The 72,089-nt window shown below is 43.2% G+C and overlaps 1 protein-coding gene across 1 annotated transcript; it reads right to left on the bottom strand.

The window, feature by feature from the left end:
- Positions 1-29,192: 29,192 nt before the first annotated feature.
- ARHGAP36 (Rho GTPase activating protein 36) lies at positions 29,193-60,612 on the bottom strand. The gene is made up of 12 exons (XM_055438481.2): positions 60,538-60,612; positions 37,286-37,444; positions 35,967-36,032; positions 35,174-35,412; positions 34,745-34,937; positions 34,477-34,532; positions 34,084-34,234; positions 33,487-33,635; positions 33,142-33,318; positions 32,802-32,899; positions 30,795-32,665; positions 29,193-30,388 (listed from the first exon to the last, which is right to left on the bottom strand). Exons 1-12 carry the CDS (start codon positions 60,593-60,595, stop codon positions 30,300-30,302), a joined length of 3,306 nt encoding a protein of 1,101 aa, XP_055294456.2. The 5' UTR covers positions 60,596-60,612; the 3' UTR covers positions 29,193-30,299.
- Positions 60,613-72,089: the final 11,477 nt, after the last annotated feature.

The raw sequence follows: 72,089 nt of genomic DNA, 5'->3' as shown, positions 1-72,089 counted from the left end.
CTGTTTCCCCATCTGTTTTCCATGAAGTGGTGGCACCAGATGCCATGATCTTTGTTTTCTGAATGTTGAGCTTTAAAGCCAACTTTTTCACTCTCCTCTTCCACTTTCATCAAGAGGCTTTTTAGTTCCTCTTCACTTTCTGCCATAAGGATGGTGTTATCTGCGTATCTGAGGTTATTGATATTTCTCCCAGCAATCCTGATTTCAGCTTGTGCTTCTTCCAGTCCAGCGTTCCTCATGATGTACTCTGCACAGACGTTAAGTAAGCAGGGTCACAATATACAGCCCTGACATACTCCTTTTCATATTTGGAACCAGTCTGTTGTTCCATGTCCAGTTCTAACTGTTGCTTCCTGACCCGCATATAGGTTTCTCAAGAGGCAGGTCAGGTGTTCTGGTATTCCCATCTCTTTCAGAATGTTCCACAGTTTATTGTGATTCACACAGTCAAAGGCTTTGGCATAGTCAATAAAGCAGAAATAGATATTTTTCTGGAACTCTCTTGCTTTTTCCATGATCCAGCAGATGTTGGCAATTTGATCTCTGGTTCCTCTGCCTTTTCTATTGGCATTAGAACCCCCAAATTACCAGGTGGCAGCCATATCTTTAGGCTTATTAGGAATGATACAGTGTCTCTTGGGAGATGCATCTACCTTCTAGAAACCAGGCCGTCTAGAATGACAGAACTTAAAGTTTCCAAGTGAGTCATTAGAAATGATGGTGAGTGGGGCCATTCCTTCCACCAATTTCCCCCCATATCTATGTAGTCTACCTGTTGGACATAAAGCACCATGTAATGATTCATTCAAGACACACACTGCTTCATTAAAGAACAGAGTACCCAAATCATAGGCATCATATTTAAGATGTTACTTTATCTGATCCTTCAAGTGACTATGGCAGTACTCTTTTAGGCTGGAAGCTTCTGGGTAATGTGGCATATGATAGAACTAGTTGATTACATAGGGACACACCCATTGTCATCCCCCCTTTGCTATGAAGTGAATTCATTAATGCAAGGTAATATTATTCAGGACCTCATGTTGGTAAATCAGACTTCTTTGCAAACTCAGACGGTAGAGCTGGCTGATGCACTGCAGGCAGGAAAGGGAACTCCTTACTCAGAGTACAAGTAAGTCATAGGTAAAATAAATCATTGCTCCTTACAGGGCAGGAAGTAATCAACTTGCCACCAAATGTCTGGTTTTTCTCTTCAAGTTAAAGTACCAAACTGAGGTTTTGTCATTGGCCTCTGGTACTGAAAGATCAAAGAGATGCTCCAGATAGCAAATGGTTGTAGCTAATAAGTCTTGGTAAGAGAGCACCCATGTTGTTGGCCCAATATATAGTTTCTATCTCTGATATCGTGATTCCTCCACTCATAGGTGCTGTATGCCAAACAGAGAGGCTGGCTGATATCTACTGAACAAGTCATGCTGTTGACTTGTTTAGTGTTTCTTCTTTTTCAGTGGATGTCCTCTCATGGGCATTGCTTTGAGACAAAGCTTCTCACACTGTGTGCACACCTTTCGTTCCATCCTCATGCCTTCCCTTTTGCCTTGACCTTCCAATCCTGCTTCTTCCAATAACTTGGCTAACCAGTCAAATTATTGGCCACTGCTCAGAAGTCCATACATATGCTTATTTATGTCTTCACCCAAAGAGGATGATTGATCAGCTCTGTGGACCAGAAGCATGTCTCCTTTTTTTAATTTTTTTTAATACCACCCTTTATTATTTCTTTACTGAAGTAAAAAAGTGATTCTATTTCTAGAGACCAAACAGCATCACAGACACTTTTGGAAGAAAAGTCCCTTTGTTCCCAAGCCTCTGTGACTGATCTGAAATCTGCTCACCTGCACAACAGAGACGGCCTCGTAGTGGGGGTGGGCTAAGGGCTCCCTGCTGAGATCCGCTCCCCATGGAAACCGGCACCGTCGTGCACCCTGCCCCACCACAGGGAAACACATTCCTGCACCACAAAGCCAACAGGGGACCTTGGAACTGGCCTGTGACTTTTCACACTCCAAGCACACTTGAGGCCACACACTGTGGCCAACCCCTGGTGAGCTGTCTGGGGAGTCGTGCGCAGGAGGCTGAGAGCTGGGGAGGGGGTGGTAAGAATCCAGGGGACCTCAGAGGCTGACAGAAAGATGTGAATTCTGCTCTACCACTCATGTATTTCAGAGTTGCCTATGAGTGGGGCTGTAGTACAGCTGCCATTCACTTTTGGTTCACATCAACACAGGAACCAAACCCACGCATTTTCTTTCTCTGTCAACCAGGTATAGAGAATGCCTCATGAGGCCATAAATGTGATCTGAAAGAGAGGCCTTATTACAACAATAAGGACTGAGACACTGGTTCTGTGACTTACTCATGCTCCCTGGACATAGATGTAATTCCAAATACATTACTTCTACTATACTATGGATTGCTCCTGTGACGGCCCAGTATTATGGCCTGGTAGGTCTGGCAGAACCCAGTTCATGAGGGCTGCATAGTCAATTAATGTCCCATGGACAGACACTCATTCATTCTCTATCAGAACCAAATGGCATGTATATAGCTTCTTTCTGAATAGTGTATATTTCTGTGGCAGACAGAGTGGACTTACTTCAGAATCCTAGGGATTTGTGCTTCACCTTCACTGTTCAGGTTCACCAAAGATTCTACCTAGTATCTTAATCTACCACAAACATCTCTGACACCATGGGATCTGCTAGGTGGTTTATCCCAAGAGACAGTGCCCTCCTTACTATAGGGAGAACTTCCTCAATGCCTCTTCTTGCCTTGAGCACCACTTAACATGTCAAAGTCATCTCTTGGATAGGTCAGGCCAGTATTCCCAATTACAGTACATGTAATCTCCAAGATCCAAAAAGACCTAGCAAGTGCTATAGTACTTTCTCAGTAGTAAGAGATGCAAGGTACAATAACATGTCTTTTTCAAGGAAGATGCATGCTATGTGGCTCAGATAACTTGATCCTTTAAAAATTCACCAATGTGTCCCTGTGAATTCAACAAGTCCCTGTGTCCTTATGAGATTTATCTACCACCCTCTGGAGTCATGAATCCAGAACATTTGCCACTTCGTTTTTATCAGAGCCAAGTAAATTAATTATCAATATTAGTGGACTATCATGAGATCCTATAGAATTTCCAGACTATCAAATTCTCTTGAGAATATTCTTACAGAGAACTGAAGAGTTCAAATAGACCTTAATGAAGACTATTATTAATATAGGCTGCTGTCTATCCAGATGAATGTGAATAACTTCTTATCCTTCTTTCTGATGAATATTGAAACAACTCCTTTAGTTTTATCAAAGAAAGTCACATACCAAATATCAGAGGATATATTCAAAATGATTCATTAGAGTAAGAATACCATATCTGGTAGAGAAGCATGAGTAAGGGCTATTTCTTGTTAATTTTATATTAGCTCATCCTCATCTGACAAGATCCATATGATTTTTGCCAGGTAAATTAAATGGAATCATAAAATAGATTACCATTCCTGCATGATTTTGTGTGGACATACCTTTTCAAACCAGGGCTTCTTGAAGAAATGGCTGCTCCTAACCTTGGCACAAGAATTACACAAGATTATTTTGGATGGAGTATCTTGTAATGCCAGAAATAAAAAAATGCTAAAAGAAATAAAATGAGATAATGTGAAAAGCATACAGGAGCCAACTGAAATACCTCTCAATGATATAGGCTAGAACAAAGCAAGCAGCAAAATAGTATAAGCTTTTAATCTAAAAGCATAAAACTTTTGATATAAATAAATGCTGACATAAATTACTAAATAAATGAGAATAATAGGCAAATCTCAGGTGCAGAAGATTTCCAAATAACTTACACAGATGCTTCACCCTTAAGGAGGTAAAGCACGACTTCCCAGTCCTTAAGTGTGGGCTGTGCATAGTGACATTGTTCCAAAAGAGACAGTATGGAAAGACAGGGGAAAGGGGTAACTTTGCAGAGGAGAACTTGGCAAACATTACTTCAAACCAGATAATCAAGTTAACATATATTGATATTATACCTTTGATAGGATGTGATGAGAATGGCACTTTATCTCTGAGGTATTCCATCCAAATATACGTCACTCTAGTCTAGTTATGAAAAAAAATAAGAAAATTATGAAATCCATCACACAAAATGCATGACCAGTAATCCTTAAAATTGTCATCAAAAACAAGGGAAGTCTGAAAAGTTATCACAAGCCAGAGGAACCTAAAGAGATGTGGCATCTGAATATAATGTGGTATCCTGGGTGAAATATCATGGAACAGAAAGGAGACATCTGAAAAACAGAGGAATTATGAACAAAGTAGGAACTTTAATAATTATGTATCAAAATTGGATCACTAATTGTGAAAAATGTGCCATACTATTATAAGATGTTAATGATAGGAGAAACTGGCTGTGCAGTATACAAAAACTCTGTGCTACCTTTGCAATGACTCTGTGAATCTAAACTGTCCTAACATAAAAACATTTATTTAAATAGGTATATAGTCGAAGAGAGATACTCAATGTAAATATCTTACAGTGTGATAAACCTGCAACCGAATTATATTCTTGAAGCCTTGTGTGAGCACAAAAGGAATAGAGATTGAATTTGCAGAGGGACAGAAGTGTCACAGAGGATTCCATGGATGAAGTGGCTTTTGAAGTGGATTCATTTTATCCTTCCTTTTCCTAATTGTTGGAAATACAACAGTGAGCAACATAGACATGATGCTTGCTCTCTTGGGGCTTCTACTCTAGTAAGGTGTGACTCAAACATAACTAAAATATTTTAAAGTTGCCTTTAATTATTAGAGAGGAGGGGATGGTGAAAACAAAGCAAATGTTGCAAAGGCACAGAGATGTACACACTGTGTGTTTGGGGATTCAGAGCCCATCAAGTGTGGCCCCAAGATAAGCAGGGTTGGGACTCAGATAAGCTGAGTGAAGTACCCAGGATACAAAAATTTAAGGAGGCATTCACTCTTACATTCCTATCTTAGGCACTCCACTCTAGTCCCAGCTTTGAGCACAGGGTTTGTAGTGAGGAGCTGGAGGAAGTTAGATCAAGACACCAGACTAGAGCCATATTGTGAAGGGTCTTGTATGCTTTACTAAGAAATTGGAGCTTCAGCATGTAGGTAGTGGGGAATCATATCCGTGCTTTAGAAAGGTCATATTACAAACTGTGGGGAAAGGAGTAGGGGCGGTGTGTGACAGGAATCAGAAGGCCATTGAAAGGACAACTGCTTTTCTCTATATGTGAAACTCATGGCTGATTTTGAGGGCTGAGGGGAAGGAAAGAGACAGTGCAGAGGAAGACATTCAAGAACTGAAATGAGTGAGCTTCATGAGGGCAGGAATAGTTACTATTTCACTTTCAATTGTAAATCCTAGTACCTTGGACAGTGACTGGAGCATAGGAATAGTTTGATAACTATTTGTGAATGAATACATAAGTAGGTGGAAAATATAGCAGCAAGATCCCTCAGGATCTGGGAAGGAAGAGATTTTCAGAGTAGGAATTTGTCTTATAAAGGAGAGGGTCACCCTTTCTTGGGAGGAGAGACTAACACAAAGGTGATAATTCTCTGCCAGGAGACTTCCACTGTGACGACAGATGTGATGCCAGTTGTCTTCTTAGCAGATGTGGGAATAATGAGATTGAGGATTGGAAGACAGTGAGACATGATATGCATGGCCTTGGGTCAGTGGTAGGGTGACATGAGTGACAAAGCCTCCAAGGGCTTTCCATGGGCCAGGGGAGCTCCCAAGCTATTGAATAGTTCTGATTTTCACAGATACTCAAGAAGAGGTATATAAAAATGAATATCTCCACCTTTCTGTCTCTTGTTCTTTCTCTCTCTCTCTCTCTCTCTCTCTCTCTGTCTCTCTGTTTCACACACAAAAATGCCCACACAAGAGAACCAGAGTCCTCTTATGATGATTGGGAATGTTTTCCCCTAATGATTATTTATGCCATCTTTGAAGGATGGCAGCTGAGTAGTGCAACTCAAAAAGTTTCTCATTCTGGGAGAAAGTAATAGCGAATGAAACAATTGACAAAGAATTAATCTCCAAAATATATAAGCAGCTCATGCAGCTCAATACAAGAAAAATAACTGACCCAATCAAAAAGTAGGCCGAAGAACTAAGCAGACATTTCTCCAGAGAAGACATACAGATGGTAACAAACACATGTAAAGATGCTCAACATCACTCATTATCAGAGAAATGCAAATCAAAACCACAGTGAGTGGTTTTGACTTCATGCCGGTCAGAATGGCTGCCATCAATTGTTGCAAGTCTGCAAACAATAAATGCTGGAGAGGGTGTAGAGAAAAGGGAACCCTTTTACACTGTTGGTGGGAATGCAAACTGGTACAGCCACTTTGCAAAACAGTGTGGAGATTCCTTAAAAAACTGGAAATAGAACCGCCATATGGCCCAGCAATCCCACCACTGGGCATACACACGGAAATAACCAGAATTGAAAGAGACACATGTAACCCAGTGTTCATTGCAGCACTGTTTACAATAGCCAGGACATGGAAGCAACCCACGTGTTCATCAGCAGACAAATGGATAAGGAAGTTGTGGTACATATACACAATGGAATATTACTCAGCTATTAAAAAGAATGCATTTGAGTCGGTTCAAATGAGGTGGATGAAACTGGAGCCTATTATACAGAGTAAAGTAAATTAGAAAGAGAAACACCAATACAGTATCTTAACGCATATATATGGAATTTAGAAAGACAGTAATGTTGACCCTATATGCAAGACAGCAAAAGAGACACAGATGTAAAGAACAGAATTTTGGACTATGTGGGAGAAGGTGAGGGTGGGATAATTTGAGAGAACAGTATTAAAACATGTATATTACCATATGTAAAACAGATGACAAGTGCAAGTTAAATGCATGAAGCAAGGCACTCAAAGCTGGTGCTCTGAGACAACCCAGAGGAATGGAGTAGGGAGGGAGGTGAAAGGGGGGGTTCAGGATGGGGGGACACATGCACACCCGTGGCTGATTCATGTTGATGTATGGCAAAAGCCACCACAATATTGTAAAGTAATTAGCCTCCAATTAAAATTTTTAAATTAATTTAATAAAAATAAATAAATGAAGTTTCTCATTCTACCCAGGGAAAAATAATCAAACAGAACTAATGAGCTACAGTGGGAATGACAATTAAAAAAAAAAAGTCAACGTTTTTATGGGAAGAAGAAACAGGAAGGATCACCTGGTATTCCCAAGAGAAGCATTGTTGTATAAAGTCAACAAGGGTACTCAAATAATCAGGGATGAAACAACACTGAAAAGACCAAAACTTAGACCAAGGAATTGATCCTGGGATGCCATAGTGTGTTAAGAAGTTGTTGAGGTCATTTGGAAGACACCCTCAGCTTTCAAGAGAATTTCAGGGCTAACCCAAGCCCTGCTTGCTCTTTATAACTACCCTACATTGGACAGAGTTCAAAGTTGATCATTTATGAGTCATTTTATACACTGTGTCCAAAAAACACCATTCAGCAAGACTTTAAAGGATATGCCGTGAACAGTAAGTTCTCTGGTCCAGTAAGTGTGGGAAATACTGGGCTGTATACAATTAATCTGTATGCTTTATTGCAGTATGTTTCAAAATCTTTAATATAGTAAATGGATACTATATACAAGAAGAAGATAAAGTTTGCAGCTTCCCCAGTTATTTAACCCAGAATACCTGACTAGTGTTTTACAGACTGTCATTTGGGAAACCTTGTCTTAAAGCATCATTCCCGGAAGGCTATTGTTAAAATGCAAATAGAACACTTTGGGATAGTAATGTGTTAGTCACTCAGTCGTGTCCAACTCTTTGATCCCACGGACTGTAGCCCACCAGGCTCCTCTGTCCGTGGGATTCTCCAGTCAAGAATACTGGAGTGGATTGCTATTCCCTTCTCCAGAACTTTGGAGTAAGTAACCCACTATTAGCGCCCACTTTCATATTTGAGAGGGATAGAGTATCAGAAATATACACTGTTCTCAGGAAGTTTACAACCTATTGGTGACAGAGAAGAATGAAGCATACAAGAAATATTATGGTAAGGAATTCCATGGGCTTCCCCTGTGGCATTAGTGGTAAAGAACCCACCTGCCAATGCAGGAGACATAAGAAATGTGGGTTTGATCTCTAGGTCAGGAAGATCCCCTGGAGGAGGGCATGGCAACCCACTCCAGTATTTGTGCCTGGAGAATCCCATGGACAGAGGAGCCTGGTGGGTTATGGTCCACAGGGCCACAAAGAGTCAGACACTACTGAAGCGACTTAGCACACGTGCACAAGCAATTACACATGCTGTAAGATGGTGGTGTCTTGGATGAGGGTGGTGGCAGTGAAAAGGGAAGGAAATTGATAGATGTGGGAACTATTTTAGAGGTAAGATCCATAGGACTTAGTAATGGATTGAAGAATGTAGGGTGAAACAAAGGAGTAAGTGAAAAACTGACCATAACAGGTGTGATTTTGCAACCAAATGAATGTTGATTCTACTCACTGTGATGGAGAGTGGAAAAGGAGAGAGGGTTGTGGGGAGATGATGAGTTTAACCTGTGGGAATTCTAAAGGCAGTTATTCTCAGGATCACCTACACGACTGTTATTACTCTCTACTCTGCTACATGGTAAAATGAACCCATTCTCATGAGAGATGTCACATTAAAGATTCTGTCTAAGTCACTTATCCTCTTGTTTATTTCTATGGTAGCTTAACTGATTAACTGAAATACCAGACATAGCCTACAACAGTTAGGGCTTCACAGACAAAACAGAGCTATTCACAGAATAACATTGTTTCTGATCAAATATAGGAGATAATTAGATTAATGGATTAAAATGAACACAAAATTTTTCACATTAAATCGGTGAAAACACAGCAAATCACATGCAGTTTTTTACATTTCTATTTACTCAATTAACTGATATTTACTGTGTGTACAGTAACTGTCAAGTTCAGTACTGAATTACACAAAGATCAACCAGTCAAAATTCTTGCTATTGAATTGTTCAATCTTGGGGTAGATGGGTGTCACAGATTTATAAAATTAAATGAGATGAAGTTTTAGAAGTTTTGTGATAGAAGGCCGGATTGGACTTAGTAATGGAACAGTGGTGGAAATATGCCATCCTAGTTGAGAATGGGCAAAGAAATTGACAAACTCATTCTTGCAACATAGAAAAGATGTTTTCCAAGTGGAAAAAATCACGAGATGGAATACGAGAATGATGTTTCAGGAAAAAAGAACATTATCACAAAGACTTAGATGTCTAAATTGTACCTTGTAGGTAATCGGCTATTTAAGGATTTTAAGTAGAGAAGTAATAAATCAGATTTATGATTTATAAGGATAACCCTGGCAATTATATGGAGAGCAAATAAGAGAGAATAAGGTTCTTCCTAAGGGCAAGAAAGCCAACTAACAAGTTCTGAAAGAGTTCAAACAAGAGATAATGGAGGAGTGTCTGTGGATATGGAGAGGAGATAGATCAGAGAGATGTCAAAAATGTAGAACTTATTGACTTTCTGCATGTGCTGTGGACATCGAGAATGGAGTTTAAACTTAATGCTCTTATTTTTTTCTACATGAAAAATTTAACGGATAGTACTTCTTTAAGTAAGATGGGAAGATTGGTGGGGTGAAGTTTGAGGTGGAAGATGATTTCAATTTTAACATGAATGTGAAGTATCAGAGAGATGTAAAAATACTCATTACACATTTAGATATGTGAACTTGGATTCAGATGAAAAGTCTAGCTGGAAATATATTTAAGAGTTGACAGTGTGTATGTGGTGTTTGATAAAAAGGAATGGAAGGACTTCTACTTCCTGGGGGGTGGACAAGCAGTCTTGGCAAAAACACTGCATAAAAAATGGATAAAACATTAACACACATACCCAGGTGGCCTAGTGGTAAAGAATCCACTTGCCAACGTAGGAGACACAAGAGATGTGGGTTTGATCCCTAGGTCAGGAAGATCCCCTGGAGTAGGAAATGGCAACCCACTCCAGTATTCTTGCCTGGAAAATTCCAAGGACAATGGAGCCTGATGGGCTACTGTCCATGGGGTTGCAAAGAGTCTGACATGACTGAATAATTGAGCACACACACACAAATGAGTAAAGACAAAGAAAGTGTGATCAGCATAATGAAACATGACCTTTTTGTTATACATAGAACAACTCCAATCAAAAATGGCAGAATTTATTTTCTTTTAATGGGTATAGGGAGCATTTAATAAAATTTCACAACATAGAAAGCCTCAACACATTTATAAAGATAGAAATCATTTGAAGCATCTTCTTGACATCAGTGGAAGTAGCTTAGAAATGAACAACAAAACAATAAATAGAATATATTATATAATACTTATTAAATAATCAATGGATCAAAGGTGAAATCACAAGTAAAAGTATAAAATATTTCAAGATTAAATAGAATAAATACAATGAATATGTAAAAATTTTTGGTATATAGCTTTAATAGAAATTAGTGGAATATGCGTGCGTGTGTATATATATATTCTCATATTAGAATAAAAAAAAACACTGAAAATCATATTTTAAACTTACAAGAAGTTAAAAAAATAACAATAAAGTTTAACCTTAGAATATTATAAGGAAGAAAATAAAGATCAGGTTATAAATAATTGGGCTTTAAAAATATAAAATAGAAAAACAAAAGAAGCAAAACCGTGTTCTTTGAAAAGCTGAATAAAACTGATAAATGTCTAAGAAGATTGGTTAAGAAAAAGAGAAAACAGAAATTACTAATATAAGGAACAGGCATATTGCAAGAGATCCTAAAGATATTTAAAAACTAATGAGGTTATTATGAACAAATATATGCAATTAAATTTAAAATTTAGAGAGAAAAGGCAGTTGCTTGAAAACATAATTTACCAAAGCAGACAAAATAATACATAGACAATTTTAATAGTCCAATATCTAAGTTACTTCATTACTTAAAACTTTCCCATAACAAAAATCCCAGATCCAGCATTTAAGAAAGAAATAGCATTAATTTTACAAAATTTATGTACATACCTACATAAGAATAAAGACATACCACCTTTTTTTAAGAAACCAGAAAAACTTTGATTCCAAAATCTGACCAGGACTTTGAAAGAGAGAAAAATTACAGACTAATCTCTGTCATGAATATAGATGTTAAAAAAACCCTCACTAAACATTAACATTTCAATTCTAGCAATAAATAAAACAATAGAATGTATCACAATCAGGTGATCTTCATTCTGGGTATCCAAGGGTGGTTTATCACTCAAAAATCATCCAGTGTAATTCATCACAGTATCAAAGTTAAAAAGAGAAAAATCAGGACCATATTAATAGAAGCAGAAAGGCAGAATTGGTATTTGACAAACTTAAAACCTGTTCATAATAAAGATTTATAGCAAAATAGGAATAAAAGGCAACTTGCTCATTCTAAGAAAATACATTCAAAAAAGATTTCAGCAAACATTGCATTCAATGGTAAAAAATATTTTACCATGACTAGTAGAAACAAAACAACCAGGATGACTTCTATTATCACTTTTAATCAAATTTGAACTGCAGGTCCAAATGACTACAATAAAACAAGAAAAGGAAGTTAAAGTCATAAGGATTAGAAAGGTTGAAATAAAATTTTCATTACTTACACACAAGATTGGATACTTAATGAACTCAAGGAATTTATAAACAAACTCAAAATTAAGTGAATTTAGCAAGTCAGGAAATGAAAATCAATTTTATTTATTTCAGCAACAGACATTTAAATTGAAAAGGAAATTTTATCATCTGAACAACCTGGACTCTCCATCCGAGCCACCTTTCTGTGCCATTCCTTTACTGCACACAGGCGCCCCCACAACATCTGCTACCTGGGGGACTGCATCTTGGCCATCCTATTCCATTCTATTTCCATGCCACTCACCACCATTTTTTTTCTAAACTTACCCCCACCTCAAGTTCATTAGACAGATGTGTTTACCCATCTCCTGCTTTAATTTCCTTCATGGCATTTATTACTATCTGATTTGTTTGTTTATAATGTCTCCACCATTAAAAATAAAGCTTCCATTACAATATAAATTTAAAAGTATACACATATAACATAAAATAAGTATATAAATATATTGCATATGAGTATATTATGTTGCAAATAATATAAATGTATTATCAATAAATATTAAATACAATATAAAATTTGAAAAGGAAATTTAATGACACTGTGATACAGTTACCACAGAGAACCAGGGAAAATATGTATCTATGAAAAGTCCTTAGGTCCTATAGCAACCTTGGATTTTAATAGAGCCCTTTATCATATTGAGGATATTTCCTATTAATGATTTGTTGAGTGTTTTCCTTATGAACAGGTGCTGAATTTTGTCAAATACTTTTTCAGGTGTTATTGACATAGATAGTCATGTGGTTGTATCCATTATTCAGTCACTATATAGTATATTAAAAAGCAGAGACATTACTTTGCCAACCAAGGTCCCTCTAGTCAAGGCTGTGGTTTTTCCCGTGGTCATGTATGGATGTGAGAGTTGGACTGTGAAGAAGGCTGATCGCCGAAGAATCGATGTTTTTGAACTGTGGTGTTGGAGAAGACTCTTGAGAGTCCCTTATACTGCAAGGAGATCCAACCAGTCCATTCTAAAGGAGATCAATCCTGGATGTTCATTGGAGGGACTGATGCTAAAGCTGAAACTGCAATACTTTGGCCACCTCATGCGACGAGTTGACTCACTGGAAAAGACTCTGATGCTGGGAAAGGTTGGGGGCGGGAGGAAAAGGGGACGACGGAGAATGAGATGGCTGGATAGCATCACCGACTCTGTGAACATGAGTTTGCATGTACTCCGGGAGTTGGTGATGGACAGGGAGGCCTGGCGTGCTGTGATTCATGGGGTCACGGAGAGTCGGACACGACTGAGCGACTGATCTGATGCTGTATTTGATTAATTTTCATATGCTACACAAACCTAGAATTTCTGGAATACATGCCACTAGGTCATGATGTATAATCCTCCTTATATGTTACTGGATTCAGTATGACAGTATTTTGATCCATATTTATATTGGTCTGAGGCTTTATTTTCTTACATTGTCTTTCTCTAATTGTGATATCAAATGCTTTTTTGTCTATTGAGATATCTGGGGTTTTGGTCTTTTATTTTATAAATATCTTATATTACATTTATTTACTTTTGGAATCTGAACCAAATTCACATTTTTAGTATACATTCAACTTATTCATGTTGCATACTCTTTTCTTGATATGTTTCTGAATTCACTTTGCTGATATTTTGTTAAGAATCTGGTATTCGTGCATATATTATAAATGATATTGGCCTGTAGTCTCTTATGTTGTGTTTTTACAATTTTAATATCAGTGTAATATTGGTCTCACAGTAGTAATTGGAAAGAAGTGATTATATTCTATTTTTAAGAAGAATTTGAGAAGGATTGGTGCTAATTCTTTAAAAATACTTATTTTACTTTAAAGAAGCTTTATGGTAGTTGCCAATGAAGCCATTCAGTCTTGGGTTTTTATTTATGACAAATTATTGATGACTAATCCAAACTCTCTACTTTTCTACACGTTTTCTATTTCTTCTTCAGTCATTTTTAATAGTTTGTGTCTTTCTAGGCTTTTAGTCCTTTTATCTTCTTTACTTAATTTGTCATTCATCATATTCCTTTATAATCCTTTCTATTTTTATAAAGTTGGTAGATATATTCCCTCTCTCATTCTTCACTTAAGCAATTTGAGTCTTCTTTTTTTCTTTTTTTCTTGGTCATCCTAGATAAGTAGTTCAACATATGAAAAACAGTCAATGTTATACAACACATTAATAGAATGAAGGAAGAAAAACATACCATCTCAACTGATGCAGAAAAGCGATTGACAAAATCCAATATTCTTTCAGGACAGGACACTCAGAAGATCCTACTTTTTGGATTAGAATGTAAAAAATCACAAAAGATCATCACCCCCATTCTATGAACAAGAACAAGCCAGATAACATGCAAAAGTATAGTGCTTTTTCTAATACCATCAGAGATTTGAGGCGCAAAATGTTGGAAAAAAAAATAGAAAACTATTTTTCCAGAAATGATAAGCCATCCTTGAGAGACTCATGCTAATTTTATCCCTAGAAGAATATCATGGATAATGGTAAGGAGAGATATGCCAAACTTCTTAAAGAAGCATTAAATGTCCCATGTTGACTGGGATGACATTTTAGATTCCCAAGGAACCTCATTCAATTAGCTAATTTTTACTCACCCCCTAACTACTTCCCAAAGCTTTCACTAAATGCATGGGGGTAGTACACTAAAATCTGGTGATCCAATTAAAGCTGACAGAGATATCCCTCATCAACTTGTGTTGTGCATAAAAACTGAGAAAAACTGTTATGAATCACTGCAGGTCTTCTGTAAGTATAAATCAGAAACTGATAAAAGCCAACAGTGGGTCAGGGTACTTGACAGACATCTCTCCACAAAATTCTAAATCTTCAACTAATACAAAGTAGCAGCTAAAGTAGTCCTTTGAAGACAGAGGGCGGGTGAGAGGCACAGTGGGTAGAGGCAGGGCATCGGTATAAAGTGGCATCTCCTGAAGCACAGAAAACCAGAGGGGAGGCAGGACTGGAGACCTAAGAGAACTAATCAGAGAATCAAACAACTGTCATCCAAGCTCTGAAACAGAGAGAGATCTTCCATGGTTCTTGAAGTGAGCAGCAGGCCGTAGAGCACAAGTCAATCTCCACAGTCATATCTGTGCTTAGATTCTAAACTCTGATATAGGGGAACCTTAAATGCCCATTACTAAGTGAAAGAAGCTAATCCTAAAAGGCTACGTATGCACTGTATGATTCAAACTATGTATATGACATTTTGAAAGGCAAAACTATGGAAGCAGTAAAAAGATCAGTGCTTGACAGGAATTCTGGGGGAAGGAGGAAGAGATAAGTAATCAGAGCATTATAACAAGATATTTGGGGCAATAAAACCATTATTTTGTATGATACTGTAAAGAGGAATGTACATCATTATGCATTTGTCAAAATGCTTATAATGTACAACACAAAGAGTAAACCATGGACTTTAATAATAATGTATCAATGTTGGCTCATCGATGGTAACAAATATACCACCGTAATGCAAGATATTAAATAAAGGGGAAGCTGGGGACATTGAAGAGTATATGGAATCTATGTACTTATCCTCACTTTTTCTTGTAAACCTAAACTGCAAAAAAAAGCACACAAAGTCTGTTGATTAAACAAAAACATAAAAATGCAGTGAAAGTAGTACTTAGCAGGAAATTGAGAACTGTGTAATACACAATATAAAAGATGAAAAATCTCAAATAAACACCCTTGCCTTCAACCTTCAGACACTGGGAAAAGAAAGGTAAAATAAATCCAAAATAAATAGAAGGAAGGGATAAATAAGGATTAGAGCAGAAATTTTAAATAGAACAACAATGGAGAAAACTAAAACCACCCAAAGTTGGTTCTTTGTAAAGATCAACAAAATCAATGAATAGCTAGAATGACCAAGAAAAAAAAGAAGACTCAAATTACTAAAGCAAAGAATGAGAGAGGGAATATGTCTACCAACCTTATAGAAATAAAAAGTATTATAAAAGAATACTATGAACAATGGAAACAAAGATAATAAGCATAGAATATTCTCTTTAATGAATGCTGTCCAGATAACCAAATATCTACATACAAAAGAATGAAGTTAGACCTCTACCTCACATCTTCCACAAATATTAACTTAAAATAAATCATGTACATAAACATAGGAGTTAAAACTATAAAACTCTTAGAAGAAAAATATTAGGAATAAATCTTCATGATTTTGTTAGCATATGGCTTCTTTAGTATGAAACTAAAGCACAAATGACAAAAGATAAAACACAAATTAGAGTTCAACAAAATGTAAAACTTCTGTACTGTGAAGCATATAATCAAAGAAATGAAAAGAGAGCTCACAGGACGGGAGAAAATACTTAAAATTAGATTTCTGACAGAAGATATATCCAGTATTTATAAACAGTACTTAAATCCCGAAATTGAAAACATAAAATAATGCCACTGAAACATGTATATTATCATATGTGAAACGAATCGCCAGTCCACGTTCGATGCATGATACAGGATTCTCGGGGCTGGTGCATTGGGATGAACCAGAGGGATGGGATGGGGAGGGAGCTGGGAGGGGGGTTCAAGATGGGGAACACATGTACACCCAGGGCAGATTCATGTCAATGTATGGCAAAACCAATACAATAATGTAAAGTAGTTCAGTTCAGTTCAGTTGCTCAGTTGTGTCCGACTCTCTGTGACCCCATGAATCACAGCACGCCAGGCCTCCCTGTCCATCACCAACTCCCGGAGTTCACTCAAACTCACGTCCACAGAGTCGGTGATGCCATCCAGCCATCTCATTCTCTGTCGTCCCCTTCTCCTCCCGCCCCCAACCTTTCCCAGCATCAGAGTCTTTTCCAGTGTGTCAACTCGACGCATGAGATGGCCAAAGTATTGCAGTTTCAGCTTTAGCATCAGTCCTTCCAATGAACACCCAGGATTGATCTCCTTTAGAATGGACTGGTTGGATCTCCTTGCAGTCCAAGGGACTCTCAAGAGTCTTCTCCAACCACAGTTCAAAAGCATCAATTCTTCGGCGATCAGCTTTCTTCACAGTCCAACTCTCACATCCATACATGACCACAGGAAAAACCATAGCCGTGACTAGATGGACCTTTGTTGGCAAAGTAATGTCTCTGCTTTTTAATATACTATCAAGGTTGGTCATAACTTTCCTTCCAAGGAGTAAGCGTCTTTTAATTTCATGGCTGCAATCAGCATCTGCAGTGATTTTGGAGCCCAAAAAAATAAAGTCTGACACTGTTTCCACTGTTTCCCCATCTATTTCCCATGAAGTGATGGGACCAGATGCCATGATCTTTGTTTTCTGAATGTTGAGCTTCAAGCCAACCTTTTCACTCTCCTCTTAAACAAAACAAAATAATATTTTAAAAACTTTAAATATATATTTCTTTAAAGAAAATACACAAATGGCAATTAAACACACAAAAAGATACTCAGTATCATAAATCACTAAGGAAGTGTAAGTCAAAAGCACAGTGAGATACCATTTTACACCAACCAGTTCAGTTCAGTTCAGTTCAGTCACTCAGTCATGTCCGACTCTTTGTGACCCCATGAACCACAGCACACCAGGCCTCCCTGTCCATCACCAACTCCCGGAGTTCACTTAAACTCATGTCCATCAAGTCGGTGATGCCATCCAGCCATCTCATTCTCTGTCGTCCCCGTCTCCTCCTACCCCCAATCCCTCCCAGCATCAGACTCTTTTCCAGTGAGTCAACTCATCACATGAGGTGGCCAAAGTATTGGAGTTTCAGCAACCAAGATGGTTATAATTTTAAAAAAGACCAAGAATAGCAAACACTGGCAAAGATCTAAAAAAACTGGAAACTTCATACGTTGTTTATGGGATGAGAAAATGATGCAGCTACCTTGGAAAATAGTGTGACATTTCCTCAAAGTATTAATATTAAGCATAGAGTTTCTATTTGACCCCAAAATTCCTCTCCTAATTATCTGAAATGAAGTGTTAGTCAGTCAGTCGTGTCCAATTTTTTGCAACCCCATGGACTACAGCCCACCAGGCTCCTCTGTCCATGAGGATTCTCAAGGCAAGAATACTGGAGTAGGTAGTCATTCCCTTCTCCAGGGGATCTTCCTGACCCAGGGATTGAAGCCAGGTCTCCTGCATTGCAGGCAGATTCTTCACCATCTGAGCCACCGAGGAAGCCCTTCCTAAGTACCTACCAAAAAACATGTCCATGCAAAAGCTTGCAGAAACATGTTCACAGTTCACTATTCATAGCACTCAAAAGTGGAAATAATCCAAATGCCCATCAGCTAGCTAATAAAGGGATAAATAAAATTAGGTATGTTCATAATATAGAATGTTTCTTGTGAGTAAAAAATGAATCTAGTACTCACGTATAAGACAACATGAGTCAATCTTGAAAACATTTTGTGTGAAGTAAAAGAATCTAGTGACAAAAGGCCACAGAATATTTTCTTTACAGAAAATATCTACAATAGGTAGATTTATAAATACAGAATTTAGTGATTGCCGTTTGGGCTAGGGGCTAAGGAGAAGTAGGGAATGACCACAAATGTGTATGGCATTTCTTTTCTGGGGAATTAAATGTTCTAAAATTAGGTAGTGGAGTTGGTCTCACAACTTTATGGAACTAGTAAACCATTAAATGCATGCACTAAATGACTTTAAATGGGTATGTTTTATGGCATCTGAAACATATCTCCATAAAACTGTTTCTTTCAACTTTTTATTTTATTTTGGAGTATAGTCAGTTAACAATGCTGTGACAGCTTCAGATGCACAGCAAAGTGACTCAGCCATTCCTACACATTCATAAAGCTGTTTTCAAAATTTAAGGAAAGGAAATCAATCTAGAATGGATATATTAGTATCAGACATGTAAACTTCAAAACAAGCAACATTAACATGGATAAAAAGTGCCATTACATAATTATGAAGGGGTCAATTCACCAAGTGAGCAACAATTCTAAATGTGTATGCATCTACAAACAGAGCTTTAAAATAGAGGAAGCAAATATAGAACTTACATAGAAATAAAGAAATCCACATTTGTAATAGGAGATTTCAGCACTCCTTCTCAGTAATTAATAGATCAAGTACAGAGAAATAAATATGTGCATAAATGAATTGAGTGATAATTATTAATCAACTTATCTTAGTTGATATATAGAAAATACATCACCCAACAGTAGAATAAATATTGCGTTCATATACACATACAACGTTTTCCAAGATTTAACATAATTCTGATCATAAAACAAACTTCAACAAATTTAAGGAAATTGAGTCAGATAAAAGATTCTATGACCCTGTAAATTTAAATTATAAATAAGTAATGGAAAGGTATCTAAAAACTCCCTAGTGTGAAATTAACACATAATTTTTCTTTTGAACAAGAAGGAATAACAGAGACCAAATATACCATTCCACCTGAAAATCTTAAAAAACTGTCAAAATATATGAAAGAATAGTTCCTCAAGACACTGGAAACCGTACAACAAAGGATAGTGATCCCAGAAAGATGGGAAACAAATTCAAAGAGCTTGACAATTCTCCAGTTTTATGCCAATTTTATGAAAGACAAAAACCATATCGAAAAAGTGTTTGACAAAATTTAACATTCTTCATGATAAAAATTCTCAACAAATTGGGTAGAGAAAGAAAATATCTCAACATAATAAAGGCCATATATGACAAACCCACAGGTATCAATGGTAAAAGTTTGAAGACTTTTTCGCTAAGATCAGGAAGAAGACCAAGGTGTCCACTCTCAACATTCTTATTCAACATACTACTGGAAGTCCCAGCTAGAGCAATCAGGAAAGATCAAGAAATAAAAGCCATCCAAACTGGAAAAAAGAGATGCAAAATTGTCTTTATTTGCAGATGATATTATCTTACAAATAAAAATTATAAAGACTGCACCAAAAAACAGTTGGAACTAATCAGCGAATTTAGTAAAGTTGTAGAATATAAAATCACCACATGGAAATCATTTGTGTTTCTATGTGCTAACAATAAAATAACGGAAAAAGAAATTAAGAAAGCAATCTCATTCACAGCAGCATCAAAAACAATGAAATATTTCGAAATAAATGTAATCAAGGAAGTGAAAGATCTGTACACTGAAAACACCAAGACTTGGATAAAAGAAATTCAAAACACAAGCAAATGGAAAGGCATCCCGTGTTCGTGAATTGCAAGAATTAACATTGCTAAAATGTCCATACTACCTAAAACCATATATAGATTCAGAGCAATTCTTATAAAAATTCCAGACATTATTCACAAGAATAGAAAAAAACAATCCCCAAATTTGTGTGGAACCACAAATAGCTGAAACAATTCTGAAAAAAAAGAAAAGGAACAAAGCTGAGAGCATCACATTTCTTGATTTCATACTATATTACAAAGCTGTGGTAATCAAAACAACATGGTAGTGGCATAAACATAAATGTGTAGGCCAATGGAATAGAATAGAGAGCCCAAATAAGCCCCTGCATGTTTGGTCAACTAATATTTGATGAGAAAGCCAAAAATACAGTTGACTCTAGAACAATGTGGGGTTTAGAGGCATCAACCCCCATGCAGTCAAAAATCTATATATAACTTTACAGTCAGCCTTCTATCCATGGTTCCAAATCTAGGGATTAAACCAACCTCAGGTTGCAGTGTAGTATGAGTTTATTGAAAAATTTCACGTGTAAGTGGACCCACAGAGTTCAAACCTATGTTGTTCAAGGGTCAACTGTACTCAGGGGGAAAAGGATAGTCTCTTCAATAAATAACATTGAGAAAACTGGATAAGCACAAGTGAAAGAATGAAATTGGAGGCCTCTCTTATGGCACTCACAAAAACTTACTGAAAATGAATTAAAGACAAATGTAAAACCCCGACCTGTGAAATTACTAGAAGAAAACAACATGGTGGAAATCTCAACACTGGTTTTGGCAACACTTTTTAGGATACAAAAGCAAAAGTAAAAAAGTTGGACTAAATCAAACTAAAAAGCTTTTGTATAGCAATAGAAACAATCAGCAGAATGAAAAGACAAGCTAGTGAAAAAGAGAAAATATATGTGAACCATATGTCTGATAAGGGGTTAATATCCAAAATATATTAAACTCATACAACTGAGAATTCCCAGATAGCTCAGTTGGTAAAGAAGCCTCCTGCAATGCAGGAGACTCCAGTTCGTTCCCTGGGTCTGGAAGATCCCCTGGAGAAGGGAAAGGCTACCCATTCCGGTATTCTGGCCTGGAGAATTCCATGGACTGTGTAGTCCATGGGGTCACAAAGAGTCAGACATGACTTTCACTTTCACAACTGAATAACCAAAACAAATAGTCCTATTTAAAAATGAGCTGAGGACTTGAAAAGACATTTTTTCCAAATAAAAATGACCATTGACATACATATGGTCAACACATACATTAAAAGGTGCTCAATGTCACTAATCATCAAGAAAATGCAAATCAAAACCACAACGAGATATTACCTCATATACCTTTTAGAATGGCTATTATCAAAAAGATAAGTGATAACAAATGAAGGCAAAGATGTGGACAATAAGGAACTTTGCACATTCCTGGTAGAAATATAAGATGGTATAGCCACTATGGAAAACAGAATGGAGATTTCTCATAGAATTAAAATTACCATACGACCCAGAAATCCACTTGGGTACATATCCGAAGGAAATGAAAACAGGGTATCAAAGAGATATCTGCACTCCCATGTTAATTACAGCATTATTCATAATAGCCAATACATGGATACAACCTAAGTGTCCATCAGTGGATAAATCAGTAAAGAAAATGTGAGATCTGTATCTATATCTGTATCTACACCTATATCTATCTATATAGGTAGACAAGTAGATACAGGCATAGATATATAAATAAACTATAAAAAAGAAGGAACTTCTGTCATTTGCAACAACAAATGATGCACCTTCAAGGCATCATGCTAAGTGAAATAAGTCAGACAGAGAAATATACACTGTATAACTTCACTTTATAAGCAGACTCTAAAAACATCAAACTCATAGAAAGAGTAGAATGGTGGCTGGGTTGCCTGAGAGGTGGGAAATAAGGAGGTATTCGTCAAAGGGTACAAACTTTCAGTTGTAAGATGAATAATTTCCAGGAATATAAGTACAGCATCATAATTGTAGTTTAAGTTGCTAGGAGAGTAAAGAACTCCAATGTTCTCACCATCATCACCATTACAACAAAATGGTAATTATATGAGGTAAACTATGTGTCAACTAACCTTGTCCTGGTAAACATTTTGAGAAATAGGCATGTATCAAATCATCATGTTATATACCTGAAAGTTCCACAATGTTATATTCAATTATACCTCAGTAAACTGGGGGAAAAATAGGCAGTTGGCATGCCCCAATTTAAAGATTTATTATAAATCTAGAGTAATCAAGAAACACAGTACTTACATAAAAATAGAAAAATAGATCCATCAAACAGAGAGAAAATGCAGAAATATACACAAAATGAATGATCAACCAATTGTTGATAAAGTTCTAAAGGCAATTAAAAGGAGAAATTACAGTTCTGTTCAATAAATGGTACTAGAAAACGTGCACATATGTTTAGAAGAAAAAAATGAACTTCAATCCATGCCTCACACTATATATAAATTCAACTCCAACAAATTTATAGACACAAATAGAAAAACTATTTTTTTAAGTTTTAGTTTCTTAATATGGTATATTAGATCAATTGGCATTGCTAGTCTTCAGTTCAGTTCAGTTCAGTCGCTCAGTCGTGTCTGACTCTTTGCGATCCCATGAATCATAGCACGCCAGGCCTCCCTGTCCATCACCAACTCCCGGAGTTCACTCAAACTCATGTCAGTGATGCCATCCAGCCATCTCATTCTCTGTCGTCCCCTTCTCCTCCTGCCCCCAATCCCTCCCAGCATCAGAGTCTTTTCCAGTGAGTCAACTCTTCGCATGAGGTGGCCAAAGTATTGGAGTTTCACCTTTAGCATCAGTCCTTCCAATGAACACCCAGGATTGATCTCCTTTAGAATGGACTAGTCTTCCGAGAAGTGCAAATCAAAACCACAAGGACTGCAATAATAAAGATAATAAAAATTATTGACAAAAATGTAAAGAAATTGGAAATCTCATGCATTGCTGGTAGGAACACAAGATGATACAGTCACTTAAAAAAACTGATAGTTTCCAAAAATGTTTAAAAATAGAGTCATCATATCACCCAGCAACCCCACTCCTACATACGTATCTGAGAGAAATGAAAACGTATCTCCACATGAAAACTTGTACATGAATTTCAAAACAGCATTGTTTACAATAAGAGAAGAAACAATTCTTTTTTGCTCTCAACTGATTATTGGATAAATAAAACCATAAACTTCTAGGAAAAAACATAACAGACAACAATACCAGGAGTAAAGTGAGGCAAATAAGGGACTTGGGTACCAAGATGTCCTCACTCTCAGGGATTTGCACAACTTTGAGAGATATGCCTTAAATGTTATACCCTAGACCAATCATCTCCTCTGTCTGGTGCAGACTTTGAGAGAATGTTTAGTGTGGAGTAGGCAATGATTTCTTAGAAATGGCACCAAAAATAAGATCCTAAACATTTTTAACATGGTAAACTGAACTTCATTAAAATTATAAACTTCTGCTCTTCAGAAGATTCCATTGAGAGTGAAAAACAAGTCATAGACTGGAAAAAATAAATTATCCAGAATATAGAGAAAAACTTTCAACACTCAATCAAAAATCTCAGATAAAAATCAGCAGAAGATACTTGACCAAAGGATGGGGGAAATATGAAAACATTTCCAGGCTCCTCTATCCACGGAATTTTCCAGGCAAGAATACTGGAGTGGGTTGCCATTACCTACTCCAGGGGATTGATGCTTTCAAACTGTGGTGCTGGAGAAGACTCTTGAGAGTCCCTTGGAAAGCAAGGAGTTAAAACCAGTCAATACTAAAGGAAATCTACACTGAATATACATTGGAAGGACTGATACTGAAGCTGAAATGCCAATACTTTGACCACCTGAGGCGAAGAGTTGACTCACTGGAAAAGACCCTGATGCTGGAAAAGATTGAGGGCAGAAGGAGAAGGGGATGACAGAGGACAAGATGGTTGGATGGCATCACTGACTCTTTGGACATGAATTTGAGCAAACTCCGGGAGACAGTAAAGGACAGGGAAGCCTGGCATGCGGCAGTTCATGGGGTTGCGAAGAGTCGGACATGACTTAGTGACTGAACAACAACTCCAGGGGATCTTCCTGATCCAGGGATCAAACCTGCATCTCTGTCATCCCCTGCATTGGCAGGAGGATTCTTTTTTCACTGGGCCATGCGGGAAGCTCCAACATTATTGTTTTAGGTAACTATGAATCATATATGGCACATTCATAATAATAATAGAATATTACTTGACATTAAAAAAGAATGAAGTTCTGATACATGCTGTGACATGGCTGAATCTTGAAAATATTATGAAAGAAGTCAGTCACAAAAAGTTACATACTGTGTGATTCCATTTATATGAAATATTCAGAATAGTCAAGCCTGTAAAGATAGAAAGTAGTTTGGTGGCTGCCTATACTTGGGAGATAGGGAAGACAGAGCATGACTGCTAATTAGTATGTGGTTACTTTGGGGGTGATAAAAATATTATTAAATTAGATTATAGCAATGGTTACACAACTCTGTGAATACACTAACAATATTGTACACTCTAAAATATAGATTGGAAGTTATTAATATATTGGAAATATCTGAATAAAGGTTTTAAGAATAACCAAACTTCTGCTCAGAGCAAGATCACATAGCCCCCTTTCTCCCAAACTCCTCCCTACCAAGTACAACTATAAGCTTTGGAACTATCTTCAGAGAAAACCAAAGGAGAATCTAAAACATAGAAGAGGAAGGTTTAGGACCCTAGGACAAGAGAAACAGCACAGTACAAAGACATCTTATTAACTAGTGTGTATGTGTGTGTGTGTGTGTTCAGTCGCTCAGTTGTGTCAGACTCTTTGCAACCCCATGGACTGTAGCCCACCAGGCTCCTTTGTTATGGGATTCTCCAGGCAAGAATACTGGAGTGGGTTGCCATTCCCTTCTCCAGGGGATCTTCCTGACCCAGGGCAGGCAGATTCTTTACACTGAACCACCTGGGAAGCCCTCATTAACTCTTATGCAACAGTAAAAGATGACCTAGGTCTGCCATTTCCTGAACACAAGCTTAGTTGTAGAAAGAGAAGGTGGCCTAAATATGCTCATCCTTTTTCTGAATGAAATGAAAGGCCCACCCATAACAATGAGCCAGGCAGCACTACAAATCAATAACAGAAAGATGGCAGGAAAACTCAAAACAAAATAACAAAATAACTCAAAAGTAAATTAACCTTTAGGAAATTTTAACAATATATTGAACTAAATGAAAATACAACACCTCAAAACTTGTGATACACTGTTAAAGCACTGAATATTTACATTAGAAAAGAGAAAATCAATAATCTAAGCTCCTACCTAAAGACTAGAAAAAGAAGAGGAAAATAAACAATCATAAAGCAGAAGAGAGGATGTATTTGGAAAGAGTTAAATTGAAAGAGGCTGCTGTTTAAAGGGAATGATGTAGAAAATGGAATATGAATGGGAGGAGAATTAGAGACAGATATAACCTGGGGTGTTCAACAGGATTGCTGAGTGGCCTGAGGGCCCAGTTGGGGTTGGAAATTCTATTAGATGAACCAATATTTGGAGGGCTACTACCTTTCTCTCACAGTGGTCATGAGACTGGAGAAATCAGATGCTTAAAGGGACCCAAGACTGAGAGTAAATAGCGCAGATGTGGTATTTCCAGGACAAGGGGATGAAGATACAGTCAGTTCTGAATTAATATGCCCTGAGATCCTGCCTGGATAAGGAAAGAAGGGAAGAGAAAAGAAAATGCTTGGGGTACTGGGCATCTCAACAAGACCAAATAGCAGATGATGTGGGATCCAGCTATTGTTGAGATTTGAGTCATAACAGGATACTGGAGTTGAGTCTTTTGGAAGTGAAATCGTGCCCAGTGATGCCAAGTGGCTGCAGGTGGTTGAAACGCTAAGAAATTAAAGGACGAAAGGCCAAATTGTGTGGGATGGGCCTTCTGTGTAGATATTGAGGTCACCTAGAATGAGGACAGGACTTGAAGTGTCAAGAAAGCCTGTCGAGTTGGCCCTTCAAGTATGGGGAAGCGTGAGAATAATACCCATATCTACTCACCACTCTCAGTCCCAACTCCTTGGTTGGTAGTCAGCACTGGGGAGGATTATAGGGGAAGCAATCAGATCAGGGAAGGCCAGGAAGTGAAGGGAGGGTTGTGAATCAATCTACTCAACTGCTCACTATCTGGTTCGCTTGTTGATCTTCAAGCTGAGTGGGAAAAGCACAGGCAAACTCTTCCAAGGACACATGGTACTATTTTGGCCCCGTGAAGTCCTGGAATGGATGAGCTCTGTATTTTCTGCTGGCTTTAATATATGTGAGTCATTGATATAACTGCTAGGGTCTGCCTGAGATGTCACAGTTATTGTCTAATGGCTTGTCTGAAGAAAGGATCTGTAAGGAAGGAACCTGAAGCTTGCTTGTTAAAAGTGCAAATCCAAACCAATAAAAAAAACTGAGTGCAGACATCTCAGTGCATCTTTGTGTCAGAGGAAGAATCCTAAAATTTTAGAATAAGCCAGTCTAGTCAAACTACGGTTTTTCCAGTGGTCATGTATGGATGTGAGAGTTGGACTATAAAGAAAGCTGAGCGCTGAAGAACTGATGTTTTTGAACTGTGGTGTTGGTGAAGACTGTTGAGAGTCCCTTGGACTGCAAGGAGATCCAACCAGTCCATCCTAAAGTAGATCAGTCGTGAATATTCATTGGAAAGACTGATGCTGAAGGTGAAACTCAATACTTTAGCCACCTGATGTGAAGAGCTGACTCATTTGAAAAGACCGTGATGCTGGGAAAGATTGAAGGCAGGAGGAGAAGGGGACGACAGAGGATGAGATGGTTGGATGTCATCACCAACTCAGTGGACATGAGTGTGAATAAGTTCTGGGAGTTGGTGATAGACAGGGAAGCTTGGCATGCTGCAATCCATGGGGTTGTAAAGAGTCGGACATGACTGAGTGACTGAACTGAACTGAATATAATCCAGTGGTTAAATTTTGAAAACCAGTGTTTCCCACTAATCAGATGTGTAGTTTGGGCGGATTATTTGACCTCTCTATATCTCATTTTCCTCAACAAGAAAAATGAGAAGAACAGTAACATGTATCTAATAGAGTTACTGGGAATATTCTTTTAAATGATGCATGTAATAGCTTTAAATATATTTCAAAGAACTCAATATGTGTGAACTTTCATTATGTTATGAAATAATCATTATTATAGGAAGGACCCAAAATTACATTTCTGCTGTCAGTAAAACTCTACAGAAGGAAATATCCTAAAGCAAAGTGTTCAAAAATAAATAATACACACCATTCCTCTTTCCCTGACATGGGAAGTTTCCAAGCATGTCATGAAGTCTTAGGATTTCAAGAAAGTTTGGCCGTCCCATCAGTCAAACAGAAGCATGTTCTCTTGCCCTTGGAAATCATATGTGTCCAGGTGTTTCTAGGTTTGCATTTTTGACAATCCAGGGGGAATTTCTTAGTTGAGAACACTGAGTGATCTCTCCCTTTATCCCCCTCTTTTTCCCACCTTTTAGAGGGCCTCCTCTTAAGCTTTATTCTTTCCCCATACCAATTCTTCCATTTTAGTCTCCTTCATCACACACCACACCCCTTTATTCTTTCTCACATCTTATTCCACTTCTCTGCATCACTTCTATTCTTCACCACCCCTCTTCTTCATTCTTCATCACCTTACTTTATTCCACCTCACTTCTTTATTACACTTGTCTCCATGCCCTTATTTCATGTCACCCCTTCCCCTTTATTCCCCAGCACTCTCCTTCATCACACCTCTCCCTTGTTTATAGCGCCTCCCCTCTTATTCCACCTCTCCCCCTTATTCCACCTCCCCCGGTATTCTACCTCTCCCCTGTTTATTCCACCTCTCCCTTGTTTATTCCACCTCTCCCCCTTATTCCACCTCCCCCCTTTATTTCACATCCCCCCTTTTTCCACCTCCCCTTTTATTCCACCTCCCCCACTTATTCCACTTCCCCCGTTATTCCACCTCCCCCTTTTTCCATCTCCTTTTATTCCACCTCCCCCCTTATTCCAGCTCCCCCCTTATTCCAGCTCCCCCCTTATCCCAGCTCCCCTCTTATTCCACCTCCCCCCTTTATTTCATGTCCCCCCTTTTTCCACCTCCCCTTTTATTCCACCTCCCCCACTTATTCCACTTCCCCCCTTATTCCACCTCACCCCTTATTCCACCTCTCCCTTGTTTATTGCGCCTCCCCCCTTATTCCACCTCCCCCCATTCCACCTCTCCCTGTTTATTGCACCTCGCTCCCTTTATTCAGTTTCTCTCCATCGTTTATCCCATGTCACCACTTCCTCTCCACTCCTCATCACCTGCTCTCCTTTATCCCACATCACCTTCCTGTATCCCACTTGCGTCTTTATTCCACCTCACCACTTTTATTCCACTTTACCCCCTTTATTCCCCTCTTTATTCAGTTTCTCTCCATCCTTTTATCCCTTGCCCTTTATTTATTTACCCCTGCCCTTTATTCCTCATCACCTGCTCTCTTTTATCCTACATCACCCCTCTGTACCCACCTCCCCCCTTTCTTCCACCTCACCCTTCTTCCATCTCCCCCTCTATTGCACCACGCCCCCTCTATTCCACCTCCCCCCCTCTATTCCACCTCCATCCCTTATTCCACCTCCCCCCCTCTATTTCACCTTGCCCCTTTTACTCAATTTCTCTCCATTCCTTTATCCCATGTCAACCCTCCCTTTTACTCATCACCTGCTCTCCTTCATGCCACATCAAACCCCTGTATCCCACCTCCCCTGTTTATTCCACCACTCCCCTTTATTGCACCTCACCCCCTTTATTCAATTTCTCTCGATCTCATTATCCCGTCTCACCCCCTCCCCTCTACTCCTCATCACCCATTCTTATCCCACCCCCATATGCCACCTCATCCCCCCTTTATTATACCTCAACCCCTTTATTGCATCTTCCTCTATCCCCTTATTCCACATCACCCCTTCCCCTTTATTCCACTGACTTCATCCCTTTATACCATGTCACCCCTCCCCTTTATTTCACATCACCCTCTTCTCTTTTGTTCCTCTTCCCCACCTCGCTTTCCCCTTCAGCTCCAGCCAGAGCTTCCCAACTCACCAAGAAAATTTCACAAAAGGACAAAAAACAAACCAGTAAGCCATGAATATGCTGCTGCCACAATACAGATATTTATTAAGGATGAAACGCCAGAGAAGTTTTAACTCACAAATTTTCGAGCTCTGTGGTCACTACCCATTGTGTGATCAATTTCTGTCCCTCAATACAGAACATTCTTCATTCTGTGGAACTTGGCCACTGTTAGCCCTCAGTAACAGCTATAATTTTGGATGTCATACATAACCCATATCTGTGTGTTACCAGAGCGTGTCCCACAAATTTGTACCGTCCCGCATAGAGGAACTACAGAGACGGTAATTTAGAACTGTTGTAATCAGGTGAGTTTTACTACTTGGAACTATGTGTTGATACCTAACTAGCTGTTTTGCTTACAACAGGAGGTGCCTGCCAGCTTTCTGTAAAACGGATCTAGGAAATAAAGTCAAATTTTTCCTCTAACTTTTGACTCCAGAAAAGCTCATTGGGTTTCTCAGTATTTGGGGAGTGGCTGTTTGAAGAACCACTGGCCTAAATAATTTGGAAAATTTATCCTGAGGCAGTGGAGTGACTGCAGGGACACGGCTATGAGTTGGTGTGACATGATCTAGCATTAATTGTTAGTCAGCTGTCAGGAGGCTGACCTAACATCCTAGCATGCCTCTTGAGGGCCTTTCCAATTGAGCTCTTAGGAGGAGGGTAGGAAAGTCAGGAAAAAGCATGCAATCCCCTTTAGGGGAGGGAAAGTACTTCGAGATTTGGGACCTTCTCTGGGACAAGTATTTTACCACAAATGTCACATCAATTAAAGGGACGGCTGTAGTAAGGGGAAAGCCAAGATCAGGGGTAAAAAAGAGAGGCAAGGCTCAAGCAACAGGGTGCCTGAACATGACATAGAAACATCTCTGCTTTGACCAGCAAAGAAACCAAACATCCCCAGGAAAAGGGCTGGCAGTGTGCTTGGAATTCTCACCCTGACCCGAGCATCAGGTAGAACTCCTTCTTACCCTCAGATCTTTACCTTCAAGACTCTCCTTAATGTTTCCTGTGACATCCCAGATCTACCTCCCACCCTTCCCCCCTGTCCGGCACTGTAGAGAAGGAAAAACATCTAAGGAAAGAAGTAGCCGATGCCAGTTTTGGCCTCCTTCTCCCGGGGCACATGGAGCAATGGGCGGTCTTACTCCAGAATGAGGGGGTTACCCGATCCTTCCTCATCGTCAAGGGAATGGGCAGTGCCGGAAGGCACAGCTGGCTCCTCAGAGGAACCTGGAAAATAGTAACAATGTTAACTCATGTTTCTATACTTCATACTTTGCACAGCACCCAAGAGACTAAGACCTAATTTTGATTTTCACATACAGTATGAAGCAAGAAGTTAGGGCAGAAATGATTATCCCCATTTAACATGTAAGAAAACTGAAGCTTAACAGTAGAACACATCTCTATATCTAGGCCCACTGTGGAAGCTGGCTGTGGGGGACGGAGGGTAAGAGGGCAAGGCCGTGTTAGAGAAGAGAAAAAGTCAGACAGATACCCCATGCTCAGAGCAAATGGGAAATACCTCCAGGGAAGCGGGGAAGCAGGCGGCCTCCTAACAGCCCCCACCACCCTACAGCCAGCCTGACTAATTTTACTAAGCAAATGAGTAATAAAGCCGGAGCCGGAAGCTTACAGAACTTCATGGAGAGGCGAAAGCAGGCGTTGTTCTTCAGTGACTCCAAGAAGGACTTGTAGTCCATGACTTGGCCAGGCTGAGACTGGTTCTTAAAGAAGGTGATATCTACAAGAAATGTAACATCTGCATCTTCTTGGCGGAACCAGACAGTCTTTGGATTCTGAACTTCTTTTGAGTCAACAGTATTCGTCACTGGGACTGTTTCCATATTCATGATTTCTTCAAGATTGACAGCTAGGTCTGGCTGAGGGTCTGGAATTGTACTGAGAATGGAGACATCTTCAAGTTCTGCAGTCACATTAACTTCATCTTCTTCAAAAGTACTGCCTAAGTCTTTCTGAGAAACTGGAATTTCATTGCGAATCTGAGTGTCCTTAGGCTCTGGAACCACACTGAGAACTGAGTCTTCTTCAAGATCAGGATTTTCTTCGGAGTCTTGGATTTCATGGACATTAGCGGCTTCTTCACGTCCAGAGATTTCTTCAACATCTGAGGTTTCTTCATTGTTCAGTACTTCACTTTCATCTGAGGATTCTTCCTGGCTTTGAATTTCATCAGCATCAGAGACATCTTCGGGGCTTGTTACCACATGGAGAATGGGGACCTTTTCAGGACTGGAGTATTCTTCAGAGCCTGCAATTCCATTGACTTCTGGAATTTCTTCAGTAGCTGAGGTTTCTTCATCATTTGGGACTCCATCAAAAGCTGGAACCTCTTCAAGACTGGGGTCTTCTTCAAAGTATGAAAGTCCATTGATCTCTGGGGCTTCTTCATGATTTGGGATTTCATAACCACCAGGGACTTCTTCGGGGCTTGGAACATCATGACCACCAGGGGCTTCTTCAGGGATTGGGACCACATGAATGCCAGGGGCTTCTTGAGGGATTGGGACCACATGAACACCTGGGACTTCATCATAATCAAAGTCTTCATCAGAGTCTGAAATCCCATTGATTTCTGGGGCTTCTTGGTGGTCTGGAATTTCTTCAGCATTTAAGGCTTCATCATTTGGGATTTCATCAAGGGCTAGAACATCTTCAAGATTGGGGTCTTCTCCAAAATCTGGGTCTTCATCATTATCGGAGTCACTGGCATGGTCTGGAATTTCATCAGCGTAAGGGGCTTCTTCATTGTCTGGGATTTCGTCAGGATCTGAGGCTTCTTCAATGTTCGGGACAACATCAAGATACGGAACTTCTGCAAGGTTGAGGTTTTGGTAGTCTTCAAAATCTTGTCCTTCATCAAGGTTGTGGTTTGGGTTTTCTCCAGGGTTTGGGTTTTCTCCAAGGTTTGGGATTTCTTGCACATCTGGAACTACATCAGGGTCCGGAACAAAATCAAAATATGGTATTTCTTCAAAGTCTGGAATTCCAATGAGGTCTGGAATTTCATCATCTGCATCTAGAATATCCTCAAGGAGAGGAAGACCATCAAAATTCAGGGCATCATCATCATTGTTATCATCATCGTCATCATCATCATCTTCATCAAGCTCTGGAATGCCTTCGAGATGCGGGCCTTGAATATCAAGGTCATTTGGAATCTCAAGACCTTGAAGTTCACCAAAAGCTAATCCTTGAATGAGATATTCAAATACTAGGTCTTCATTGACTGACATATCGTCCTCAGAGGACTCATCTTCTTCAAGGGGCTCGTCTTCAGCAAGGACCTGGCCTTCAGGAAGGGCCTGACCACCAAGGGACTCACCTGCAGCAAAGGCCTGACCTTCAGCAAGGGTCTGACCGCCAGCAGGGAACTGACCTTCATCAAAGGGCTTGCTTTGACCAAGGATAGCAGCCCGGGCTTCAGCAGAAGTTTCCACTGGGTCAGAAAGTAAAGCGTCCTCTTCCATTTTTATCCGTGCACTCCTGAAGGGGAATGAATTTGAAAAAGCAAGTCAGTTGATATACTTGGGTTGACTAACATAAAGGCGACCTGTGGTCAGAAGCCCCCATAGGAGATCCTTCTTCAGGCTAAACATGAACAAACCCAGAAAACACTCACTGGATCTTCCTCAAATTCCTGCGTCTGATAAAATCAAGGGCTTCAGGGCTGGATTTCCACACACGCTTAGCAACCTTCTTCTGAATATGGGGAGGCACCTGAGAGCAAAATTAGCAAGGTTAGCCGTTATTATACAACATTTAAAAAATCTATACACCTCTCTATCAGGTACCCAGAACTGAAGGCACCATGTGCAGCTAATGTAGGAAGGACTTTTAGACTGGGAGATTTGTGGCTGCCTGCTTCAGCTATCCCTCAGGGATGCATGTAGAACTCTTCCTTGTCTTGGGAACAGGAGAGAGAGAGCTGTGAAATGAGTGTGTCCAAAGCTTCCACCTACCTGGAAGAGGACATCCCAGTTATCAATCATGGCACGGACCACATTGACAGAGGCAACATAGTCATCAATCCCCAGTGTGGTTTTCCTGGACTCCCTCTTGGCAGATGCCCCCTTCTTCAGGAGAGCAGATCCAAACACCAAAGCCAAATTGGTGGACGTCATACGATTGCCTGAAACCTAGGTAAAAGGAAAGCAGGAAGTGATCAACACAGAAGCAGTAATGGAAATTACACAAATAGAAAGGTTGCTTTTGTTCTTGTTACCCTCTCCCTCTGTCTCTCTCTCATATATTCCCACACATGTCCCCTTCTGTGAACCTCACTACCCTTTCCCAGAGCTTTTTACCAACTGTCCATCAACGCCAATGGAGTCCTCGCAGTTCTCAGTGACCTTATGCAGGACCTTCAGCAGACGCTCTAGGGTGTCACTGTGGCAAGGTGGCATCAGGTAAACCAGCAATTGCAGGGCAGAAAGCTGATCCTGTGGCTTCAGCGCTAGAGGGAGGAAATCAGGGGCTGGCTTAGGGGGCGGGCCTTGGCAGCAGCCTGACACAAAGAAAGGTGTGATTCTGGTTGAAAATTGCTGAAGGTGAGGAAGGTACCTAGGCATCTTTTCTTCACTCACCCCCTGGCATTTGCACTCAGGATCCTTAGAACCCAGAAGTGTCCCCATCAAAATGAGACCCCCCCCCAAAAAAGAGGCCCCCACCTCTACAGAATCTAGGTTTTACTTTGCCCTGAGAGGGTATACACGGCCTCAAGAAGCTCTAGAGAGACTTCCAAAGAACAGACTTGTAGTGGAATCTGGAGAGGTATTTTCATCTTCTGCTATTCATTTTGCCTTAGTGCCTTGGGGTCTTGCAACCTGAGCTCTGTCTCCAGAACCCCACATCCCCTGTACTCTTTCTTTTCCCTGCCCAGCAAGGGAGAGCGGAAGGCTCACTGGCTGTCTGGAGGAAGGACATGTACAGATCATCTGGCAGCAGCGAGTCCTTCATGTCCCGGAAAAACTCCTTGAGGAGCGCGGCCACATCATGTACATTCTGAGAGTCATCCAGCACCACATCCAGACCTTGGTCAAATTCTTCACGGAGCTAGAAAAAGAGAATACTGCCAGTGAAGGCTCTGCCCATCGCAGCCTTCCTCCTGGCCACTCCTTCAATAAACTCAGCCCTCAGTAGAGGTAGTTGGCTATATGGTGTGCCTGAGGGGCTAGAAAGAAGACCATGCTCCCCTCACCAGGCATGACAGTCTCTTCAGGTCTATGGGGGAGCCCCCACCCCACCTGCTTTTTCTCACTGAAGGAACAAAAGTGTGAACATAGTTGATTTATTACCTTACGCACTCTCTTCTCAGAATATTCCAGGGTGAAAATCCCCACTGTGCTTAAGCCTGAAAGAAAAGACCAAGGGAAGCTCAGTATCTCTGCTCACCCCTCCCCCAGCACTACCCTATTCGTCCTCCACCGCATGCCAGTCCCAACTGGTGGCAGGGGAATGTTGCAAGCCCTTCCTCCCTTGACCTCTTGCCCTTCCCCATCTCTAGAATAAAGGTCTCTTTAATTGCCTTCCACCTTGATTTCACCGCCATTCTTTGCCCCTTACCATGTTTCTCTATGAAGCTGCAGCAAGCCTCAACTACATGGGGGACTTGCTTAGCAATCGGATTGAGGCTCATTTTCCTTTTGGATCCCAGAAGTCGCTGGCCAATTGGCAAGGAAATCCTGGAAAGTTGCAGGGTCTGCAGTAGCAGGGCCCCACCCTCCAGTTCAGCCAGGCTGTCCGCAGAGACTGCGCCCTGTGGAGAAACCCAGACTCTGTGAAAATGGGGGAGCCGTGGTGGGGGCGGGGTGTCACTTCGGACCTTTCTAAAGACTGCGTCACGTTCGCAACAGGAAACATGTTCTTAGACCCCTCCAACGCGTTCTGTTCAGCACCCCCTTCCCTCTGAGGACACAGGCCTTGACCCTCCAGTCCCACATCCCGGACACTTCACGAAGGGCCCCCGCCTGAAAACTGGAAGGTAGAACTCACTCTACGCCCACGGCGAGTAAACTCCCGGGGCAGGAAGGGTTCATCCCGCGGGCGACTGAAAAAGCGCCGGATGCGGCCAAACATCCTTTGCACCGCGTTTCCCCGACGACGACCGCTCGTAGCGGGACCTGCGGCTTCTTCAATCTGCATCGCGGCTCTCAGTTCAAGTTGCTTGCGGCGGGTAAGCTCGTTCACCAGCACCTCTTCCAGACGAATGCCGAAGGTCTTGAGGGATACGGCTTGGGAGCCAGGGAGAGAAGGAATGAGAAACGTCAGCGTTCCACAGCGCTTAGGTCGGGAGGAACTACAGGGGCTGTAGCCCTCCTCTAAGCAACCACCCCCACCCCGCCAGACCCGAAGCGCCCCTCCCCCGGGAGAGAGCCAAAGAGACCCTACGGTGATCAAGTTGAACGACTCAGTTCCACTCCACTATCCCGACGGGGTCCCTGCCTTAAGACCTGCCAGGGGGTAACCACCTTGAAGCAATGAGGGCAGTTTCTTCTTGGCTATCTGACTGGGGTGGATTCACCGGGGATCAGATCTGATGGGACTGCTCAGCACTCCAGCAACTAGTGCGCCATTTCCTGAAACCATACCCTTTGGGGTTTCTGGAAGCTGGAGGCGGGGGGAGGGGTAGGGGGAAGGGAGGGGACGGGGGACAGCAAATCCCCCCAGGGGCAGTGGGCACTACCCTGTCTCCAGTAGCCAGGCTCTGTAGCCAGGCTCTCCAATGCAGGAGGGGTGCAGCATTCTGTTTCTTTCCTAAGGAAAGTACAGTAAGAGAGACCCTCACCCCTCTCTTGTCCTCTCAGAATCAGAAACCACTTCTCCAAGGTGTTTGTACGGTCAGTAGGTAGAGCTATGGGAAGAGAAAAAAACGAAAATACACGCAGTCTCATACAAAAAAGGATTTGATAAGTGACTAAAACATCGCAGTGCACTGATCCACGGGGACTGAGCGGGGAGGGAGGGGCAAACAGCTTTGTCTTGCCCTCCCGAAGTGTTTTGCTTTCACTCAGCCTCAGTTTCCCCATTTGAAAACGGGACCAATTCTGTTTACCTCCCGAGACTCCAAGGATGTCAGCACACCAGATCCTGTACGGCGCCGCGTGCGCAGCGCGCATCCCGTTACGCACCAGCAGTAGCTCAACACGACGCTACAACCAGAGATTCCAGGGCTGCGCGGTCGCGGGACAGCGCAACAGGCGAGGGGAGGGGCTCCGCCTGCGGCGCCCGGGCGAGCAGGGGTCGCTAAGTTACTGCGGGCGCGTTCCCGGGAGGCCAGCGGCTCCCAGCGCTGCTGCGGCGGGAGAAGCGGCAACACCCGCCGGCCCCTCACTGCGACCCCCCGCAGCGGCGGCTGCCCGCGGGGTCTCATCGCCCTTTGCTGCGCTCCTATTTTCGGCTGCTCCCGCCGCGCGCGCTCCTGGCGAGCCCACTGCCCCCTGCACTTTTCATTTCTGTGGCGGCGCCCCTTGGGCTCGCGCGACCCCCCCCTCGCACGTCTCCTCAGCCGCCCCATCTGCGCCGGGGGTCTCCCAGGTGCTCTTCGACCCCCGTCCCGCGCTCGGTTCCGCTCGATCCCCGGCAGCCAGCCGAGGTGGGCGGCGCTCCCAGCGCACCTCCCGCCGCCGCTCCCCGCACCCGCATCCGCCCTCCCGCTACTCGCCGCCGGGATTGGCGCGTCTCTCTAGGTCTCGCTATCCCCCTCCAACTCTGGGTCTCTCAACCGCGCTGTCTCTTTCTGTCCCAGTCCTCTCGGAGTGTCTCTCTGCGCCTCCATCTCGTCCCAACTCGTTCTGGCACCGCACTTGGTCCGTCTGTCTCTTCACCTGTCCTCTGTCCACCTGTCTGTCTCTGATAGCTGCCTCACTGCCCCCCAAGCCCCCAAGCTTCGACCCAACTCAACTCATCCTTACCTCTTCCCAGTTGACCAAACACCCCTCAAGTCCCACTCCCTCGGTTATCCAGGAGCCGGGAGAACCGGCCAGGTCCGAGACCAGAGGAGAGTCCCTCCCACCCCTCGATCCCAAACCCCCAATTCATTCCGCCCGGCCCGGAGGGTCCACTCGGCCCGAAGGCGAGGATGCCACATACCGGGGTACTGCTCACCTCTTTCAGGTTTGAATTCAGAGAGGAACTGCCTGGCCACGAGTTCGTGGTAAGCAGCCTCTTGCAGCTTCAGACGCTCCAGCTCGGAGAGGCTATGTATTGAGATCATCTTGGCCCTGCGGTTCGGGTTGTGTCCTGGGGCTCCTCCCAAGACGTTCACTAAAAAAATCAAGGCAGACAACATCAGCAAAGGGGGCATGATTCTGGGGTACCGCGTCCTTGCTGTCTTCGGAAAAGGAATGCAGCCACCCATTCTGCAATCATCGGATGATTATGAGGACTGCATCATCCAATTTTCTCTGGACCTGGTGGAGAGAACTCTGGGGGGGGGGTGATAAAGAGGGAGGGAAAACTGGGAGGCGGCTTAACCCTCAAGCAGAGCTGCCTCTGGCTGCTTATTAAAAAAAAAAAAAAAAACTCCAACTTAAAAAAAAAAAAAAACCAGCCCTGAACCGACAGTCCAGAAAAGATAAAACCTAATTGAGCAAAAAAGAAGAAAAAAAGATTAAAAAAAACCCCAACCACCAACCTTACTTAAAATTTTTCAGTAAAAATTAAGATAATAAGGTAATATTCTTCCATTAATTATTTAGAACACTGATGAAGTTTATTTTTATTTTTTAATGATAATGCTTGATGCTGTTCAGTTTGGGTGAAATGGGCACATTCATCTAGGTTAGAAGCCCTGTAAATTTTGTACAGCTCTTCCAAAAAGCAAACTGGACACATGAATCTGAAGCCAAAAGTCATCCCCAGGCCCTTTGACCCAGTGATTTCCCTTCTAGGAATCTATCTTAATGAAATCTTCCTATAGAAAGGAAAAACCATGTGTACATGAACCATAACAGTAAAAAAAAAAAAAAACTAGCCCAACAATAAGACTAGTTATATACATTACGGAATAGCCATTGTATGGAAAATTATGCAGTCATTAAAGTGATGTTTACAAGGAACTTTTAAACAACAAATATAAAATACAGAATTGTATCAATTATGATTACAACTATGTGAAGGAAAACATGCATAAAAATAGAAGACTGAAATGCACCCAATTACTGATGGCACCTGTATTAAGTGGTGGGATTCTGTTGCCTTTTGCCTTTTGTCTATTTACCAAAAATTGTGCAACCTGATTATGTTATTTTTTCCTGAAAAAAAAAAGTTTGTACCAAAACAGACATCATTTCCAGTCCTTTTCTAATGAGATTTTCTATAAAGGATTGGTATAGTGAAGTTTCTTTGTGTGTTGGCAAACCTGTTTTAGATGCCCCTTCTCCATGGTGCCCACTATCTCATACTGCTCCCAGAATGCACAGGACCCCCCCAGTGGGGATCTCCCTGAACCCCATACAGCATCCTAACTGCACATCTTCACCTCTATTAATTTGTTTTTTCATGCATGCATTTAAAAGAAAAGAAAGCTTTGTTAATTACCCACTTTGTGCCAGGCACTAAAGATTCAAATATGAGCAAAATAATAATACTCTTTTCATAAAGGGAACAATGCAGTGAAGGAAATACACAGGTTAGCAACAATTTACAAAACCTTGTGATAAGTCAATCGCCCAAGATATAAACAAACTACTGTGAGAACAGAAAGGAGGAATCCTCTAAGTCTGCCTGGAGATAAGGAGGGGGGAGCATCCAGAAAGAGAGAACAGCTTGTGCAAAGGCAAGGACATGGGAGAGAGGTTGTTATATTCTTAAAGCTGTATAAAGGGGATGGACGGAGATAAATCTGGGTAGGCAGGAATGAGATCATGAATGACCCTATATGCCATGTTAAGGAGCTGGACTTTCTCTTGAAGGCAATAGAGAACTACTGCAGGTTTTTAAGTGGGAAGTGACAGAGAGCTGCAGCTTGGAAAAATCACAGAACAGTGAAAAGCCTGGTTTGGGTAGAAAGCCTGAGGTAGATAGATGAGCCAAGAGGCAAGAGATGCTGACAGAAGTCAGTGTCATTGGGGCTGGATTTTATGGGTAGAATTGACAGGACTTAGAGAAATCTTTTATTGTAATAGGAAGGATAGCTCTGAAGTTTATGGTCTGGGTGAGCCTGTGATGCTTATTCCCAACAGAGAAGATAATTTGGGACATGGGGAACTAAACCTTTTGAAAAGATGGGAAGTGATCACATGCAACTTTTCTGAGCTCCCCTTGCCCATGGAGTTTCATGATAATATTCTATAAATTATTGGGAGGGGGGAGTGCTTTAAACTCCAAAGATCAGGTAATGTAGCATTGACAGAGAAAGGATAGGTAGAAGTTTATCATCCAATAATCTATATTAAAAAGCTCTATCCAAAAACAAACAAAAAAAAATCCCTCACTTCTTTTGTTTCCAAAATTCTCTTTTGCCCACTTTCCTTAATGGCCAGAGTCACACATGTCAGAAATAAACACTTGCCTCATAATTAAGTTCAGTATCAGATAGGATGAGGAGTATTATTTATGCCTTTTGAACTGAGCTATAAGGCAAAATCTTAACATACATCTTTATAAAAGTTCCTTCAACTGTAAAGCAATATCTCTTGGCCCCAAAGTGAACACCTAAGCCCAGCCACCAAACTGCATCCACAAAATGACCATCTTAACCAAAGGCACATGCAGAGAACCTAACCACAGTACCCAATTAAGAGCCAGTAATTCCTGATTCACAAAGACAGGTCCAAAATCAATTAGCCAAAGGTCTCATTCTGACATATACAACCTAGCTCTGGTTTAATTTTTTTACATAACTCCTTTTTTTCCCTTACCCAATTCAAACATTTTGGTACCTGTTTTGGAGTTGCAGCTATTTCTTCTTGCCAAGGATTACAAGATCTGGTCATCCAAAAAGTATAGCTGGTTCTTTCACCCAAAAATCAAGATGAAAATCAATCCTTCGTCTTCTCCCCAAATAAGATGAGAACCAATAAGAGAACCTCAAAACAGTGTCAGCTGAGAGAGAGAGAGAGTGAGAGAGAGAGAAGCCTTTGAGAGATGAGTCAGCCTAGATGCTTACAATTCCAAAGAAAATCAAAGGCCTTAGAATAAACCGTTTGTCATTGCCTCCTGCTCAAAAGCAAAGATACAGGGTTAAACTTAAGAGTAAGCTTGTGCTGCAATTCTGCCAGCAAAATTGACACTCTCTTGTATGCCTTCAGCCCTCACAGGGCACAAGTAGATATCAGACAGAAGAATTAAGAAGGTCAGTGTGCCCAAACAAGAAGCAGATGGGCAGGTTGGGAAGGAGGGACCAGTAACTAGGCTTCAACACTATGAGAGGCACATAACAGATTCTTGAGATTTGAATATCTGTCCTAGGGCATGACTTTCCAAGATGATCACAAAAGGAGGCTCCTCACAGAGAGCCAGGTGCCAAGAGACCTCTCTTGCTCCAAAGTGTCTTCCCCTTCTCATTCAGCATGCTCTGACACTGGCCAGAAGTGACCATAACATCAAAAAGGAAGAAGAAGATGAAAGCAAGCCCTCTCAATTTCAGCCTAGAATTCAACACATTTGCAAAAACAATAGCATTAGAAAAATATTTGTAAAGGCCCCTGGGGTCAGAGTTAAATAGAACTGAGTTCAAAGCCAGGCTTTATAACTTCTTAGCTGGGTGACCTTAGGAAAGTTTGTTGAATTCTCTGAACCTCAGTGGCTTCCTCTATAAAGTGGGGAAATGGTGCAGTATCCATTTCAGCAATTGTATAAGAATTGAATAATATATATGTGATATTTAGCATTGGTTTTTAATAAACACATTGATATTCAAGGTTCTTTATTGAGGGCCTGACTTCACCAGAAAGTATGAAGTTTCAAAAGTAATTGCATAAAATTAGAATGTGTATCAATGCATCCATCCAACTTAGTTCAATCTGAAATTAAAACAGGCAAAAAAGATCTTGGGAGATTGTTTCAAATAGATCTTTCTTCTTCAATCTCCAATGACATCAGGGTCAAGTATTTAAAAAATTATAAAATTTATAAAAACTAATTGCATAGGTCAAATTTTCAAATGCTACTATTCAGATTAGTAAAATGCTTGTAAGTCTCAGAATTTATCTATCTTTTAAACCATCTAATTTCACACTGTCACTAGTAAAAGAACATATAATTTCATTTCTATCAGTAAAGGGGCTAGGATATTAACAGATACCGAGAGACAGAATTTAAACAAAGAGCAGAGGTACAACCCAATCAACTCTCCAGTAATATGAAGAGAGGAAACACACGAGTGGCATCAAGCTTGTTCCTCACATCCTCCTGAAATGCACGGCACAGATGGAGAAACAAATTAACGTCAGAAAGGTCATCCCGCTTCGACATTGTGAGGACAGAAATGTTTCAGCTAAGCATAAATCCACAGCCTTCACAATTTGGAGGACTAATTTACTCCATTGTCCCCATCAAATAGTTAGGGGTGGTACAGTGCTCACTAGTAAACACCTCAGGAAAAAAAAAAAGACTGAACTGATGCTGTTGTTAGAATTCTAATAAATAAGGCACCATCAGAATTTTGCTTCTAGCCACTAAGAGATTTTTGGAGTTTGAGAAACTGATAGTAAGCAAGGCTGAGTACCCAGAAGATATTGCATCTACGGTATTCAAATATCTACAGGCAGTAACAATTAATAAAGACATCCCTGTTAATATATCACAACATGGGAGAAAGATACAGGTCTCTAAATGAAAACATTCGGGCACCAATTTGGTCTGCTGGCACATTACCTCATTCGTCTCTGAGCATTAATGAGTTAGCCTTTAAGTTGTTATTCCATAACCTCCATTTCAGCAAAGGCTGCAGTCGTGATGAACAAAATGGCTCATTTTACCCTATGCAGTGTAATGCCCCAAGATAATTAACTTGGGGGCAGCATTCAATACGTGAGTCAGCCCATCACTCCAGAGCAGACACTCATAAACTGAAGGTAGTACTGTTAAAATACATTCAGAAAAGCTCTGGCATCAAAAAATGTTTCCAGAACTTATTAGAATATTAGAATGGATCAGAGGTAGAAGGGACCCTAGCCATCACCTAGTCCAAAGCTTCCAAACTACAGTTCAAAAACCTGAGGGTCAGAGACAGGAGTTTGCCCAAGGCCACACAGCAATCTGACACAAAATCTAGGCAAGAACCCAGTTCTTCTCAGACCTAGGGCTCTTTCCACTGTCTCATCCACCTTTTTTCTTAATAGCTACAAAATAATTAGCTAAATAATGAAATCAAAAGAATGGATACATAATCAAAGCCTGATTCGATAAAATAAGGGAGGTCATATATCCAAAGGCAGACAGGCACCACAAATTACAACCTCTTTGTAAAATGAGGACAGCTGTCATTGTATAGAATATGGGATGCCCTTTTAAAATTTTATTGACTAAAGAACTCAAGCTCAGGATGGTGAAAGGCAATCTTCATGCTATAAACATCCCAAACAACAGTGTAGATGAGGTGATGTGACATCAAATACATGACATAGTTGTATTAGATCCAGATATTCTCAGTGTTATCTGCAGTATGTGTCAGAGTGCATGATACTGCTGTATCACAAGCGGTGTCACCCTTTATGTTTTTCGCCTTTTGGTTGCTGCTTCCATTATGTTGTGGTAGAAAAAGTAAAAAAGAAAATATGATGTTCCATCAACAGGAGATAATTTTTTCTAATGTCTATTTTTTTGTGTGCTTTCAACGTTCTCAAAAGCTGTCCATGTGTCTGTTATTTTCAGACCCTAGCACACAGTAGGTGTTCATTGTGTTTGTTGGGTGAATCACAGGATTATAAATTCTGACAGTTTTGAGAGAACATAAAGGTCTTGTAATTAAAACTGCTATTCGTGACTCATGGATAAATGAATCATGCCATTTTATTCTCACAACAACCCCTGGGAAGGAGGCAGGTTTGGTATTACGCTTCCCATTTTACAGATAATAACAAACTAGGACTTCGGAGAGGTTGTAACTTACCTGAATTTGTACTCACATACCATGGAGGGATGTGATCTGGGAACTAGCCTATCCCCAGACCTGGTCTTGCCCTCCCCACCAAAACACAGCATTTCTTGGTTTGCATCACCACCATTTGCTGCCTGGAACTGGAATGACCTGAGTCAAGAAGATTTCCTTTCCTAAAGAGATGGCTAGATTTTGAGGTCTTTCTTTATACACACTATTCTTGGGAAATGGGAATGAAAGGAGGTGATTGATAGACAGGATAAATAGAGAGAGATAAAAGATGATAGAGATATATGGTTTTGAAAAACACTATTATGAAAGATAGAGAAAAAGAATGAACAGAGAGAAAGGCACCCAAAGTGCTCTGTATTCCACCCATCACATCTCTTGCCTCAGCCCACTCCCCAAACTGACAGCATGGAACCCTGAAAAAGTCCTGAGGTATGGGCTAGAACTCGGGCTCAAATTCCAGTCTTACCACATGTAAGTTTGCACACTCACCAACCAAGTGACCCGGAGCTAATTTTCAAACTTTTATGAGCCTCAGTTCCATCACCTTACAAAATAAAAATCATGGTACCTGTTAAGTGTGCCTGTGGTAAAGATTAAACAAAAGACAGGATGAAATGAAAGAATCCTCCAAAGGGTCAGTGCTGGACCAAGCTAGGGAACGGCACCCTCCACAAATAACTGTGAATCAAATTTGAAAGGAAGACTGAACAGAAGTGCTGCTATATGGGATGAAGCAGACAGTGTCCCCACTGAAGAATGCTCTTGCACCATCCATTGAGGGGTGAAAGTGGGTACCATACCCTGTCAGCAGATAGGTCACTTTCACAGGGGATGAGTTCAACTGTTTCTTCACTGGGTCTTGCATGATCAGAAAAGTAAGGTAGCTAACTGTGGGGATTGGGGATCAGTCTAGGCTCTGAAACAGAAAAAAAGTTAACTGTCTCACAGAAGGGATTCAGTCCTTTTGTTCCCTCAGTACAGTGTGTAAGCCATCCATGCTAGAGATGGTGGAGGAAAGTGGGGAGCCATCTGGACTGGAAAGTCTCAGTTCCTGCTTTTGGGATCTTACAGCCTAGCTGCAGGTCACATACACATCAAGAGTCTGAAGGACTATCAAGCAAAGTCCATGGGCCTAACATCATCCTTCCCTGCCCTATTGAAGTACATTTCCTCCCCTTTATTCCTTTAAGGAGTATTAGGAATTGACCATTTCTTCAGGTCCACCAGCAGTGGCCAGACTCTTTCAGCTGTAGGTTGTTAACATGCATTCAGTAAATTCTGATTCATTTTTCCCATCTTCTCAACTCCCCTGGCCCCAAGCCCCCTTCTTTAAGACATATTCCCTTTCAGACACACACATTCCCTCTCACAAACATCCATACATACACACACATCTTCATGTATTCTCACATACGCATCTACACACACACACACACACACACACACACACACACACACACACAGGATAGACTTCCCCAGTGTATTTGCTACAACTGAAGGAAGGAGGGAAATGAGATTCTGAATTGAAGAGAGAACCATCCAACATTTGCCCCTCTAGACCACAGCTGGGGCTCCCACCAGTGGACATAAGAGAGTAAAGAACATGGGGACAATTCCTCAAACCATCTGGACAGAGAGAGCTGTCAAGGAAAACTTATAATAAAGTTGCTCTCCAAATACGTGCTGAGAACTCTCTCTTCCACCTTTGTTCCCCACCCCCACCTGCTTCCCTCCTTCTTTGTGTCTCCCCCAAGAAGCATTCAATTTTCTGCAGCTGTCTTTTTCAAAATCCTGAGTGGCTGTCATAGGGAATTGGGGCTGTGGGAGATGTTTTTCTGATAGTTTTCATGATAGGAATGGTATTTTTAAACTACACTTAAATAATCGTATTTTTAAAAATATCAATGTCTAACTACCTGTATCTATTCTCCTTCAAAAATTAGACCACTGTCTTGGCCTATGATGCAGTGAGAAAAACCCTTAGTCAGGCGGTCTGCCTAGTTACCAAAGCAGCTGAGTGGCCTTGGGCAAGTCTGTGAGCATCCCCAAGCCCCAAACACAAGCAGTGCCATTTATTTATTATTATCTGGCTTATCAGAGAACACGGTGGATACACAGTACTCACGTCTGCCGTGTCCTTGATTCTTCTACAGGACTCAGCCGCCTCCAGGACAGACAGTCACGCTGACGCTGTCCACAGCTGGAGAAAGAACCCCTGCCCCTCTGCAGGTTTCTTTGCACCAGAGTAGGGAGGGGATAGAAGCGGGTCTCCCTTTCCCTCCCTAATGGAGTCGCAGTCCTGTAATCAGCCCCGGACCCAGAGCTAGGTGACCGCGCATGGGGGGTGGGGTGGGGTGGAGACCGGGTGACGGGGAGAGGGACAGGAACCGGCCGGCCATAACTTCGCGCCCTCCCCTCGAAGGAATGTCCCGGGCTACAGGTTGTCGCTGCAGCGCGCGGTCAGGCGGGATTGCGCCCCGCGCGTCTAGCCCCTAAGTGGCTCTAGAGCGCGCAGAATCTGCAAAGTTAAACAAAGCCCCGCCGCGCGCAAAATCACTCTTGCTGCTTGCCGCTGCCGAGAATTTGAAAAACGCAATCTTCCTTGCGTGCTCCACTTTCGAGCCACTGAACGCGAAACGCTGGGCACCTTGTTCAGCACCCTCAGGCTTCCTCTCCCTCCCGCACGTCCCGCGCTCCGCTTGGAGTGTCCTCACCTCCCACTCAGCCCCTCATGTGGGCTGCACTCAGGCCCCTGGAGCCCTGCCCCTGCACTACCTCTTGGTGACTCTCCTGGTCCGGCCACGGAATAAATGACTGCGTGACCCGCTGGTCAGTCCTGCGGCGCGACTACGGCCCGTCCTGGGACAAGCTGCAGGCTCGGCGAGAGCTCAGCTCTACGGCTCAGATACCCCGCACGCTCTGAAGCTCCCGCGGCGGGGCAGGGGCTGATTCACAGCAATTTTCTACGCAGCAGCCAACTCAGTGCCTTACGCAGACCTGTTTGCTAAATTCTCTGGGCTACTCCCACTCTTTCTCACCATACCCCTCAATCATCTCTCACTTTATTCAAAGCTGATTTCCCTGTCAAGATTCAGCCTAAGAGTCCCTTCCTCTGAGGGCTCCTTTTTTCTTCCCCTGGCCGTGGCACACTATCCCACATTATAGGGGACATTGAGGCAGAAGTGGAGGTTCAGACGGCTAAGAAACTTACCAAAGGTCATTGAGCTAATTAGTGGCCCAGCTAAGAGGAAGGCCCAGAATTCCTGGAACTCAGCTCAGAACACGTGTTATTACCCCGATCACTTCCACTTCCCCTCTGCCCTGATTTCTATGGCATTGAAGGGCAGGTGGTATCCCTTTGGACACAAGGACTGCACAAGGAACAACCCCCAGAGCCTCTTTGCCTCACTCTTCTGATTCCTTGTTTGCCATCTCGTCCAAAGTCTTTGCTCTTCCAAACTCTGAGACAAAAAAGATCATTTTGTTCAGAGTTCAATAAACAGCAAGAAAAATAAATAAATGAATAACAGCAAGAGCAAGCAGAATTCTTCCGCCCATCTGGATGAGAATGGTTTCCGTAATCCCCATCTCAACACACAGAGGCTTCGTCTTTCTATCTTCTTGGCATCTGGAGCAGTCAGAAGGCCATTCACACCTGCCCAAACCATCTTACCTTCTAATATTACTTCCAAAAATGCTTTGTTCTAATCTGCAGTCCAATAAACATATATTCAAATCACTATTCAGCCAAGCAAAAATGTATTATTCACAAGCACTAAATGGTCTCATCTGACGCAACAAGGGCAATATGAGGTTATAAAGGCAAGATCTCAAGTGGGGAGAATTTCAAATACACGATTGCACCCCCTCCCAATTGAATTTTCTCCTCTCCTGGATGAAGCAAATGGATAGAGGGTGTTGTTGACAGAAGGACTGGATGGAAAAGAAAGAGAAGAAGAAAATCAAAAAGAATGCCAGAGACTGAATGAGCCCAGCAAGAGGGAAGAGTCTAGGCAAAGGAGAGGAGGAAGGAAGGGGAGGGGAGAAGAAAAACATCAGTAGATGCTGGGGCAGCTCTGGAAGACAAGACCTTATTCCCCAAAGGCTCGGAGTTGTGCCTTTTGGATCTGGATTGGAAATGAGATCCAGAAGCCCAGTGGCAAGTCTCTTTTAAGCCCTAGCAAAGGAAGAGAGCTTCTGGCTCTCAAAGCAGCCTTAGTGGCACTCTTTTCACTTTCAAGTACCACCTCAGCACCAGCAATACCAAAAAGGTGCCCTCTTCCCCTGCTCCTCTTTCTGACTCCTTCCCCCTCAGGAATTAAATCAATCTTACCCAACACAGCAGTGTAATTTGAATGCTCAGGGTGGTTTTCCCTTCCCTAGAAGGAGAGGATCTCTCCCTCTCCTGCTGAAAATGGGCTGGGTGCTGCCCCTTTATACTTTCTATAGCACCAGATGAGGAGAGGGGGAGAAAGGGAGGAGCGGCAGTTTGTAGCTGATCCAATTTGTCCTTGGCATCCTCTTTCTTCTCTTGGTCTTTTCCTGCAGCCCCTCCTTCTGGCCCTGGCAGCTCTGTTCCCCTTCCTCACTACAGCATCCCGGAGCCAGATCTCCTACCTTCAGGATAAGGGATGGATACTGGGGTGCAACTTGTGGGTGATACTTGCTTTCTCATGTGGGATCTTATGCTGATATGCCAGGGAAAGATCTGAGTTGGGGGTAGGTGGGTGGCATAGAAGATGAAAAAAGAAACCCACCCAGGTAACCAACTGCCTGTAAAGCAACACATGTTGGCATTAGGGGCAGCCTGGAGACATAATCTGAACCTGGGTGCATACGGAGCCAATTTAGGCAGAGGACTGACAGATAACTGGCTTGAGTTACCGTGATTGCCTTGGTAACATAAATACATAGAGATGGCATGATATATTAGAAAGCAGACGATTGAGTATCCCCCAGCCTCAGTTTTCTCAACTGCAAGATGGGATGAATGCTCACTGTATAGCACTATGGAGAAGAGTGTGTGGAAATAACATTGGCAAAATACTTAGCACAAGGCCTCAAGCAGAGCCCCTTTCCCGCTTAACTTCCTTCTGGTGTTGAGAACAGGAAGGAAAAGGACTTGCTCAAGGTCACGCAGCAAGTAACCGAGTCAGAATTGGAAACCAGGTCTCCCAAACATCCCCCAGAAAGGATGCTTTCCACTCCACTTTCTCCTCTAAGAAGCTGCCTGGCCATCTTTGGGACCGGGGGGAGGAGGAGGGAAGTGTGGAGGTTAGGATCTGACGAGGCTTAATGTACAGACATTCTACCACTGAGTCCCAGCTTCAAGGGCTCACCTTTCTGCTTTACCCTCCTGATCATCACTCAGGTAACATCCTCTTAGTTACCTATCCATCCATCATCCATCTTTCACTAATTCATCGCCACTTTAGCGCCACCTCTGCTGCCCAACTCTGAGGCAGTGACTCACCTTTTAGCTGGCCAGGGCCTTCGACCTCCAGGAAAGAAGCTTTCTTGTTAATGGACTGCAGAAGTCTCAGCCACAGTGAGACAACTCCCCTTCCAGAGAATTTGAGGGCTGGAGGACTTTGAGGAGGAGTGGAATAGCACTCTATTTAAAAGCCACTGCTCTCCACCCCCACAGTACCTGGGGTGTTGCTATTGGAATCCTCTCTCTAGACTCCTAAGGATAACCCCTCTGTACCCTTAAGTCTCAGTGTTTCCAAGGGATTCCACCCAGGGCCTCATTTGCAGCATGTATACAGCTTGTGCTCTAGCTGGCACTGTGCTAGGCACTGGCAAGGCATAAGTTAAGAGAAGTTGTCCCTGGCATCCAGTGAGTGTTCACTACCGTTAAAAAAATAAAATAACGTGACACCTTGAAAAGGGGAAGAATTCAGGGTAGGGGTGGGAATGAATCAGGAAGTTCCTTTAAGAGGTGAGGTGATGGGCAGAGTGGTGGTGAATTGAAATGTCTTTTGTCTAGTGTATGACACCACTAAAATCACTGCTGCGGGTGCTTCCCTTCAACAAAGCACGTTGCTTAAGTACTTGAATGCTAATTGAACCCCTGTCCAGCCTCTGGCTTGGAGGCATTACCTGGTGGCAATATCTCCAGCCTCTGATTCCCCTCTTCCCTAATCTCCCAAATATTTACCTCTACTGAGGGTGAGGGAGAGGGAATGGACATCCATGGGATCTTAACTGGAATAAGCATTTTGCATGTATTTCCTCCTTTAAATTTCACAACCAGTCTGCAACCTAAGCCAGGTAATCAACTGCAAAGTGGCAGAGTGGGGATTCGAACCTATACAGACTCTGAAGCTTGTGTACTTTGCACCGCCAGGCGCTTTACACAATGCGCCGCCTCAGGCGGAAGTCCTCGTCCTCCTCCTCGCCGACACCCGCGGTGCATCTCTACAGAAAGGAGGCAGGCGGAGGATAGGAGCCAGATGGTATCTGGCCGCGGAACATTCTGGAGTGACGTTTGTAGTTCGCTACCTCAGAGTTTCCCGCGATGGCTTTGCTGCCCGAAGGGCAAAGCACCCTCGGCGATTCTACCGTCCCCTGCCGCCGGTGCTCCCGGGCCGAGGCGGCTGTCCTCGGGAGGGCTTGTGTGTCAAAAAAAAAAAGCTCACCGCCTGCCCAAGAGGGGTCGACGCTGGTGCTGGGCTGCAGACAGCCCTGCCAAATTTGGTGACAAAAGGCGCCCTACTATGTGTCCAACGCGGTGTCGGTGATTCCTAATAGCCATCGCCTTTTACGTGAAAATTAGTGGCTTTGCAAAATAGTGAGGCCTCTATTAAAAGACGTCTTCAAACTAGATTAGAAAGAATTTCGCAAAAAGCTTGTCTGCAGGTTTAAACTCCTTACTTCTTGAAACCGATAAAGCTTTCCAGCCCCAACAGTTGCTCACTCTCCCTGGAGGGAGAGGCGGCAGCACCCCTCCCCCCCTCCCTCGGCCCCATCCCCGCCCCCACCCCCAGTCGCGGGGAGCTGGGGTCTAAGCAGCGACGGGATCTGGGAGGGGGGCTGCTGCGGGGAGGAGCCTCCGGCAGGGTCGACCAACGCAGAATCAGGGTCTCCGCGGAGCTCACGTGCCCTCCGCCAGCTGGCGGATTCCCCAGGCCTTCCAGTTTCCCCGGGTTCCGACTGGACCCCATCTGGACCCAACTCACTCACTCCCTTTGCTTGGGGATGGGGAACAGGCGGGTTAATGGGGAAAACACCCAGGTCAAAGGGAAAAGAGCGCCCGCGCCCGCAGCGCCTCGGCCGCGCATCCCCCTCCTCCCGTCCTCGCCCCTTCTCTGCCGCCCTGAGGGAAGGAGGGGCGGGCTGCATGTCTCTGTATGCATGCATGCACGCGTGTGTGTGCGCGCGCGAGTGCGGCTCGCCTGTGTGTGAGTTCCGTGTGTGACTGGGTGTGGGATGTGAGTGCTGAGTGTGAAGTGGATTTGGCTTGAGCTCGGATGTGGAGCGTGTGTTTGTGCAGTGTTTGTGTGTGCACGTTTGTAGATTGTACGTTTCTGCCTGGTTATAGTGTGACTGTGTGGGTGCGGTCTGGATGTGGTTGTGTTCCATGTATGCTTCTGCCGGGGTCTGTGGTCGTGCTGTAGTGTTTATGTGTATGCAGTGTGTGTATGTTTGTGTGCTCGTAGAAGCTTGTGTGCATTTGTTTGGTGTGTGTTTACCCTTAGCTGTGTTGGGTCAAGATGGGTTTACGGGCAGTGATTGTTGTGGTGTGTAGTGTGTGTTCGTGAGCAAGGTTTCTTTCTGTGTGAGCTTACTTAAGGCATGTGTGTTCAAAGGTTTGTGTCAGGGTGCACTGAGTGTGTGTGTGTGAGTGTGATGTGCTCTTGTGTGCGGCGGGGGCGCATGCAGCCAATGTCTCTGCTAGGATGGAGGGCTGAAGACCCGGTGTGTGTGTCTTGGGGGGGGGGGGTCGCGTGCGGCTTTACAGGTGTAGTGTGTGAGTGCGTGGGGCTGTCTAAAGAGCCCAAGTGACTGTGTGCTTGGTGTATTTTTTGTTTTAATTGGGGATGAAGGGGGACTTTGCTACAGGACTAGGACGAAGAAGGAGCTAGGGGCCCGCGACTTTGGCAGAGTCGCCTCGTGCCCCGAATTGCCGGGTCTGTGTCCGACGACCCTCCCACTGCTGTGCGCACCAGGCCCCCCGGGGGGCTGGATGTGAGCTTACCTGACTGCCTAGAGGAAAGAAGAGGAGGGCGTCGCCCGTGATTGGCCAGGTAGGGCGCCTAAGGCGCTGTGCAGGGGCTGGTGGGAGTAAACTGGAAAGATTCTTGGTCACTGATTCCCCTCCCCCATCCCCCAGGAGCTCCCAGTTCCTGGCCAGCAAAGCCCAGCTGTTTGCTCAAGGCCTGGCTGTTTCACAGTTCTTTGGCTTTGTGTGGGCACAGACGGTTGCCTGGAATCCCTTTCCCCCTGGGCCTCTTGACAAACTCCTACTTATTTTTTAAGAACTCACTTAGGAGTCACAAAACTTTCTCTGCTTTTCTGTAGCCCTCCCTTCCAGTTGAGGGCTCCCTACTTTGAGCCATCATAGTTGCTCTCTTCATACTTCTCATGATATCATCATACATAACTGCAATTATTTGTCTCTCCTTTTAAACTTTGGGCTTCTGTAGTAAATGCCTGGTATATGGTACAAATAATAATAGTCATCATGATCATTATGTTACCATTTATTAAGTACTTATTGTATACCAGGCATTGTGCTAGTGCATTGTCTGGAGTCTTCACAATGACCTCATGAGGTAATTAGAGCTGTGACTTATCCCTGTTTTGCACATCACACATCAAACTCAGAGTAGTTAAGTAACTTCTCCAGGGTCACACAGCCAGTGGGAGGTAGAGGTAGTATTTGAATCCAGGTTTGCCAAGCTTCCTAAACCTTTCGTCTTTTCCAAGCAGCCTCACCAAGAATCCCTCATTTCTGCTAGGCATTGAGGTCTCTATCAAACAGTATCACTTCCCAACAAATCTTTCTTTTGAGCTTACTGACACCACCAGGAGTGCTCAGCATGATTATTTTCTTTGTCTCTGAGACAGCTGATAGCTTCTCCACCATACCTGCTTTGTTGACACCTCAAAATCTTTTAATTACTCTAGGCACATAAGCACCTCACAGGCTCCAGTTCTGGGAGCTCTCCTTTAGGGTGGTGCTGAAAGAAAGAGCAGAGAAGGAGCACTTTCTAGCCATAGGATCAGGGGAATTGAGCATGGATGGGAATGGGGGTTAGGGGTCAGGATGGAGTAAGTGAATGATTTCACAGCTCCCCCTGACCCATTTTTATAGCACTACCACCAGAAATTGATATGTAGGAAATTTCAAGCAGACCAGTGATCTCCATATCAAACTACACACAGAAAAATAAGCAGAGCCCCCCAGTAGATTTTTGAATGGGCCCCCCTTTGTATTATTCATGTTTGGGGGGAGCACTGTGCCTACCTAGTGGGGTTTCTGCTGCTCTGATGCCTTCCAAGCAGCCTCATCTGAGAATTTCAAATTAAAACAATACATCGCATTTTTTTTGGAACACATTTATTGGGGGGAGAAGGGGGTTGGCTCCATCACAGCTAAAGGGCCGCTGGAAGAACTGATTTCCAGCTCAGCCCCCAGGGAACCAGCCTAGACTGCGGCAGAGAGGTCAGGGGGTGGATAGAGAGGGACAATTCAACAGTGGTGAGTCACTTTGCCACTTTTCAGGGGGGAAAGCAGAAAGCAAGAAGCACGATTTAAATTGCCACTGTTATTATTGTGCCCTTTCAACTGGCACAAATGAGCCTGGTGTGCAGACGAGAAGCAGCTGTAACATCCATAAAGCTTCCCCGCCAGCTGGGCCTGGGTCAGCACCTCATCCTGGGTGGGCAAGAGAAGCACTGCCTAAACTACTACGTAGCCAAAAGTGTTGTGTTTTGTTTTTGCTTTTAAGTGCAGTGGGGAAAGTGGTTCTGCTGCTGCTGCTAAGTCACTTCAGTTGTGTCCGACTCTGTACGACCCCATAGACGGCAGCCCACCAGGCTCCCCCGTCCCTGGGACTCTCCAGGCAAGAACACTGGAGTGGGGTGCCATTTCCTTCCCCAATGTGTGAAAGTGAAAAGTGAAAGTGAAGTCGCTCAGTCGTGTCCGACCCTCAGCGACCCCATGGACTGCAGCCTACCAGGCTCCTCCATCCATGGGATTTTCTAGGCAAGAGTACTGGAGTGGCTTGCCATTGCCTTCTCCGAAAGTGGTTCTAGAGAAGTCAAAATCACACAGGGCACAGACTAGCTGAAGCCCCTTGCTGAAGTCTGTCCAGGAAGTTCATGCAAACTTTAGTGTCTTCCAGCATCTGGTCTCAGGCAGGTGACTTTCCTGCTGCTGCGGGGGCCAGTCTGATACCTCCTCACCCTCCTCTGAATATAGTAAGTCCACTTCCTCACTGTCATCCTGCGAGACTTCTGCCTCCCACCCCTACACACAGACCACTCAACCACGGGACCACCTATGTAAATTCTGTTGTCTGAGTCCCACCTGAATTTGTGAAGACTGTCTGGTTCACTCCAGTTCAGTACTCACTGTGAAATGGGGGACAAATTTCACCTTTGAAGAAGCCAAAAGCTCCAAGGCTCTAACTCCAAAGATGCACTTCTAGGCTGCATAACCCACATAAATGGTGGGTTAGGAGGGGCTACCAGGACCCTTGTCAACATTGCCACCACCATGGGGTAGACACACACACACACATGCAATCATGCACACACACTTCCCTTGGAGCTTAAAATCCCCACTATAAGTCCCTCTCTCTCTCTCTCTGGAGTTCATAACAGGAGGATTATACGGGGAATTGCAAAAGTGGAAAAAATGCTTTGACAACCTCTGTTACTGCCAAATGTAAACAGAAATTTGCTTGTTTCACCCTAAAAATAAGAACCCATATGGGCAAGGCACCAAAATGGGAATTTTATCGAAGAGAAAGATCTTGGTTTTCCCAAGAAAATGTGAGTAAAACCCTTAAAGATAAGGACCTTCAGACAGCTTTGAGTTTGTATCCCAGCTCCATCACTTACTTGCTGTGTGATCTTGGGAAGGTTACTTCATCTCTCTGAACCTCAGTTTTCTCATCTGTAGATTGGAGATGTTAACACCTGCCTTAGACATGCTCAGATGACTGAAGGAGGTAAAATATGGAAAGTGTCAGCCAGATGTCTAGCACATCTAGTAAATGTTCAAGAAAAGGATAATTCCCTCTCTTGCTTAAGTCGCGCCCCACTCACATAGCCCAAAGTGTCCCAACTTGGGTGTTCAGGGACTGAAGCTGACTGACTAAGCTGCCAATTTTCCTCATTACTGGTGTGTCTGACACTCTTGAAATAGCCCCTCTTCTTTTAGGGTGATGCTGTGATCAGCCTAATGCAGCCCGGAAGAATTGGACCCTAAGTCCAATTCTCACTCTGCAGTTTCTCCTGGCAGTGTTAATGAGACCAAGGTTTCAGATGTAATATTCCATATAGGAAAGTTTCCAACTACCTGCTCAGCATCTAGACTTCCTCCCATCCCAGCTATGGACTGTGCCCCCCCTCAGTCCTCACATTAGAGCCAGTCCTGACCCTATCTCTTAAATGTGTGCCATTGTACCCCAGAGAAAGACAGGGTGAATATTCCCTGGCTAAACTGGCCCCACGACTTCCGTTATGTTTTCTCTTTTGTTTTCTGAACTCTAACCTAGAAATTAGGAGGGGCTCTCAAGGCCACCCTTTTTCTAGCAGCCACCAACGTGGAGCGGGGGTGTAAATGAAGGGAGAGATGATGTTTCTCTGAAATATACTTTCCAACACCTAAAATACTGTTCCAATTAGTTGTTCTCTAACTGTTCTCAGTTAAAGGAAAGTAAAACTTACCCTTTGGTAAAGTATAAGAGAAGACCCCAATCAGTGCCCTTTCTTCTCTGATGCTATTGCCTCCTTCTGAGTCAGACATGACTCAACTTCACTTTCACTTTTCACCTTCATGCATTGGAGAAGGAAATGGCAACCCACTCCAGTGTTCTTGCCTGGAGAATCCCAGGGACGGGGGAGCCTGGTGGGCTTCCGTCTATGGGGTCACACAGAGTCGGACACGACTGAATTGACTTAGCAGCAGCAGCAGCAGAGACAAAAACAAGTCACTACAAGCTGAAGCTGCATTTGGGCAGAGTGGGGGTGGAGGTAGGAGTGGAGGTTAAGAAGTTGAGGGGAGGGGTGAATATAATCCCATGGAGGGATAAAGAGGCTACAGAGTATTGAGATTTATGGCAGAAAAGCTCCGAGCAGCCAGGCTCCAGGTGCTCTCAGTCTCTGGAAGATGCCTTCAATTCCTCCCTCTTCACCTCTCGTATTCATCCTGCATGCTACCCCTCACAGACCCTAGACTCCACCATGTGAGATAATCTATTAGTGAGTCCCTCTGAGGATTTAGGAATTTAAGCTTTTCTCTAGTTCCTATCCCTGTCTGCTTCTGAGGAGGTCCTGTAGCCCCTGCTTTGAAGAGGAAAGTGGGAGGGGTAACAGGGGTCAGCTACACCATACAGAGAATTGCTGGATCAGGGGTTCGAGAGAGGTCCCAGCCATTTAATAAGCATCACTGAGTGCAGGGACCTCCCAGTTACTGGGTAGCAGGTGCCTGTCCTGGGGAAGCTGTGTGGTTTTTCAAGAACTGTATCTGAGACATGACAGTAGCTGCCAAGGCTCATCAAACATGCCATCTACCTACTTCTGCTGATACACGTGAGAGCAAATGATACTGCCAGAAGGAAACAGAAATCATTTCCTAGTGACTCAGAGCCCCAGCAATAAGAACACAAGTGGTGTTTGCATTGCATCTTTCCAGTTGAAATGTGCATCTTTTCATAGAAAGGAATCTATAAGTAATCAAGCAGATCAAAGACCAGAATTTGGACTCTGGGCAAGGAAACATCATCATCATATTGACCATCTAGTAAATGTCTGCTTCTGTACCAGCATAGTAATGGAAGCTTTGCAAATGTTATTTCCTTTCATCTCATGCAGGCTTTGAAATCAGACCGAAAGGGATTGTGGTCCTTGCTCAGCTATTGTGTGTCAGTGAACAAGTTACTAAACCTCTCTGAGTTTTTGTTTTACAGTGAAGATGATAATACCTCAAAGAGTTGTTATGAAAGTTAAATGGGATCATTTGTGTAAGATGACTGGTACACAGCAAATATTTGGAGAAGGAATAAAACACATGTTTTGATACCTGAACCGTAGAAGGCACTTAATAATGATATCGCCAATAACAATAATACAACTATTATTAAATAGTTATTAAAAATAATAACTATTATTATTTATAATTTGAAAATGTAGGCATTATTACATTATTTTAAGAGAGGTTAAGACACTTGCTCATTGCAAGACTATGAAAGCAGGTCTAGAATTCAAGCCCATTCTGCCTTTTCCCGCCCAGTATTAGGGGACATTTCATGATCATTGGGAAGATCACATTTGGCTGACCTGATTTAGTCATTACATTTAAACTAGAATTTGAAGGAAAAATATCCCTTAGATTAAACTACGTATAGTGGGATTCTAGATAATTTAATTTTTGTATGGACTATTGTGTGGACTATTTGCATTCAACTAGCATTTTAAGAATCTCTTTAAAATATAAGAGTAATTTAAGAACAAACTCGATAAAAATTTTGGGAAACAGAGAAAAAATAACTATTATCCTATCAACCTAATAGGGTCTCTTACTTGACCTTGTTGCTGAATTTTCTTCCAGTCTTTTAAAAAATGCATATTTGACACATAAATCATACCATTTTCCATGTGGCTATATCTTTGTCATAAACAGCATTTTTATGGGTGTAGACTAGTCTAACAAGTGGAGATGTCATATATTGCATTTAACCATTCCCCTGCAGTTGGACATTTAGGCTGTCTTGGTTGATAAGTTGAAAAAAGGAATGACGTTGCTTTCACTGTTGCCATCATCACCCTCAGGGACCTGGTATTCTGCTCCATCAATGCCCAATATGCTTTCTGTCATTTGATATTTAAGCTTGACGAATGTCGGCTCTACTGCTGGAGCCTGAGATACACTTGTAAGAGTATCATTTTCTGCCAGTTTTCATCACACAGATGCTATGTGCATTTTATACTATGATGGGTAAAGCGTGGCCTAACCTAGGAACCTAAGCTCTGGAGTGTCACATTTTTTTTTCCTTTGGAGAAATGTCTTTTGAGGTGAAAACAAATGATTTTCAATGGCACTTCAGGAAGTCTTGTTATTGGTGGATGGGGGTGCTAGTCCAATGCCATGATCAGGGAAGCAGGGAGTCTTATTGGCAAACTTGTCCCAGCTCTGGGAAGTAATCCTTTGCAGTGCAATCAGGCCTGGTCTCAGTGCAACGATTGGGTCCCATCCCCAAGAAAAGATCAAATTTGTATGTAAAGTGGGCCCTAGGGTCCCTTCAGCTTTAGAGTTTTGGCTGCTTTACAGAAGTCCAATTGTCTGAAGCTAAATCCAATGCCAGGAGTGAACTGGAGACAGAATTTCAAGTGGGTCAATTGTGCCATCCCTTTCCCTGGGAAAGAAGCCCTTTCTGGGTCCCCATTCTTTCCATACCTAATTGATGCTTCTCCTAGATGTCTTCATATGGTCATCGATTGCCCATTGCCACCCTCAGAAGATTGCGCTGACATACCAACAATGTCCCAAGCAAGAGGTGGTTGGATGGGTAAAGGAACATTGAGAATGCTTCCCCTAGTCTTCCCAGTCATCAGTCAGCTACTCCCTCCCTCTGACTCCTGAGGATTTCTGGAAGGCATTTGAGAGGAGGCACCAAGGTCAGCTGGAGCCCTACAGAATATCAGTGGTTACCACAAAGTTACATTGAAGTGAATGAGTTCTTACCTGGTCAAAAAACTGTACCCCAAAACCAATTACTTATTTCAAAATGATGTTCTATGACTTAAGTGAGATCACATATGTAAAGGGCTGAGGCTGGGGCCTGGCATCTGGGTAGTACTTCACATATATTAGCTGCTCTGTACAAGTAATAGAACTGGTATAGGCAGTGGTGTACCCCACTGGCATATGTAGGGAGGCAGGTCTCACCAGATTGGAAATGCAGTAGCAAATATATGTCAAACAACTATAGAATACAGACTCTGAAAAGAACTTGAGTTTACTTTTTTCTTCAGGTGAAGAAAGGACTTCCAATATAAATTAGCGATTTATGTGAACTATGTGGTGTGTACAAGGGATTTGTGTGTGGCATGTGCGTGTGTGACGTGGTTGTGTTGTGTGTGAACAGTGTGTGATGCATGTGAAGTATGTGTGCACTGGTGACATTGTGGGTGGGAATGTGTACATATGTGTGTTTTTATGGCTGCGTGTCTGTGTCCCATGGGTGCAAAACTCGTCTCTCAACAGAGGGAAAGTCAGCCATCCAGGACTATATTTACAGGGACACAGTTGGAAATCCTCTTTGGCCAGGTCATTGGGCATTCACAACTTGGAGCACATTCAAAGAAGAGCAGCTAGATGTGGGTAGGAGCCTTGTAGCCGTGTCATGTGTTAAACAGATGAAGGAACTGGGTAGGTTTGACCTGGATGAAAACAGGGGTGAGTGGGGGTGGAGAATGGAGAGGGTTGGCACTGTTCTCTTGGAAGGATCATGAAGGTCTGCACCAGACCCAGCAAAAGAGATTTGGGTTCGGCTTAAGGAAAAACCATCTAACTAATAGAAATGACTGTCTTTAGTTGGGAATGGGCTACTTGTGTGATACTGACCCTCTTCCCAATGTGGTTATTCACAAAGGAGATTTCATATCTTTGATCTCATTGGAGTCACAGCTTTCAGGCCAGGCAGGGGTGGAATGGTTCATTCCATCCCCTTTTCAAAGGTATGGTGTTTGAGCTGAAAGGCCTTAAAAAGCATCTTATAAAACTCCCTTATAATTATTTTTGTCTTCTATATACCAGGATCACATAAACTAGAAAAAATATATACAGAACAAAAAATGAAACTCTCTGTGTGTATGCAGATCTTTCTTTCTCAGAGAACGTGTGGCCTGCCAGAGACTGCACTTGAACTTGCTAAGCATGCTGCAGCCCCCTAGTAGTAGGTCAGAGTTCTGGGATGGTTCTCAGCAGGGGGCTCTGGCTGGCAAGGACTAAAAACAGTTTCTGCAGCATTAAACTGCCTAGGCCCCTCCTCTCCCTGCTTCCCCTCCCCTCCCTGTGAGGGGGCAGAGGAAAGAGGAGACAACCCCAGGTTTGGTCTATGGCTGGTGACCAATGACGCACTCTCACCAATATAGATTTTGGAGGTGGAGACTATGGAAAAACAGGTGGCAGTGGGGGCAGGTGGCAGCCTAGAAGGGGTGGGGCCTACCAAGGGAGAGTGAAGGACAGTGTGGGTGGGAGTCCTGGGAAATCTCAAAAAGAAAATATAAGTCTCCTGAAACTTAAGGAGGAAAAAAATAAATGAGTTTCCAAAATGTACTTTATAGAAGCGGTTCCCAGGAAAGGCCACCCACATAGCGCACTAGCCCTGGGATCCTTTGTACACCTATGCCCTCAACTCCGCAGGGATAGGGAAAACAGCACTGATCTCAAAGTACCCATGGGAAGACCCAGACTAAAGACCCCAGGCCTCTGCCATTGGGCAGTTTGGGGCAGTGGGCAGTTGACAGAGCCTCTGAAGAAACAGATTGGCTGCCAACTCCTTGTGTGACCTTGGGCAGGCCTTTGCCATCTCTGGCCTTCAGTGTCACCATCTCTTAAATAAAGGGGCTGAATTTGATGACCCTAAGGGGCCCCTGTCGATATTCTGTAGTTGAGATTGGCACATGGGGGACAGGCTTCAAGGCAAAAGGATCCCCGCCCCCCCCCCCCCCCGCCTTCAGGGTTCGCGGGCCCGAGCTGCCGGGCCAGGGACATTCATCCTGGGGCCTATATGGCCCTTAGGTTTCGGGGCTCTTGCTCCTAAGTGTCTGGCCCCGACGCTCTAGCTGTCCCCGAGGACGGCTGAGCCAGCGACTCCGCCCCCGCGCTCGACCCTCGTCCCGCCGAGCCATTAGCGCGATTGCTCGCTGTTCCCGGTAAAGCCGGTGATTTATGTGGGGCCTCGACGGGGCAGTCCTCGAGCCAGGAACAATTAGCTAAAAGCCCTCGGGAAGGGAGGCGAAGGGGCGGCGAGCCAAGCCCCAGGGCGCCCGGCTGGGGCGGCAGCCGCCGGCAGCCTCCGGCCGAGGACCCCAGCCCCCCGACTCGGCGGGCCCCACTCACCGCGGCGGGGGCGGGGCTCGAAGGCCGACGCGAAAAGGCAGTCCAGCATCCACGCCATGGCCCGCGCTCGGCGCCTCGGCCTCGCAGCCGGCGTCCGCGCCGCCCCCGCGCCGCGGCCCTAAGTAGCCCCCGTTGACCACGCCCTGAGCCGCACCCTGCACCCAGGGAAGAGTGTCTCGGTCACCGGACACCTCGGGCCTGTCACGAAAAGGGCAGGGCCTCAGGGGAGCCCCCCCACCCCGCCGCCGGAGGAGAGGCGGCTGGTCCCACAGCCCCTTCCCCCACGCGGAGGGAGGCCGAAATCCAGCTCCTGCCCCGGGAAGCCCCGACCCCTAGACGCCATCTCAGCCCTGGTGAGCCCCGAAGCTGAGAGGGAAGGGAGGTCTCTGCCCCCAGAAGCCCCAATCGGGTGCGTAAAGGCAAGCCTGTCCCCCAGAAGCTGGTATTTGAGGGCGAGATAGTGCACCTGCCTCTGGGAGCTCAGGTCTGAGGGTAAGATTGTATGCCAGCCCAAAAACCTCCACGTTTTAGCCGACGTGGGGAGGAGGCCCAGACTAGGCGGCAAGTGGTGTCCGCCTTAGGAGCCCTGAACAGGACGGGGAGGCTTGGCCTCTGCCCCTGGGGACTCCCTTGTCTTAGAGGAAGCTGATTTGTGATGTCACAGCTCTGTTCTCCAGGACCAAGAATGTAGAAGACCCAAAGTTGAGAGTACTTTTACTGTTCCTGCCCTGTGGATCCCTCGGGCAAGTGGGAGATGCTTTCCTGTCTGGGATCGTTTGTTTTGAGGAGGTTGGTCCCCAACCGAGACAAAAGAACATGGCATCAAATATGCATGAATATGGGGTGTCCCTCAGTTGCCGCTAACTTACAGATTCCACCGCCTACGCTTTTGCTCAGGGCACGAACATTTATTTTTAGAAAGAATTCGATATTTGATATTTCAATGGGGGGTGGTACTGTGTTAGATTTCATTGCACTTCTTTTATGGCTTTGAGTTCTTAAATTTTAAATGCATATGGGGCACATACCATAATAGGTTCAGTGTTTGGGAGCCTCCAGTGCTAGTAAACCAGTCCTGCTTCCAAATCCTGGGGTAGAAGCAGCCACCAGGGATGGACCATTTGGGTCAAGAAGGGCTTCTGAGAGAAATTTCCTTTTCTATACCTGTTCAGCCCCATATTAATTTCTCCCCCAATTCTCCATTGGCAGTTGTACAAACGTGACTCTGTGCCTTGTTTTTCTCTACTGGGAAAATGGGGCTCTGTCCATAAAACAGAGTAAGTGAGGAGGTAGAAAGGAATATGAAAAATTCTCTTCCAACAGCTCGATTGCATGCTTGAGGAGTGGAAGCTGCAATCAAAGGTCCTTTGGGGAGAGCAGTTATTACATTTGCTTTGCTAACCACTGATATTAGCATTAATGCAGCAAAAGGGGTGCATAAAATGGAAAAATCGCCTGTACTTCACCATGCAATTCTTAGTAAAGCAGAGCTGTAGTCAGAGTTTAAAGGGTTTCCACTCAGTCCCCTTCCTTTCCGGGAAACATGGTACCTGTCTGCCTTTATACCAATTTCTAAATCATTTCCAATTTCTGTTTTCTAAAAGCAATCAGAGTCAACAAACATTCACCAGACCTGCTCTTTTACCAATTTCTGCTGTACAAATACCCAGTCATCCAAGCCAAACAAGTCTGACATCTAGAAACGTCCAGTTTCAGGCTCTGGTTATTGAAATCTCAGCCTTACCTCTTCCCCTGAGCATATATACCACTAGCTTTTGTGATGGTCTCTATGGGTTTCTTTTTTTTCCCTGCTGAATGAGATTTTGTGTGGGGGGAGGGAGTCCCATAAAGGTTGCCGCCCAATCCAATCCAATGGCCTTCAGTAAATGAAGTTTCTCTCCTAAAATAGCTCTCCCTGAAGTACAAATTCATGACCACTATCCCTTGTGGTGATGTAGTAAAGGAACAAAGCTAAGCATGCTCACACACCTAGACTGGAAGCCCGGTTGTGCTGGCTCTGTAACTTTAGGAAGATACTTTACCTCTCTGAGGCTTAGTTTTCCTCATCTGTAAAATGGGGATATTAATAGTTGTGAACAAGCTCTTGGCAAACCAAAGCCTACTCATTTGGAAAAAAGAAAAGGGGAAATATGGAGTTCAGAATTCTCAAAAAATTTTGTTTACCAGTCAAGTTAGCAGTTTTCCCCAACTCCTTTTGCTTTGACCTATGTCCTCTGTCACTTAATTACTTAGTGTTGTTTCCTTTGAAAATATTTACCCTTAACTAAATGTCACATGGGCGTCCCTGGTGGCTCAGAGGTTAAAGCGTCTGCCTCCAATGCGGGAGACCCGGGTTCATTCCCTGGGTCGGGAAGATCCCCTGGAGAAGGAAATGGTAACCCACTCCAGTATTCTTGCCTGGAGAATCCCATGGACGGAGAAGCCTGGTAGGCTACAGTCCATGGGGTCGCAAAGAGTCGGACACGACTGAGCGACGGAACAGACGGAACGGAAATGTCACATAATAGGGGAATGCATTTATCCATCAAGCCATCCATTCATTCAACAAATATTTATTAAATGTCCTTCATGTGCAAGATATTGAACTGTGGATATAATGTTGATTAACTCAATGAATTATCTTGCAATTATTTTTAAGTGTATAGTTTGGAAGCCTATATGATAATTTGAAAAAAAATATTATGATTATTTTAAGTGAAAAATAATCAAAATCCAAAATGTATACACACTATTATATAAAAGTGCAAATAAATAATAAACTTATACATAAAAAATGTTAACAGGAAACACACCAGAATCTTAGTAGTGACTCTTATTTAAGCAATGCAATTATAGGCAATTTTAAACTGTTTTATTATTTCCATATTTTAGTATTTTTCAAATTTTCTTTAATAAATGTATATCATTTTCTGGAGTTAGAAAATCTACTTACAGGAAAAAAAACTATAACTTTGTCTGCTGAGTAAAGAAAGAGGTTAGGTAAGGGAAAGATTCGGAGAAGGCAATGGGAAGCCACTCCAGTATTCTTGCCTAGAAAATCCCATGGATGGAGGAGCCTGGTAGGCTGCAGTCCGTGGGGTCGCTAAGAGTCGGACACGACTGAGCGACTTCACTTTCACTTTTCACTTTCACACATTGGAGAAGGAAATGGCAACCCACTCCAGTGTTCTTGCCTGGAGAATCCCAGGGACGGGGGAGCCTGGTGGGCTTCCGTCTATGGGGTCACACAGAGTCGGACACGACTGAAGTGACTTAGCAGCAGCAGCAAGGGAAAGATTGGGGCCTTTACGCTGGGGTTGTGCTCTTAGTACAGGGCTCTGGGCCTGGCTGTGGTGACTCAGAAAAAGCTGAAACTTGGTCTGTGAGTGAAATACAGAACTCCCCTCCTGTGCACGACCACAGAACCCGTATGGTATCTCCTTTCCAATAATGCAGAGGTTCATAAGACCCCAGTTGAGCAGCCAAGAACCTTCTAGCTTGGACCTGCAACCCTTCACCCCAGGGTGTTCAAGGTGTATTGGATATAATTGCCCTCATCCTGATAGTTTAAGGCTTAAAGCTTAACAACTTGCTGCCTCTTAAGTTTGTCTCATTTGAATTCCAATTAAAAGCCAAGCACCCTGCTCCTAACTTAGGTCATTGTTTGCTGTGTAGGAAAAAAAACATATACTAGCTAAGAAGGCGGAGAAGGCACTGGCAACCCCCTCCAGTACTCTTGCCTAGAAAAATCCCATGGACGGAGGAGCCTGATAGGCTGCAGTCCATGGGGTCGCTAAGAGTCAGACACGACTGAGCGACTTCACTTTCAATTTTCACTTTCATACCTTGGAGAAGGAAATGGCAACCCACTCCAGTGTTCTTGCTTGGAGAATCCAAGAGACAGGGAAGCCTGGTGGGCTGCTGTCTCTGGGGTTGCACAGAGTCAGACACGACTGAAATGACTTAGCAGCAGCAGCAGCTAAGAAGGCACAATGATGAAATCAAACCGGAGGCTCACTGACTATGAAAAGAAAGGTTTCCTATCTTTTTTCCTTAACTTCAAAAGTACTTGGCACCCAGGCAAACAGTTTGCTATTTAAACAAGATTCCAAGCATCAAAGGCCTGTAAAGCTTGTCATGGATCAGCGTTTTTTGAAGTATGGTCCATTGGACCAGCTGCATCAGAATCGCTTGATGTGCTATAAATGAAGGTCCCCTGCTCCCACTCCAGATTTTCTTATTTACTCTGGGTAAATACCCAGAGAATCTTTGGGCATGGGGACCAGGAAACAGCATTTTAGCTCACCTTGGGGGCTCCTGTACCCAATACAGTTAGAGAAACTCTAATACAGAGGAAAGAACACTTTCCCTGAAAATCTTCCACCACTGTCTCTTCCCATTGCACTCCAACTACAAGGAACCCTGGGACAGCCCTATGGAGAACTTGATCACTTTAACCTCACTCCACTTCCTTTGGGTATATGGGTAAATATGTAGCATGAGAAATTGAACAAACCTCAAAACTTGACTCCTGATAGGATCTAGTGGTAGTCAAAATAAGCCTTCACTTGGATTGTCTGAGAATCCTTGTGTATGTCGATGTAGCATTTTTTCAGTCAGGTTATCTCATTTGAACTCCCTGCTTGGTGTCCTTATGTGAGGCTAGAGGCAGTGGAGGCACTGTGGAAAGAGTATGGCATTTAAAGCTAAAATATCAGGAGTAAGGCTGGGCATTTCGACTGACTGGCTGAATGGATGCTTCAAGTATGTCTCCTTCACAACCTGAGCCCCAGGCTCCTCCTTATGAAACGGGGATCCCCGTCCCCTGCCCACTTTCCTAGCTGGTTGGTATGAAGGTCTCTGCAATTTCAAAAGTGAGATAACAAAAGTAACTACCCCCAGATCCATGGAAGGAAGTGGGAGATCAGCAAGCCTGCCTCCCCACACCCCCTTTTGAGGAGTCCTATCAGAAGGTCCACATGGTGTGAATAGGGCCATATGGGTCCTCTAAAGGGGGCTAGAAGCCTTGGGACCTCAAGATTTTGCCTCCCTGCTTTTCTATCTGGGAAGGGTTTATCTGAACTCATGGTGAACATATAGTAAAATCATGGGGGACCATTTGAGACCTCTCTGAGTCTCAGAAAGGCATAGGTGTCCTCATTTTTTAGGTGGAGTTTTACAAGGAAAACCTGAAGTTCCTTCGCAGCTGCTTAGTATTCCTAGGATACGCTGCTTCTACCGCACTTTCTTTTCTCCCATAGCTCTGTTATTTCCAGGCATTTTCATGTCACCAGAGCCTGACAAGGTCCTGGCACCATCTTTGTGAGGCAGAAATGGGAGAAAATTATTCCCATTTTTTAAGTTAGAAAAGCTGAGGCAAAAGACAGCAAGTAACTAGCCCGCAGTCACCTGGCAGGGGAAAGATGAGCTGAGACTATCCCCGAGATCTCTCACTCCACGCCCCTTCTTTTCTAGTACCCCTCCAAGATCTCAGGAGCTGTCTGTCAGTGTGCTGACACCACCAAGAAAATGCAAGTTTCATCCTGACACCAGGAAGACAGAGCTACGATTACGCTTCAGTCCCCAAGGAGGCAGAGAAATTGCTTTTAGTTGACAAGTGCATCTCCCACACACATACCCCTCTGGTTGAATGAAAAGATAAAATCAAGTTAAAAATCCCAAATGCTCACTTAATTTTGTAAAGCATTTTGCTCTTTGAGCTAAGGGTAGGCAGGATGATAGAATTTTTAAGTCTAGAAGTCTCGACAGGGTGGGGCAGAATAGTAGGAATTAAGGGGGAGCATAGAAAAAAAAAGTCAGAAGAAAAAGTAGAGAGATGATCATTTAGTTTGTGCCATAATCAATAAGAGAAAATGGAGCTATCTGAAAAAAGAACTAGAAAGAACTGGGTGTGTGTGTTTTTATGCCTTTGAAAAACTGCAAAAGATGTGAGCCTCTCAGATTTCCATTATAAATGAAAATTTTGTAGCCTTCAGTAAAGAGTTTGGGGGCTGAGCAGGGGGACTGTCAACTTCGTGTGTCACCAGGGAAGTTAATCTCTTGGACTTTCATTTCTGTAAATCACTCACCCTTAAATGTTTAAGTGTGGCAGCTCCCCATGTGTCCTGGATCTGTTTCCACATCTGAGCCTCATACAGCTTGGGAGATTGGCAAGACAAAGATTAGCACAATCCCCATTTTATAGATGAAGAAAGTGAACCCCAAGAAAGGGAAGTGACTTGCCCAAGGTCATTCTGCCTTTGGGACCACTGTTTGTGCCTCTTTCCCTTTGTTTAGCTCCTTCTCACACCACCTGTATGCAGACTTCAATCTGATCTTTAGACCTCATATACTTCTTTTTTTTTAATATTTCTTTATTTTTAATTGATGATTGCTTTACAATATTGGCTTAATTTCTGTCATACATCAACATGAATTAATCATAGGGGTACATATGTGCCCTCCCTCTTGAATTTCCCTCCCACCTCCTGCCCATTCCCACCCATCTAAGGTTATTACAGAGCCCCAGTTTGACTTCCCTGAGTCTAGACCTCATATACTTCTTGACTCCCTTTGGACTCTACAGAGACTGAAGATGTTCCCCTAACTGAGCATTGTAGGGCCCTTAAAAAGCTTTCCAGTAAAGGACACTCTTGTTCTTAGGAGTTACGGGCTGAAGTATCTGCAAGTGAAGTGTCATAATGTCTATAATATAGGAGAGGTGGGTGAGGAAGGAGAGAGAGAGAAGGGAGAGTATGCAAATATGGAAAATTATTAATGAGGGTATGTACAAATATTTGTGTCATTCTTTCAATGATACAGTATGTTAAAGAATTTGAAAATATAAACTTGGAGGAAATCTGTCCAACCCAGGTAGACCCCCTACCTGCCTATGCTAAAATCTGGGAGGTCAATGGCATATCCCCTTTCACAGGGAATCCTTCAGAATGGCCCAGCCCCAAATCCAGACCTAGCTTAGCAGGAGGGACAAACTGGACCCATGACTGGTTTTGATGTCTTAGATGGAGCTTGGGTGGTGGGAAAATGACTGCATGTATTGAGTGGGTGTTTGGTATGATGGGTTTTGTGGCAGTGCACCTAAATGGAAACCCTAGAGAATCGGAGCTTGGTTTTTTTCCAGAAAAGAGTTTGCTTGTTTTTTAAATTTCAGGGTTTGCTTATCAGAGCTGGAAGCGTCATTAGAGATAATCCAGTCCAACCTTTTCACATGCCAGGGAGGACACTGAGATCCAGGGAGGGAGAGTGACTTACCCAACATTGCCCAGTGAATTAGTGGCTGAAATGGAACTAACTAGAAGCCATGAGTCCAGTCTCTTTGTTCCTGGTTTGGTCCATGACATTGCACTGTCATCTCACCTTGGATTCGTGGGCTCTTGATATGTCATCTGCCCACCCCAGGGCTTGACCTCTTCAGACCAGCATGTCACTTGGGGATTTGCAGTCAATGACAGTCCCTGCCACTGGAAGCAGAGCCAGGCGCCTGAAGATGGCACCTGTCACATCCCATTGGAATGAATGACCTCCCTCTGAAAACGAGATGGGCCTGGCGGAATCTGGGACTGGCACCTTGAGAGCAGGTGGGCCAGGTCTGTGTGGCTGGTGTGCCATGAACATTCATGGCAGAGGAGGTCATGGATCTGTCCTGAGAACTGTTTGCTGGGGAGTCTTCCACCTCTCGTGGCCACCAAGTGATTTATTATTTTGGGGGCAGCCACTCTAGTTCATTGGTTTACTTTCATTGCCCCTGAGGGGGCGGGGTGGGGGTGGTGGTCAGCCTGCCATTTCCCCTGCTCTGTCTGCTCATGGGATTGGTTCATCAGACAGCTTAGCTAGACCCTCGTGAGCCTGTCGGGATTAATGGCATTTGACTGTAGACCATGAGAAATCACATCAGTAGCTGCTGGTGGGGGTGGATGGAGGAAGCAGAAAGAGGGCACTGGAGGAGGGAGAAGGGAAAACAGTAAAAGGGGAGGAAAGAAAAGATGGAAGGAGAAGGGCAGAGGAAAATTCGATGAGGGAGTTCTCTTGCACACCAACTGCTGACATTTTTGAGGCTGTAGCTTCTCTCCCTTTTAATCACCTTTGTTAATTGCCATTTGTCAACACAAGTAAGTCTTTCTCTGCTATAACTTAATCTTGGGGCAACTCAAGTCTTAAACAGAGACTCAAGGCTAAATCCAGAAGCCAGTCTTCCTTAACTAGTGAGTTGTCTGTCCTTCTCCTCTGCATCCCTACACCCCAGGCACTGTGGGGGCTGGTATGTGAACACCAGACCTGGCCTCAGAACTAAAGATGCTAAAGTGTGAAAGTGAACATGTTAGTTGCTCAGTCATGTCCAATTCTTTGCTACTCCATGGACTGTGGCCCACCAGGCTCCTCTGTCCATGGGATTCTCCAGGCAAGAATACTGGAGTGGGTTGCTGTTCCCTTCTCCAGGAGATCTTCCTGACCCAAGGATCGGATCCGGGTCTCCCACATTGCAGGCAGATTCTTTACCACCGTCTGAGCCATCAGTGGACAATTAGATTGCTTCCATGTCTTGGCTTTGTGAATAGTGCTGCTGTGAACATTGGGGTGCATGTATCTTTTCGAATTAGAGCTTTCATCTTTCTCAGATATGTGCCCAGGTTACCTATGGTTATCAAAGGGGAAGTGGGGAAGGATAAATTGGGAGTATGGGATTAACAGATGCAAACTACCATATATAAAATAAACAACAAGGATTTACTGTATAGCATAGGGAATTATATCTTAAACCATAATAGAAATGAAATGAAAAAAGAATATATACATATGTGTGTATGTGTATAGATATATGAATCACTTTGCTGTACACTTGAAACTAACACAATGCTGGAAATCAACTATACTTTTAAAAAAGAAAGTCCTTCTTACCTTAGCTGTATCTCCCATATCTTGGAATTTTGCCTGCTTGATAGCCGTCTCATAATAAACTTCTTATTGACCTCTTTCCGTATGGACTTCTTCCCATAGCCCACAAAGATATTTAAACCCCCCTATATGACAGCAACCCTTCTCTGACCCTGAGTCCTCTTCCAGCTATCATCCAGTCTTCATTTTCTCAGCCTTATTCCTTAGCACCTTCTCTCCTTACTTCCCACCACATCCATTCCTCAGTCCACAGCAAGATAGAACTGTTCTGTCTCCACACACACACACACACTCTCTCTCTCTCTCTACTGAGACTCCTCTCACCAAAGCTACCAATGACTTTTGGGAGGCCTAATCCAAAGAGACAAATAAGTGTAGTCATTCAGTCGTGTCCGACTCTTTGTGACCCCATGGACTGTAGCCCACCAGGCTCCTCTATCCACGGAATGGGACATATATGTGTCCTAATTTTATTTGGCTTCTCTGTGGAATGCACATACAGCATTAACATGTTAATGTGAATATAAACATGTTCACATCTATGTAGCATAAATTGTGAATCCCTCCATATTTACTGAAACCCTGTCTTCCCTTGGCTCTGAGGATACTGTGCTATACTAGTATCCTTATCCATGACTTCTTCTGGCTCTGCCTTCTCCCCTGGTACCCCAAATGGGAACATCTGTCAAGGTCCAGTCCTGAATGCTCTGTTCTTGTGTGGAGGGGCTCACCTACTTTATTTGCTCTGTCATCTCTGTATCACTTACAGGACCTGAAACAGTGTCCAGTGTATAGAAGACACTTAATTAATGTTTGCCTAATTGACTAACATTTGTTAATTGCATAGGTCTGGTGCATAACAAATGTTCCGTAAAGCATGTTATTGGGGTCTTACAGTTTACAAACATTTCCTGTATACTTACCTGACTTTACCCTTATAATAACTTGGCGAGGTTAATTCTTTATTATTCCCATTTTTATAAAAGAAAGAAGGGGAATGGAACCAATACTTGTCTTCTGTCTATTCTGTGCCAAGTGCTTATAAACATTTGAATTTAATCTTTACAACAGCCCTGTGATGTAGATGTTCTTAGCCACATTTTACAGATGGGAAAACTGAAGTTCAGAGACGATCACAAACAGTGATCACAAAGAGTATATAATTTACCTCCTCTGTTCTTTCATTGTTCTGTGAATTTGATCATACCAAATTTAGTGAGCAATACTGGGGAGGCATATAAAAGGTATCCAGAATGATATTATAATTATTGTTTACATCTAAGTTTTCTTTTTGAGTTTGCATTCCTATGAAATCTAATGTCAAGCATAAAAAGAACTGAAGAGGAAAATAAAACCCTTGTATTTCCAAACAGCCCTTGCCTTTCCCACTGCGTGTTGTAATAATAGGAATTGATTATTGAGTGCTTCTCATGTGTCTGGCATTATGCTCAGTGCTTTACATGTGTGCTTTCATTTGATCCTCATCACCGCCCTATGTGGTCTGGGCTACTGTTACACCCCAATTTATACATAAAGTAATTGCACCTCATAGGAGTTAAGTAACTTGTTCAGGGACCCCTAGTTCATTTTTGAGATAACTGAAATTTTAAGTCAGGTTGCTCTGACTCCAAAGTTAGTATTCTCTCAGTACTGCTAGGCTGTCTTTCCAAGAGGATAGGGAAACCAAGGCTCAGAGAGACTAAGTGACGTCAAGTCTCCTGACTATCTTATATTTTTCCAGCTGCTTGCATCCCTTTGTTGAAGGGACTGCTTTGTATTGTCAGTAATCTTTATACGTCTGTGGTCTGTCTCCTCAGCCACATTGTCAGCTCCGCCAAACCTCTTTAGGTCCCCGCACAGAGGGTTCTCATGAAATACTTCTCAATTGATAAGCGGGGAGCTCTCCTCAGTTGAGAGAACTATTAATAAACCATCAGGCTTTGACAAAGCCCTTCTCATCGCCAAAGGAGTTGAGCCCTTGGTGCTCAGGAGATGAGTCAATTCCTCCCCCTCCCTCAGCTTGAAGTCCAGAGCCCACACTCTCTGCCTCCGCATGGCATCCATTCTCCAGGGAGCCTCAGTAGCATCAGAATCATTTCGATGAAGGCTTATTTACTTGTGTGACTGGGAGGAGGAGGTCCCAGGCAAGAAGAATGAGGGCTGTTTCTCACCATTTGAGATAATGTGTCAACTCGAAGCAGCCACACTCCACAGAACAAACCCTAAAGATTTATTGTTACTATTATTATTGGGAGTATTAATAATCTTTCCTACATTTGTGCAGTGAACTTCCATTTACACAGAAGGGTCCTGCACAAGATCTCATTAGTTTTCAGTGTGTACTGGCCTTCCACAAAGCCTTTATGGCTTCAGTATTCCTCAAAGAAACAAGTCCTCTATCCCGCTTTGGAGGACGGGACCGCCCCAGGGAAGTTGACAGCTGAGACCCCAAGAAGGGGAACATTAGTCAGTTGGAATTGATCCTGGGGAGCAACACACTACTGAGACATGTTTAGTGGTGATCCCCAGCCTCCTTCTTCCTCTTCACCTGTTTCCCGAGCCAGCTAGTCCTTCCAGCCCAAGCAGAATCCTCAGCTCTTCCCACCATCAGAATTCATCCTTCTAGGTCCCTTCCCCCA

Source organism: Moschus berezovskii, chromosome X (assembly GCF_049115385.1).
Source record: "Moschus berezovskii isolate FMDL1 chromosome X, NW_MosBer_1.0, whole genome shotgun sequence".
Lineage (NCBI taxonomy): Eukaryota > Metazoa > Chordata > Mammalia > Artiodactyla > Moschidae > Moschus > Moschus berezovskii.
Note: the sequence above shows the minus strand (reverse complement) of the source record. Positions and strands in the feature narration are given on the sequence as shown.

Coding starts and splice junctions, on each gene's coding strand:
- ARHGAP36 (XM_055438481.2), bottom strand. CDS start 60,595: ATGGCGTGGATGCTGGACTGCCTTTTCGCGTCGGCCTTCGAGCCCCGC. Junction 37,445..60,537: donor CGAGCCCCGCCCCCGCCGCG/GTGAGTGGGGCC, acceptor TGATTTTTTTAG/TGAACGTCTTGGGAGGAGCC. Junction 30,389..30,794: donor TCGCCTCTCCATGAAGTTCT/GTAAGCTTCCGG, acceptor ACTATTTTCCAG/GTTCCTCTGAGGAGCCAGCT.